This window comes from Ranitomeya variabilis, chromosome 2 (assembly GCF_051348905.1).
Source record: "Ranitomeya variabilis isolate aRanVar5 chromosome 2, aRanVar5.hap1, whole genome shotgun sequence".
Classification (NCBI taxonomy): domain Eukaryota; kingdom Metazoa; phylum Chordata; class Amphibia; order Anura; family Dendrobatidae; genus Ranitomeya; species Ranitomeya variabilis.
The window spans coordinates 272,040,271-272,112,359 of record NC_135233.1 but is presented as its reverse complement, the minus strand read 5'-3'; positions in this window follow the sequence as shown (position 1 = coordinate 272,112,359).

Genomic DNA, 72,089 nt, shown 5'->3' with positions numbered 1-72,089 from the left:
TCTTGGCCCTGCGGTGTCCACTCTCCCTCCAGCTCTATCCTTCTCACAGGTGGACTACCGCGTGTTTTCACACTGTGGTGAATCTTTTGGGCCCAGGCATAAGAAGTCGTCGAGGTAATGGATAATATGTGCCACCTTACAAACGTCCATGATGACACATTCGAGGAAGCAACTAAACGCCTCAAATAGTGAGCAGGATATGGAGCACCCCATGGGCGAAGAGCGATCTATGTAGTATGCTCCTTCACAGAAGCAGCCCAATGGGAGGACACTATTTGGAGGCACAGGTAGTAACCGGAACGCCCCCTCAATGTCTGTTTTGGCCATTAGGGTGCCCCTTACCAACTTCTTGACCCACCTGTAATAATTATAGGGGATAACTCAGGAGACTCTTTGTGTGGAACAAGACAACTACAGGACACAGTTTTATAAATGGTAAAGTCTATATTATCACACGGTGATTCAAACAGGTGCAGAGAGAAACTCAAGCCCACAACACTTGGTGCAAATAATAAATGCAGCTTAGCAGTCTTCAGAGAAAAATGCAAACAAGCAGAAAGTTTATGAAGCACAGTTATTCTTGAGGATACTTGACACGAATAAATCCTAGTCTTAGTCCAGACACAGATTGATATGCTTATAGGCAGTTCAAATCATATCTTAGCTCAACCAGGGAGGCCTGGTTAATAGTCTCAGGTTATTGCAAAGCAGCAGCAGCTTACATGTCCAGCAAATGCAGATGAAATAAACACGAGCAGCAGATGAAGGAGGATTACTGGAAACTTGTGTATGCAGCAGGAACTCAGAGCAGAGTATCAGGATCACCACACAGGTTCACAGGAGCAGGTGTATAGCCAGGGAGTAATCAGAGGTCAGGAGCTGGATGCAAGGCAGAGTACTCTAGCACAGGCTGAAGTTTTATAGCAGGAAGACACAGTGCACATGAGACCAAAGACGCCATCTTGGAAGAAGGCAGTAATGCACAAAAGGTAAAAAATGTTCAGAGTCCTGACACCGCCTGATTGCCTCGTCAAAGGAGGTACAGTACATAGTACTGTACTTGGTTCCGCGTTGATGTTGTCGTTTACTGACCTGCCCCTTTTATATGACAAATGGTGGATTAGTCTGAATGTATTGGGTTCATTTTTTGGCACAACTCCCAACGGGGGTACCACTACGTCTTCTAAGGAAAGTGTTCTGAATGGACCCGCCGCCATTCTACCTAAAGATATTTAATTTTTTATTTTTTTTGTCAAGACGTCTAGGGTGTTGGTAGAGTGAGTTTAGATTTTTACTCCACCCTTTCTTGATTTTAGAAGGGCATGACATGCCTATATCTGTGTCTCCTCCTCCTTTTACTCCTCCACTTCTTTTCTTTTCGCATGACTATATGCAGTTGTGACTTTTCCATGTGTTTGTTGTGTCTTTTAAGATGTTTTCTATGTGTTTTCCATGTGTTTGTATGTGTTTGTGTTTGCCTGCCATTGGTTTCAATGGGGTTCGACGGTGTTCGTCGAACGTTCAATGAACAGTTCGTCGAACATGTCCCTGTTCGACGAACCGAACTGAACCCAAACACTAGGGAGGTGGCTCATCTCTACTACTGACCCATCGTACTACCCTACAACAGTCTATGTGCACATAATGATCTATTACTGATTGTTCTGTGTGCATCAAAACTGTGGCTGGCCTGACTTAAGAGGCTATTAAAGATTACCTCCAGCATTTATCATTATTTCAGTGGTGGAGTGGTGCTAATAAACTAAGTTCCCTGTCCCTAGTCTTGCAGTTTGACACCTGGAGCATGAGAGGAACAAAGACCAGATAAAAGGTCCCAAGCAATATAAATGTTAAGATCGGGGTACTATTAACAATTTCCCTTTGAAGTCCAGGAACTCTAATTTATACCTCTGGTATGGGATTTTGTAACCTGAAATTTGACATGGAAAACAATATTGTCCTCTGATACTGCATCACTGCTTACATTACACAGACAATATTCTGAAGTACTGTTATCTACTGATCTATTAATAAAGTCTAAACAATAAATGTGATTATTCTGAAAGATAACTCTGTCGTTAGTGAATTGGCTTGATTAGATTTTATTGCAATATGGGATCCATATTTTACTCCTTTCCTATTCCTAAAGGATAATGAGATATTAGCAAATTTTATAAGAAGTGGATGAAGATTGGCAGGAACGTCACAATATCTCTGATTTAAAGAAAATGTAAATTAGTTGGGTGAATAATATAATGTGTTCTACATATGTAGGACTTATTTCTAAGAACTCCATTGTGCTTTTGTTTAAATGCAAAGAATTTAAGCAGCTGCAACTGTTAATATATAACATATACAATACTACTAACTACTATCAATCACATATCTGCGATAATGGCAGTAATGGTAGTGCTAAGATTTACTCCTTTATAATAACATTTTAAATAATGAAATTGCACTTTAAAAAAAAAAAAAAAAGACTTAGCACTAGTGGTGGTACTAAAATGGGAACAAGGGATAATAAGATTTATGAAAAGTTCCTTAAAATAAAGTAGAGAAACCTGAGCAAAAGACAAAAACTGCTCAATAATATAATTCATTGATAGACTATACTTATTATAGCCTTGGGTCTTAACTTGGAACTCCTAGGTCTCAGGGTCAAACAATATTGCAGCATACCATGTGCCACTCATAATAATACATTTTTGACAGAAAGGCTTTTGGGCTTTCTCAAGAGGCAGGGCTACTTTAGTAATCTCACTCTCTCATGTAGGACCATTATTTCCAGAGCACTTTACAGACATCAGCATCACTGTTCTCGTTGAGGCTCACAATCTAAATTCCCTATCAGTATCTCTTTTGGAGGGTGGAAGGAAACCCACACAAACATGTGGAAAACATACAAACTCATTGGCGATGTTGTCTTTGATGGGATTTGAACTCAGGATGCAAGTGCCCATACTTGTACCTCTACCCCTCTATAACCTAGTTGCTGGCCTCTGAGCTCTCTGACATTAGCTCATGTTAATGTACATTAGTCCAACATCAGGAGAACACTGCTCAACAAAGATGTGAATGTGAATATCGCTAGGTGAAAACCCTTCCTCTCCAAAAATAACATTGCTTTCTTTCTGCAGTTTGCTAAAGACCACCTGGCCAAGCCAGAATGCTACCGGAACACAGTTTTGTGAATGTATAAGACCAAAATAGAGCTTTTGGGTTGAAATGAGAGGTCACGTTTTGGGAAAAAAACACTGCATTACTCTATATAAACCTCCTACCATCTGTGAAAAAAATTGGTGTAAGTATCATGGTTTTGGCCTGGGCTGCCATCATTGATGTGATAAAGAAGTCTGAATTTTACCAGCAAATATTAAAGAAAAGTATAAGGACATTTGTTCATGAGATGAGCCTTAAGAGAAAGTGGGTCTTGCAGCAGGACAACGACCTAAAGCATACAAGGCGTTTTACGAAAAAATGATTAATTGCTTAAAAAATTAATTGCCTTGTAAAAATCCCTGAGCTCCCCTAATTCGGACTTTCCTTTCCTTTGTGCGCTGCGTCACTCCACTGCAGAAATAGTCACCTTAGTTTATTCTGGAGCACTCTATGTGGAATCTCTGCTTTATAGCTAAAACTCTGGGAATTTCTTTAGTCTTCTCTGTGTATTCAGCCCTTCCTCTTAAGGTACCTTCACACTAAGCGACTTTACAACGATAACGATAGCGATCCGTGACGTTGCAGCGTCCTGGATAGCGATATCGTTGTGTTTAACACGCAGCAGCGATCAGGATCCCGCTGTGAGATCGCTGGTCGTTGCTGAAAGTCCAGAACTTTATTTTGTCGCTGGATCTCCCGCAGACATCGCTGAATCGGTGTGTGTGACATCGCTGAATCGGTGCCCGGCGTCCGCTGCCCTGCACTCCTCCTGCATCCTGTGTAAGTGCCGGCCGTAAAGCAGAGCGGTGACGTCACCGCTCTGCTCTGTGGGAGATGCCGGAGATGTTCGGCGCTGACACAGGATGCAGGAGGAGTGCAGGGAAGTGGACGCCGGGCACCGGAATGTGAGTATGTGTTATTTTTTTTTACTTTTACAATGGTAACCAGGGTAAACATCGGGTTACTAAGTGCGGCCCTGCGCTTAGTAACCCGATGTTTACCCTGGTTACCAGGGGACTTCGGCATAGTTGGTCGCTGGAGAGCCGTCTGAGTGACAGCTCTCCAGCGACCACACAACGACTAAACAGCGACGCTGCAGCGATCGGCATCGTTGTCTGTATCGCTGCAGCGTCGCTTAGTGTGAAGGTACCTTTAGACATTGCCAATTAGCTCAGCAGTGTCTGAGATTGCTATACTGCAGGATCAGATGCTGAGCTGTATATGTCATGTCTGGGAGGGAGGGGTGAAGGCACACAACCACAGAGAAGATTACGAAGAAACGACCAGTTAGACTGCAAGGCACAGATTTTAAACGTTATGCTACAGAGGAAACAAATGTGAATATCTTTGCAACATTGTTGCTCAGTGTAAAACAGAAAATGGTGGAAGAATCAAGGAACCTCTGGGATTTTTACAATGTATTTAGCTCAGTTTCTTGATGACAGATCCTTTTTAAAGAAGAAAAAATTTAAATCATTTTTAATAGCCAAATCAATACTCTGACCTTATTCCTATGGAAATGCTGTTGAAGGACCTGAAGTGAACAGTTAAGGTAGAAAACCTACTAACATAATAGAGTTGAAGCTGTTTTGTGGAAAGGAATAAGCTAAAATTCCTTCAAACTGATGTGCAGCACTAATAAACAATTACCAGATGTTAGGGTTTGAGTTCCCACCTCTGCACAGGGGGAATCTCAGGCCATCTCCGCTGCGGTCTCCCATTCTTCTCCTGCCGCAGTGGAGGCTGCTCAGTGGAGACGTCGGTCTCAGCATCTCACTCAATCTGACTCTGTGAGGAGGGTTACTGCTGCTCTTCCAGCTTCTGCTATTGTAGTCAGTGCTGGGCAGCGGCGAGCAGACACTTTTGGGACTAAGTCTTGCTTTTCTCCTTCTGAGCATGCCCAGGGTAAGATCTCTCATTGGAGATCGAGGGTCACATGCTTGGATACTGCAGCAAGGTCCTGAAGGTGTTCAGGCTTTGCGGCAGCTTCCCATTGGTCCTTCTTGGAAGGTCCTGTCCGGGCTGCAGCTATAAAAGACTCGCATGGCTGCACGGCCATGCGCTAGTGTCTTTATAAATTATGTGCTTTGCGCCAGTGTGGTCATGTGTGATTGTGTTCAGGGACCCGGCTGAAATAAGCCCCTAGAATGCTGGTACCTCCGGCGAGGAGTTTTGTGTGCATGCATGACCACTGACTGCTCTCTCTTGCGTAGTTAGCCTGTGCTCCTGTGAAGTTAACAGGGCGCAGAGCTTTGCTTTCACGGCTGCTCTGTGAGTTAACCAAGCTAGCCAATACCGCCATATCGTGCTGCCATTTGTCTAGCAGCAGGTTTTCCTGCACCGTGGACCCCGGGCTGCGAACGCACCAATAACAATAAAAACTATTTTCCTCGGTGCGTTCCGCTAGCCCTAGCAGTACACTAGCGCCAGGGTCTGGCTAGTAAATGGCGGACGATCAGCGTTTACAGCGGTACGTCCAGCAGCTGGAGGGAAGGTTGGCGGCTCTAGAGCGTACAACCTCAGCTGTGGACGTCACTGCTGTCGCTGTTCAGGCTGCAAGTGCAGCTGCAGCCAGTTTGTCCGCAACCACCCCTGCTCCGACTATATCCCGTCTCCCGCTTCCAGACAAGTTTTCTGGTGACAGTGTCCTGGCTGCACGTTTTCCTTCGGAACGGGCGAGAGTGGGATTCATTTTGTCTCTCTTGTCGGGCAGGGCATTGGAGTGGGCAACGCCGCTTTGGGAGCGCAATGATCGTGTAGTGCAGAGTGCTCCTCTCTTCCTGGACGCTCTGAGGCAGGTCTTTTTAGGACCTCGTGTCACTCACGATACCGCGCTCCAATTGTTGGCAATTTCTCAGGGTTCGTCCATTGGTCAGCCAGTTTGCCGTTCAATTCTGGACTCTAGCCTCTGAGTTAGAATGGCCGGATAAAGTCCATATTCCGGTGTATTGGAAAGGACTGGCTGATCATGTAAAGGATGCTTTGGCCACCAGGGAGATTCCCGCCACACTGGAAGAGCTCATTACAATTTCTACCCGCATCGACCTCTGTTTTAACGAGCGGAGGTTGGAGCGGACCCAGTGTAGGCAGAGGTTTCGGCTGGCTCCCACCTTCGCCAAACCTCTAGAATCTCCCGTCCTGGTGTCCGACTCCCATGAGGCCATGGAGGTTTCTCGAGCAGGACCTAAGTCTCAGACCGTTCGAGTACCTGTGGTGTGTAGAAATTGTCAGCAACTGGGACATTATGCTAACAAGTGTCCACAGCGGTCGGGTAAACGATCATGTCTAGTGACTATAGGAGGAGGTTCACTGGACACAGCGGCCTTTTCCTCCAAGTTGTCCTTTAAAGGGACAATTCTGTTGGACTCATTCACTCTTGCAGTTGAGCTTTGTGTGGATTCAGGAGCTGAGGGAAATTTCATGTCCTCTACTTTTGCTCTGCGCCACAATGTACCTCTGGTGATGCTCTCTAAACCAGTAACTGTTAGAGTGGTGAATGGGTCGACACTTCCATTACAAATCACACACCAGACTGTCCCTTTCACATTAGCCATGTCCCCATCCCACCAGGAGATTATTTCCCTTCTTGTTCTTCCCGACGGAATGGATGAGATTTTGCTGGGAATACCCTGGCTCCGTTTTCACTCTCCACATATTGAGTGGTCCTCTGGGAGGATATTGGGTCGGAGTGAGTCTTGTAAGGGCAGATGTGTGAAAGAGTGCGTTCAGGTTTCCACCACTGAGATACCCGCAGATCTGTCTTCTCTTCCCGAATGCTATCGTTCCTATGCAGACGTTTTTTCCAAGAGGGCTGCTGAGACCCTTCCACCTCACCATCCCTATGACTGTCCTATAGATCTCTTGCCTGGAGCAGAACCTCTTAGGGGACGTGTCTATCCCCTCTCTCTCCCGGAGACTGAGGCTATGTCCCTATACATCCAGGAGAACTTGGCAAGAGGGTTCATTAGGAAGTCAGTGTCACCGGCAGGGGCGGGGTTCTTTTTCATCCAGAAGAAGAACAGAGAGTTATGTCCTTGCATAGACTACAGGGGTCTTAACGCCATCACCGTTAAGAATAAATACCCGCTGCCCTTGATTTCTGAGCTTTTTGATAGGCTACAGGGAGCAAGGGTATTTACCAAATTAGATCTGCGGGGTGCGTATAACCTGATTCGCATCCGTGAGGGGGACGAATGGAAGACGGCGTTTAACACCAGAGATGGGCACTATGAATATCTAGTGATGCCCTTCGGGCTCTGTAATGCCCCAGCCGTTTTCCAAGACTTTGTCAACGACATTTTCCGGGATATGCTCTCCACCTCGGTTGTAGTCTATCTGGATGATATTCTCATCTTTTCTCCAGATATTGACTCCCACCGGAGAGATGTTGGCAGAGTCTTCGACCTCTTATGGGCAAATTCCCTGTATGCTAAGTTGGAGAAGTGTATGTTTGAGCAGGAGTCTTTACCTTTCCTGGGCTATATCATCTCCGCCCAGGGATTGGACTGGCTAGAACCTCATTCTCTTAAAGCGTTGCAGCGCTTTATTGGGTTCATTAATTATTACCGCCAGTTCATTCCCCACTTCTCAACTTTAGTAGCTCCCTTGGTAGCCCTCACCAAGAAGGGAGCAAATCCCAAATTGTGGTCAGAAGAGGTCTCCAGGGCCTTCTCTTCTATCAAGTCTCATTTTGCCAGCGCTCCCATTCTACGTCGTCCCGATGTAGATAAGCCGTTTATCATGGAGGTGGATGCTTCATCCGTTGGTGCAGGAGCAGTCCTTTTCCAAAAGGATGCTCAAGGTCGGAAGCATCCTTGCTTCTTTTTCTCCAAGACCTTTACACCAGCGGAGAAGAATTATTCCATCGGAGACAGGGAGTTGCTAGCGATGAAGTTGGCTTTTTCTGAGTGGAGACATCTCTTGGAGGGGGCTCGTTTTCCCTTTCAAGTCTTCATGGACCACAAAAATTTATTATATTTGCAAACAGCTCAGCGGCTAAATTCTCGCCAGGCCAGATGGTCCTTGTTCTTCTCCCGGTTCCATTTCACCCTCCATTTTCTCGCTGGGGAGAAGAACATTTGTGCTGATGCCCTTTCTCGCTCTGTTGTGTCATCTGAGGAGGAGGAAGGAGAGCCTCGGCTTATTGTCCCTTCCAAGAGTCTGAGAACAGTAGCTCCGGTGTCGCTAGAGTCTGTGCCTCCGGGCAAGACTTTTGTGCCCATTAATTTGCGACCGGAGGTTCTCTCTTGGGCTCATTCGTCCAGGGTGGGTGGACACTTTGGGACAAAGAGGACGTCTGAGCTGTTGGCGATAACGTACTGGTGGCCACATATGGTCCGTGATGTCAGAGATTATATTCAGGCGTGTGTCTCCTGCGCCAAAAATAAGTCTCCTCGACAACGGCCAGCTGGGTTACTCTATCCCTTGCCGGTGGCACACAGGCCCTGGGAAATGGTCGGGATGGACTTTGTGGTGGGTTTGCCAAAGTCTCGTGGCTGTACCATCATTTGGGTTATTATCACTGATCATTTCTCAAAAATGGTGCATTTGGTGCCGCTACCACGGTTACCTTCTGCATGGGCTTTGGCAGCGTTGTTCATAAAACACATCTTCCGCCTACACGGTATGCCGGACAAAATTGTCAGTGACCGGGGTCCCCAGTTTGCGTCTCGGTTCTGGAGAGAGCTTTGTCGTCTTCTCAGCATTGAGTTAAATCTCTCTTCCGCATATCATCCCGAGACGAATCGGTTGGTAGAGAGGGCCAACCAGACCTTGGTCACATATCTGCGACATTTTGTCTCAGCCAGGCAGGATGACTGGGCATCCTTGCTACCATGGGCGGAGTTTGTGCTGAACAATGCTGTAGCCGACTCCACTGGTCAAACCCCATTCCTCCTCAACTGTGGTCAGCATCCGCGGGTACCTGTGCCTATGCCCGTGTCTTCCGCCGACTCCAGGGTGGCAGACTGGGCTGTGGAGGCACAGGATATTTGGGACCGCACTCAGGATGCCATTCGGGCCTCCAAGGAGAGAATGAGGTCTTCCGCCGATGCACATCGGTGCCCCCTCCGACCTTTGCTCCTGGTGACTTGGTGTGGCTTTCCACCCGTAACATCAGGCTGCAAGTTGAGTCCACTAAGTTTGCACCTTGCTACTTGGGTCCTTTCAAGGTCCTCGAACAGGTTAACCCTGTGGTCTATCGTTTAGCCCTTCCGCCATGCCTGGGTATCACCAACACCTTTCATGTGTCCCTCTTGAAACCCGTACACATGTCCCGGTTTTCCGAGTCATCTGCTGGGACATCGGGTTCATCTACGGACGATTACGAGGTGAATGCTATTTTGGGGTGCAAGGTGGTACGTGGCAAAAAGCTTTATTTGGTGGACTGGAAGGGTTATGGTCCTGAGGACAGGTCTTGGGAGCCTGCTGAGCACATTAGGGCTCCGCAGCTCATTGCTGCCTTCGAGCGTAGCAAGGCCCAAAGAGGGGGGGCATGTTAGGGTTCGAGTTCCCGCCTCTGCACAGGGGGAATCTCGGGCCATCTCCGCTGCGGTCTCCCATTCTTCTCCTGCCGCAGTGGAGGCTGCTCAGCGGAGATGTCGGTCTCAGCGTCTCGCTCAATCTGACTCTGTGAGGAGGATTACTGCTGCTCTTCCAGCTTCTGCTATTGTAGTCAGTGCTGGGCAGCGGCGAGCAGACGCTTTTGGGACTAAGTCTTGCTTTTCTCCTTCTGAGCATGCCCAGGGTAAGAGCTCTCATTGGAGATCGAGGGTCACATGCTTGGATACTGCAGCAAGGTCCTGAAGGTGCTCAGGCTTTGCGGCAGCTTCTCATTGGTCCTTCATGGAAGGTCCTGTTCGGGCTGCAGCTATAAAAGGCTCGCATGGCCGCACGGCCATGCGCTAGTGTCTTTCTAAATTATGTGCTTTGTGCCAGTGTGGTCATGTGTAATTGTGTTCAGGGACCCGGCTGAAATAAGCCCCTAGAATGCTGGCACCTCCGGTGAGGAGTTTGTGTGTCTGAGTACATTCAGGGACCTGGCTGAAATAAGCCCCAAGAATGCTGGCACCTCCGGCAAGGAGTTTTGTGTGCATGTATGACCACTGACTGCTCTCTCTTGGGTAGTTAGCCTTTGCTCCTGTGAAGTTAACAGGGCGCAGAGCTTTGCTTTCACGGCTGCTCTGTGAGTTAACCGAGCTAGCCAATACCGCCATATAGTGCTGCCATTTGTCTAGCAGCAGGTTCTCCTGCACGGTGGACCCCGGGCTGCGAACGCACCAATAACAATAAAAACTATTTTCCTCGGTGCGTTCCGCTAGCCCTAACACCAGATATGTTTAGATGCTGCGTTAGTCCTGCACGAGTGATCACACCAGATACTAAAAGTGAATAATCACATAAATATATTTTTGCCTTTAACAGACATGTGTTATTGGATCATTTTCCTCATATAAAAACAACATGTAATATTTTTTACTCATTTGTTTGATTTGGTTCTTTTTATCTACTCTTAGAACTTGTGTGAAAATCGGCCCCTCCAATTCTCTCCATCACCTGTCTGGTCCTCTTCTCAATGACCACTCACATTAGGCCTGGATTTTCATGTTTGGCTAGGCCATGGCATCTATCAAACACCCCCATTACTAACCTGGCAAGTGAATAGTTAAGAAAACAAAGATATACAGAAAAAAGTACTTTATTTCAATAAAGATTCCACCACACTCCCTCGTTGATCCATTTATTAATAAAAAATAAATCCAGATTAATTTTTTGCTCAATTGGGTTTAGGTCAGGGCTCTGGCTGGGTCAGTCAAGAAAGTCCACAGAGTTGTTCTGAAGCCACTCCTTTGTTATTTCAGCTGTGTGCTTAGGGTCATTGTCTTGTTGGAAGGTGAACCTTCGGCCAAGTCTGAGGTCCAGAGCACTCTGGAAGAGGTTTTCATCCAGGATATCTCTATACTTGGCTGCATTCATGTTTCCTTCTATTGCAACCAGCCGTCCTGTCCCTGCAGCAGAAAAACACCCCCATAGCATGATGCTGCCACCATGTTTCACTGTTGGGATTGTATTGGGCAGGTGATGAGCAGTGACTGGTTTTCTCCATACATACCACTTAGAATTATCACCAAAAAGGCCTATCTTCATCTCATCAGACCAGAGAATCTAATTTCTCATAGTCTGGGAGTCCTTCATGTGTTTTTTAGCAAACTCTATGAGGGCTTTCATATGTCTTGCACTGAGGAGAGGCTTCCATCAGGCCCCACTGCCATAAAGGCCTGACTAGTGGAGGGCTGCAGTGATAGTTGACTTTGTGGAACTTTCTCTCATCTCCCTATTGCATCTCTGGAGCTCAGCCACACTGATTTTGGGGTTCTTCTTTACCTCTCTCACCAAGGCTCTTCTCCCACGATTGCTCAGTTTGGCTTGAAGGCCAGGTCTAGGAAGACTTCTGGTGGTCCCAAATTTCTTCCATTTAAGGATTATGGAGGCCACTGTGCTCTTAGGAACCTTGAGCGCTGCAGAAATTATTAACATTGGCCAGATCTGTGCCTTGCCACAATTCTGGCTCTAGCTCCTTGGTCAGTTCCTATGACCTCATGATTCTCATTTGGTCTGACATGCACTGTGAGCTGTGAGGTCTTATATAAACAGCTGTGTGCCTTTCCAAATTAAGTCCGATCAGATTAATTAAACACGGCTGAACTCCAATGAAGGAGTAGAACCATCTCAAGGAGGATCACAAGGAAATGGACAGCATGTGACTTAAATATGAGTGTCTAAGCAAAGGGTCTGAATACTTATGACCATCTGATATTTCAGTTTTTTATTAATAAGTATGCAAAAATTTCTTGTTTTCTGTTTTTTTCAGTCAATATGGGGTGCAAAGTGTACATTAATGAGAAAATAATGAACTTTTTCGAATTTACCAAATGGCTGCCATGAAACAAAAAGTGAAAAATTTAAAGGGGTCTGAATACTTTCCGTACACACTGTAACTATTACTAAACATTAAAATTAGGGAAAAAAACTTAATTGTAAGGCACTTAAATGCTAGTGGAGTCATATTGAGTTAAATTCAGACTTTAAAAGTTCAGCAGGAGAAACACATTGGCAGAGAGAAAAGCAAGATTAGATTGGCAGATCATATTGTATCATATTATACTGTATTATATCATATCAGAGATTATTATTATTTATTCAGGCGCAATGTGCCTAAAATGAGCAAAATAAACAATTGTGATGAAAAAAACCCAGAAAGTGCAAACCTTCCAAAATGAGAACCTTCAGGCGCTATGAGCCTGAGAGGCCACAGAGGTCACATAAGGACAGCGATAAAATTGAGTGGGGGACTTTAAAGCAGTGCCTAAAGATAGGAAGGTAATGGGAGGGGCGGGATTACCTTCCACCTTGGGGAGTAGGGGGATAACAAAAATGTGTGAGCTGTGCCTGTCAGACTTACTGTTCGTGATGCAGGGTTAATATCAGCCCCCAGCTGTCTGCTTTGACTTCGCTGGTTATTAAAAATAGGAGGTGACCCCACGTCATTTTTTTTAGAGTCCCTTCATTTTTATTAACCAGCAAAAGCAAAGCAGACAGCTGAGGGCTGAAATTAAGACCAATAAGCTCCATGGATATTAGCCCCTTCCCAAAATAATAAGACCAGCTGTAAGGTTCTCAGTCTCTTTGCCATTTCCGCTGTTATTTTCTGTTATTGAAACCTACTTTTTCCGTTGGCCATTTGGCTCTCTGTCCTGCTGCATCTACCTTGCCCTCAGTCAGTATGGAGTTTCTAGTTTCTATGTCTCCACCCTGTTCTCTGCCACTTGCCTTTTTAAGCAGCCTCAGCTGTTCAGTCAGTGCTTCTGAATAATGTCTGCATTTTGCCTGTGACCTGGCTCCTGGAAGTCTTGGACATAGTATTCCAGCCATCTTCTAATGCGGATCTTTGGAGCACATATGGACACAGGAATCCCTCTTTTTGCCATCTTTTGCTAAGGAAGTAAGAGAGAGACTCTGAACCTATTTCTATGATTTATTCTGGACTTAAGGTTTATTCCGGCCTGCCATGTCTCCTGCCTCTGTTCCTGTAATTGTATAAAACCTTTTCCCTGTCGTATGCTGACTTGTATGAAGTAATACAAGCACTTCTTAAACAAGCCTATGTTTCCTCGAACCCAAGCACAAAACACTATATAGACTGTATTTAATACATTACACCAGCTCACAGCTGTCTGCTTTGCCTTGGCTGCTTATTAAAAATATGGGGACCCCCACTTCATTTTTTTTCCATTTATTTATTTATTAGTATTAAATATATAAATGAAAAAAAAAACTTTGCGGGGTCCCACATATTTTTAATAACAAGCTAAGAGAAAGCAAACAGCTGCAGGCTGATATTAATAGGCAGGAAATCCCCATGGTTATTGGGCCATTCCCAATTTACAAATATCAGTCTGCAGCTACCTCAGAAGTGGTGCATTATATTTGATGCAACAATTTTGGCGCTTAGCCTCAGCTCTTCCCGATCGCTGTGGTGCGGTGGCAATTGGTGTTATTGTTTTTGGGGTTAGTAATGGAGAGGTGTTAGTCAGATGTCCCCATAACTAACCAAGTAGTAAAAACAATTAAACACATACAAAAAAGCTTAATTGGAATAAAGACTCCCACACACTAGCCCCACAAAATAATTCTTGTTCATCTTTTTTGTGGTCCGGTACCTGTGGATAGCACTAAAGCTACCAGGGTGCACAGGTGAAGGCTGATGACTACTCTCTACATTGTCGCCTGGTCTCTCTGCTTTCAGTAGTAGTCATCAGGTGACGCCTGACCGGCAATAACCTTGTCAATCCCAATCACAGTTGCTCGTTCACATGCTGTCATTTGTGTGCTAGCATTATACTGTCTGGGGACAGATTGATAGATTAGTGATTGTTCTTTGCTGACCATTTTTCATTAGGATGTTTAAAGAATCCAGTAGACAAGCGCTAAACGACTTGAACATCATTGATCAAGTTCATTTATTAGCCTGAGCTCTGCTCATGTAGATGCAACCTAAATGTTTGTGTGTAATGGTGCAATATATTGGTATTTGGGGCCCCACTTTTGCTCAGTACCCATCTGTATCTTAAACCGTCCCTGAGCATATCAGGTGATGTGTATTTGTGTAATTAAAGAGGGTGTGCCAAAGGATATCAACACCCTTTATCAAGGCGTTCAAAATTATTAGGCAACTTATTTTCCTAATACAAAATGGGACAAAAAAGAGATTTAACGGATTCTGAAAAGTAAAAAAAAGTAATAGTTTTACAAAGGGATGCAGCACTCATTTAATTGCTTAGAAATTGGGCGGTGATCACAGAGCTATCAAAAGTTTTTTTGCAAATAGTGTTGAGAATAAAAGGGGCTCATTAACTGACAAAGATTTGAGAAGAATCAAGCATGAATCGACCAGGACCTATTATCCTTCAGTGCTGTCATTGTCCAGAACTGCAACTTCCGTGGAGAGCGAAGAAGTACAAGGTACTCAGTTCTCAGAAAGATGGCCAAGGTAAGGAAGGCAGAAATTAGACCACCACTGAACAAGGCACAGAAGTGGCTCACATATAAAGATGCCTACTTAAAATATAACCTTTATTGCTCATGTCAAAAGGGACTAAAAACATACAAGACACAAACTGTGACAATGCAAAAAGCATTCTATTTCTGGCCTGGTGAGAAGAAACCATGGTTTTAAGTGATGATCCTAAGTGGTAGCATCCTCACATAGGGATTTGGTACAGATTTATTGATGACATCTCTATTATTTGGCTGGGAATGAAAGAATAATTTCTTCAGTTTGTACAAGATCTGAACATTAATGAAATAAGTCCTAAATATACCTCAAATTTGAAGACAATCAATTACCTTTCTTAGACATAATTATTTGAAAGCAACAAGATGGTACTTTGGGGACACAAATCTATTGTAAACCCATCAGTACCAATATTCTCCTTAGATGGGATAGCCACCACCACACTCCATTAAAAGAGGAATACCTAAGGATCAGTTCCTGAGGTTAAGAAGGAATTGTTCCAACATTGGTACTTTTCAGAGAGAAGAGACAGATTTGAACAGTAGATTCAGGGAGAAGGGATACCTTCAATACGTTCTGGAATCGGCCCCCACTTTTGTAGCAGCGAGTGATAGAGAATCATTACTCTGAACTCAACCCAGGTGTAAGGGACCAAAGTCTGAGGGCATCCCACGTATTGTACGGACATTCAATAACCAGCATGAACATATGATTGATGTTTTGAGAAAACACTGGGACATGCTTAGGGCTGATATAGAGGGGGTTGTGGGAAATATGCCAGCAATTACCATCACAAAAGGGCAATCCATTAAAGACAGTCTGGTACATATTTTTTTTTAAAGGACCAACATCTATGAGCACCTGGCTTGATAGAAAAATCTGGGGCATCTTTAAGAGCGGTGATTGCTGCACATGTAAATGGATGAGACCATGAAAATCTTTCATAAGTTCATCCACAGGCAAAACATTCTATCAAAGAGATTTTTCTATTTGCAAGAAGGCAGGCCTCATCTATATGACTACATGAACCTGCCCCCTCGACTATGACCGACCGAGACACCCCTCTGGATAGTCATATAAACGGGGCACATAGTGGAAATTTATAAGACATCTCGTTCTGTGTCTTGGCGGTGGTTAGACCCAACCCTAGGTGGTAATCATGATAAAAATTTACTTAAAAAGGAAAGTGAATGGATCTTTCGTATGGACTCATTGGCTCTGAGAGGACTAAATGAGCAGCTGTCATATGCCTGTTTTTTATGAATGACTGATTTATATATGGATAAATATTCACCATTACTACCCTATCACCCTGCAAAATGGGGTACACATATTATTGTAGGATATTATATATATTATTTGACCATCTTACAGTCTTTTGATGAAATTCTGACTAACATGATTTTATTTACCCTCTTGTTTCTTTGAGTAAATGCCCAATACTTTAATTTATCTCCAGAAAAAGTTGCCCCCTATCATAATGCTACTAGTGTTGAGCGATACCTTCCGATACTTGAAAGTATCGGTATCGGATAGTATCGGCCGATATCCGAAAAATATCGGATATTGCCGATACCGATACCCGATACCCGATACCAATACAAGTCAATGGGACACAAGTATCGGAAGCTATCCTGGATGGTTCCCAGGGTCTGAAGGAGAGGAAACTCTCCTTCAGGCCCTGGGATCCATATTCATGTAAAAAATAAAGAATTAAAATAAAAAATATGGATATACTCAGCCCTCCGGTGGCCCCTGGACCTTACTGATGTAACCGGGAGCCTCCGTTCCTAAGAATGAGGAGTTTAGGACCTTCGATGACGTCGCGGCTTGTGATTGGTCATGTGACCGCTCATGTGACCGCTCACGCGACCAATCACAAGCCGCGACGTCATCGCAGGTCTTAAACTCCTCATTCTTAGGAACGGAGGCTCCCAGTTACATCGGTAAGGTCCAGGGGCCGCCGGAGGGGTGAGTATATCCATATTTTTTAGTTTAATTCTTTATTTTTTACATGAATATGGATCCCAGGGCCTGAAGGAGAGTCTCCTCTCCTCCAGACCCTGGGAACCATACACTGGGAACTTCCGATTCCGATTTCCGATATCACAAAAATATCGGAACTCGGTATCGGAATTCCGATACAGCAAATATCGGCCGATACCCGATACTTGCGGTATCGGAATGCTCAACACTAAATGCTACTTATGCTCCATATATATATGGATATCTGAAACTGGAAGTACTGTGCGTTCCAGATTGATATGCACACTTCCAGTCATGCGCAGTTGAGCGCAATCATTACATATGCTCATTACTTGTTTGCATTCCAGGGTGGGACCCATAGTGTTCCGGTTGTGCACAGGAACGCGTGTGTATCATGGCGCCCCCATTGCATTTTTGAAGTCATGGTCTGTATTGCTGTGGACCGCTAATGGAAGGTAATATGGCACATATGATATATGAACAGAAACAAACCTCATTATTAGCATGCATTAGTGATTTCCCTCCATAAATAGGAACTAGTCCTTGGAGGTAGGGGCCTCTATTTTGTGGGATATTTAAACAAGGGCATTAGTCTTTAGACACCTCATTGTAGATTGTAAGCTCTCACGAGCAGGGTCGTCTTATTTTGTCTTATTTTGCTTTATTACTGTATTGTTAACATTGTTACCTATGACTGTTGTGCTTGAAACTGTTAAACTGTAAAGCGCTGCGGAATATGTTGGCGCTATGTAAATAAAGATTATTATTATTATTATGAAGCTGGGCAACATGACTTAGTATCAACTTACCAGGCCTACTGATGAGACGTACAGGTGAAACAGGTGGATAACTGTAGATATATTTGGATAAGTACCAAATCTCTTTCTTAACTAATTTCAATACATTAATTTCATGCTTTTCAGAAGTATCATGATGCTGCCATTTGAATATATCTGCATGTAAGGACATACCTGCTCTGCTTTCAATTGTTGATAGGTGTTGGGTATAAATATCTATCAATGGCAGTGTAGGATGTCCTAGGGATAGCTGCCGTTGATCGGGGTGCCATTCTCACCTACATAGGGTGCCAACCTCTGCTGATTAGGCAGGGATCCAGATATTAAGACATAATAGGGATTCTTTGTACTTCCCAGCTATACTATCTTAATCAATTATGGCATAAGATTCCTGGAGTTATTCTCCCTCCCATTTTCTCCTTTTGCTCCAATCTTCTTTTATGTGTTGTTATATTTGGTGAGCATCTTTCAGTTCATAAAGCTATTTAGGGCTATTTTTGTGTCCCCAATTGTCTATACTTGATTATGTTTCTAGTGGAGTACACTAATATTTATATAAGGGCAATATATGTGTGGTACCACATTTTAATAAAGAAACTATCACTGATGATGGCGTACTAGGGAATTAAGGGAAAGCTGCCGAGGAACAGGGGTGCCATTGTTGCATTCTACCTCTGCTGTCAGGCAGGTGCTCAAAAAGGTATCAAATAAGGACAATCCTGGATTATCCATTAATGTTGTTTTTAGCATTGTCACAGTTTGAGTATTGTAGGTTGCTAGTCCCTTTTTAAATGAGCAATAAAAGTTATATTTTAAGTAAGGGTTTTTATATGTGAGCCAGATATTGAGATATCATTTCTCCTTACCAAAATATATTTTTCGTTCAAGACATAGAAGTGGAAATGTCAAGACTGGGCTACAAAATATATGAAAACAGATTTTTCAATGGTTTTATGGACTGATGAGATGAGAGTGACTATTGACGGACCAGATGGATGGGCATATGGCTAGAATATTAACAAGCACAGACCTCCACTTTGATTTGGACTCAAGCAAGATAGAGATGGGGTACTGCGATAGGCATGACTTATTAAAGATGAGCTACAGTAGTTGGACATTTGCCGGTTGAAAACTGACTCAAAATCAACTCCAACACCTACTGTCAGTTTTTAGGAGACACCTTCTTCTAGTTGTGGTACAGGAAAAAGTCATCATCTTTCAAGAAAACCGTGAGTTTTATGCAGGACAATACTCCATCGCATGCATTGAAGTCTCTACAGTTTAGCTACCGGTAGAGGTCTTAAAGATTAAAGAATAATGACATCACTCCCTCCTCACCTAATCTAAATCCTATTTAGAACTAGAGTGAAAAAAAACAGTACACCTCTCTAAACAGTGTCTGGAAGGCTGTTGTTGGTGCTGCCCAAAAAAGTTGATCATCTAGAGATTAAGAAACTGACAGACTCCATGCATGTTAGTTATGTATTTTTGTACATTTTGCATGGTTTGGTTATTATTCTCCTTTTTACAGTTGAAAATAAACAATTAATATGGGTGTTAGGTGTCGAGTTCCCTCTGCTGCACAGGGGGAATCTCAAACCACCTCCGCTGTGGTCTCCCATTCTTCTCCAGCCGCGCTGGAGCCTGCTCAGCAGAGACGTTGGTCCCAGCATCTGGCTCAGGCAGATACTGTGCGCTTGGTTACTGCTGCCCTTCCAGGCTCAGCCATTGTAACCAGCACTGTTCAGCTGCGAGCAGATGCTCCTGGGACTAAGTCTTGCTTTTCCTCTACTGAGCATGCCCAAGGGAAGACCTCTCATTGGAGGTCAGGGGTCACATGCCCAGGTCCTGTAGCAGCTCCTATTGGACCACTTGGAAGGTCCCGGAGAGCTTCCTCTATAAAAAGTTTGCATTGCCGCACGGCCATGCGCTAGTATAAACTTGATAACATGTGTGTGTAGATGAATGACTGTCGATGGATTAAAGCTCCTTAATCAATCCCATTCCTAGTGTTGCTGACTGCTCACGAATGGTGGAAGCTATCTAGCACTCGACAGTGCTACCTGCACACCTAGCACATGTTACAGTGCCTTTTGCAGTGCCCGCTTATACGGCACCGTGCGCAATCAGTGCGCTTTCCTGGCAGCCAGTGTAGGGTGGGAATTCCCGCTTGGACTCTGCATCTGACTCAGCGTGTCCTCAGGCACAGGCTCAAAGGGTGAGAGCGGGTCCAATCACCAGATTAGTGGGGGTGATTCATAGGGATCCCACTAGTATCTTGATGCTGCACCCTGTGTCTGTTAACAGGGCGCAGCGTATTTTGGCGGCTCTGTGAAGCAACAGAGTTCTCTACCTATTCACACGGGGTGAAGTCTAACCCACATGTGAACACGTGTCCATCCGCCATTACTCAGCAGCAGGTACCATCTCTGCACAGTGGACCCCGAGCTGCAAATGCACCTCATATCTACCTCTTTATTATTTGGTGCGTTCCCCTAGCCCTAACAATGGGAAATTTACGTTTTTCAATTAGTTGCCTATTAATTCTACACAGAATAGTCGCCTAATAAATTATGCAGACATAGACAACCTTCTAAGACACCGTGCAGCCCCAACGCGCATTTCGCGTTGGCTTCTTCAGGGGGCCCCTGCGTGTTGGGGCTGCACGGTGTGGACCCTTCTATACTGCAAAATGGGTAAGGAACCCAGGGTTGGGGAGGTCTTAATAATGATTAAACATGTGTCATTTTGATGATGTCATATGGTTATAAATCACACGAGGTTAGAAGAACCCACACACGTTTCTGAGACACAATAATCAATAAAAATACGTTTTGTAATTCTCTTACTCATCCATCTCCCCTAACATCAGGCGGAAACATTTACTCCCATATGTGTCAGTTATGTTTAGTGGGTAAATAAATAGTGGATTTTCTGCATCTAAGTGAGTGTGGAGGACAAATGGCTGATAAAACAAAAGGGAATTAAAAATGCATTAAAACATATGTCCCCTTTCAGGTCAATTAAACGTAAGATGGCGTCTGATGAGTGCGCCTGCCTATTGACAGCGCATATGACACATCTTTTCAGAGAAGCGCTTCTCTCTAGTTTCCTCTCCAACTCCCATTGCCTGCAGGGCTTATGACACAAACACTTTCTTTAGTGCAGTTTGTGCCCCTATGAAACAGGGAAACGTCAGATCTACTCAATAGAATGTCTTACCTTACAGCTCGCATACATGTTTACCGGTAAGGTGGTAATGGATATGTCCTTTGACTCTCAGGTTACATTACCAGGCGGTACTGGCGGTAATCCACCAGCGGTTATGTGCCATCAGCTCTTATATACAAAAGCACAATATGGATTAGACGGACAAGGTATTGCAGCATGTGTTATACGTATAGGTGGAAGCTAGCCTTTTTATGGCATACATTATGCATTTTTCTGGTAAAACAGACTTAGTATTGTTAAGTCCACCTTTCCAGGCAATGTGCATATCCGCATAATTGCCTTTTTTAATGTATAGTAATATAGGTGCACATACCACTATTTAGCCATTATGGAGGCTGCACCTCAGGATAAATATGTCACCATTTCTTACGGGATGTATCGTAGGTATTGTGAACTTTTCTCTAAAATTGTAGCATTAGCAAACATGTAAGTGGTACCGTAAATAGCCTGAAGCTATGTCATGCTGCTGTACTGCTGCACAAAGAATAAAATTGGGTGATGACCAGCAGGGGTCTCATTTCAGATAAATGCAATATACTGTACTGTATCCTGTAATTTACACAGACTACATAGTCTAACAAGGGCTTGTTTGCCTAAGGGTGCATGTACATTAGACCACTGACTGCCGTTAAATGATCGCTAGTGATGAACGACCATGCTCGGATAAGGTGTTATCCATGCTCGGGTGCTAACCAAGTGACTTCAGCGTGCTCGATGTTGAAGTCCGTGTGGCTGCATGTCTCGGCTGTTCGGCAGCACATGCAGCCCAAAATATAGACAGTTATGTTGTTTTATACTTTAGTGTACACTAATACACTTTATTTTATGCATGTTCATGCCAAGAAAGCCAGGTAATTTCCAATACAGGTAAATGGAGTAATTGTATAGCAGAACGAAATGCCACTTCAATTCCAATGATTAAAACAGTGTATTATACTATATCCTTAACCTCTTAACCTTCAGGGCCATTTTCCGTTTTTGCGTTTTTGTTATTTGCTCTTTCTTCCTCCCAGAGCCATAATCTTATAGTTTTTAAAATGGCCATGTGAGGGCTTGTTTGTTTGCGGAACAAGTTTTACTTTTGAACGACACCATTGGTTTTAACATATCATTTACTGGAAAACGGGAAAAAACTATAAGTGCGATGAAATTGCAAAAAAACTGCAAATCCATAGTTGTTTTTTGGTTTATTTACCATGTTCACTAAATGCTAAAACTGACCTGCCATTATGATTCTCCATGTCATTACGAGTTCATAGGCACCAAGCATGTCTAGGTTCTTTTTTATTTAAGTAGCGGAAAAAAAATCCAAACCTTGGTAAAAAAAATTGCTCCATTTTTGGATACTTGTAGAGTCTCCATTTTTCGTGATCTGGGGTTGGGTGAGGACTTTTTTTTGCGCACTGAGCTGATGTTTTTATTGATACCATACTGGTGCAGATACAATCTTTTGACAGCCTGTTACTGCATTTTATTGCAATATAGTGGTGACCAAAAAATGTGATTCTGACATTTTTAATTTTTTTCTCACTACGCCGTTTACCAATTTAGGTTAATTCTTTTTTTATATTAATATATCGGGTGATTCTGAACCCGGCAATATCAAATTTGTGTTTGCTTCATTTTTTTAAATTGTTATATTTTGAATGGGGCGAAAGGGGGGTTATTTGAACTTTTATATTTGTTATTTTTTTACAGTTTTAAAAACTTTTTTTTACTTTTTGCATGTTTCAATAGTCTCCATGGGAGACTAGAAGCTGCAGTTGTCTGATTGGCTCTGCTACATACATGTCATGATCAGATCTCCTGTATGTTGCTGAAATGTTCACTTGCTATGAGCTATGAGCACCGACCACCGGGCAATCCAGCAGTGACAACCATAGAGGTTTGCTGGAGACCTCTGGTTGTCATGCCAACCCATCAGTGACCCGCGATCATGTGACGGGGTCACCGATGGGCGGGATTTCCAGCTTGCTTCCTGGAAGCAACAGTTAAATTCCTCTGTCAGAGACTGATAGCGGCATTTAACAGGTTAGCAGTTGCGAGTGGAACGTGATTCCACCAGCAGCTGTTAGAGGCACATATCAGCTGTTCAAAACAGCTGACATGTGTCGGGAAAGATGTGGGCTCAGTGCCGGAGGCCATATCAAAGGGAGGGTTTCTGATGTGGGCATACTTTTACGTCCAATGACGGAAAGGGGTTAAAGTCCCAGTGCATAAAAAGATTCCATTAGTTTAATAAGACCAAAATATCTGATAGAATAGCTTTTTTTCCCCAAAACTATTTGTAGATATGGTTATACAATAATAACAATGATAAAAACTAGATTGTATATTATCAGGGCTCTCTCCTATACATTTATACTACCTCACAATCATTTACTATTAAGAGGATAAATCGCCACATGCTATATGCTATATGCCTGCCCTATGTAGGTAAGCTATTATAGTAAAGATCGAAATATATGGGTGAGTTAGGACCTTATGGCGTTCCTCTCACAAGAGGCATTTGCTTTTATTTTATTGTTTGTATGTTTATTGTTCAAAAAAGGATACCTTTTGTATGAATATCTTCCACAGACCACGTTTGGCTACTTGGCTTCTTTAGTGTACGGAATGTTGCATAGTGGTATGTTCACACATTGCATTTTTGCCCCATTTTTCTTGCGCTTTTCCATGCACTTTTGCTATGAAAATTCTTTTGAAACAGTTTCAAATCTGTAGCATGTCAATTTTTTCAGCATTTTTGCAGCATTTTCCATCCAATTTAATGAACGGGAAAAGAACACATAAACACATAAAAAACAAACTAAAAAATTATAACAAAAACGTGCAATTTTACACAGCATTTTTCCTGTCAATACATCAGTATTTGCAGCAGATTTTTCTGTGCACGTAGCTTTAGAGTGATTTAGGATAGTGAAAGGACGTATAAGCTCAGCAAAAAAGATAAGGAAAAAAGCCCTTAAGCGTTGAGGTGAGGGCTGCAGACAGTGAGATGTGGTTTAATTACAGCAGTGAAGAAGAGGAGAGTAGTAGTCTATGAATAAGGTCTCACTCCCACTTGCGAATAAATCGGATTATTGCAATCTGGTAAAAAAAATCGGATTGCATTCGGACCAATGTTATTCAATGATTGTGTGCTCATCTTTGGATCCAGATCGGACTGAAAAAATAAAGCATCATGCTCTGATTGCATGCAAAATTCAGATCGCATGCACCCATATCAGTCTATCGGTGCGTGTGAAACTTCACATTGCAGTAGGATGTCACCCGAGTGCAAAGCGATTCCTGCGGACACCGGCAACAGAGGAGGTGGAGAAATTACTTTCTCTGTCTCCCCCGCACCTGTGCTCCGATACTCTGATGCGAGAGGATCGGAGTACTGTAGTATGACACTTGGCTCCGGCTCGCAGCAGAGCAAGAGCCGAGGATTATTAGCATATCACATCCGATGCTCTCGTATCGGAAGCCATATGCTTGTGTGACTCCGGCTTAAGGGGTTGCCCATATTTGTGTATAAATTGGATGAGTGCAAAAAATCGAATTGCACTCAGACCAATATTAGTCAATGAGGCAGTGCCGGTCTGCATATTTTTTCTCAGCTGTATTTGGCATGAGAAAAAATAGCAACATACTGCGATTTCACAGTGAAATCTGATGAATGTGAGAAAATAATCGAATGACGGACCATTAGAGTGGCACCCTATTTTTACGAATGCATTGCAATTCTGTAAAATGGGAAACTATAAATGTTCCTGTAAAATATTGATATCTGAAGACTAAAAAAAATGGATTGCATATGGACAGCACACAGATAAAAAGAGAGAAAAAAATTATCAAACTCTCCTGGATGAAAATGAGACCTATTGTTCTATACTTTAGTGTGAGCAATGAGCATACATTAATACAGAGATTCAATCACCAGGTTACAGATAGATAGTGGAGAGGCTAGCAGCGGTGATTGTTCAGTGTGATTGATCAGGGATATAGTGTAGCTGTCCAACTGTATAGTTTTTTCTTCATTATTAATGCATTAGAAAGCAGAGGCAAGAAAGCGCAATAGTTTTTACAGAAAAAGAAATGTGATATCTGTGCCAGACGATGTGCTTGCCTGTCGCAAATGACTTGGGTGAGATTTTGCATTTTCTGAGCAATCTTTTTGTGATTTATTAGTCAAATTTTACATCAATGCATACCACAGTAATCCACATTTTGTTACATGTACATACTCTTTGGACCTATGTACCTATCTATCATTCCTTATGACGTAATTTTTAGGAAGAGAGTTAACTGTTGTTGAAAACACAAACAAAAACAAACTGGGTTATTTGTTTTTGCGCACTTGTTTTACTTGTTCAATGTGACAACTGTACATGTTACATCTATCCTGCAGCCTGCCACGACATTTTGCTCCACGTCCTCCATGCACCCAATAGCACTTAGCAACCAATACATTTTAACAGATACTGTTTTAATCTCATCTCTTCGACAGGGGTTTCCCCGAGATAATCCCTGGCAGTTGAAGAAGACCTTCCTGCATTCATCTAGAGCACCCATAAAGTTTTGAATGGAGTCACTGCGCCATATTGAGATGAGATCTACCAAACACCTTACCCACAGAGGCTGCTTAAAGGGGTATTACACTTGTACAAGTATATAAATGGCCTATACAAAAAGTATAGTCAAAAGCTGTTTCATGTAAAACCTCTTCAAAAAACAAGAGGGCACCTTCTGCTCCCCCTCCTGGTTCAATTTCCAGAGGAGACAGGCCTACTTTACTATAAGAAAAAAAGGTTTCACTGGTTACAAAAAGGTTTGGAAATTCATTTAGAAGAAAGTAACAGAACTGCTTATTTAATTTTGTAAAGTTTTGTAAAGGACTGGATCATGCATGTTGACTGTTCATGTGTTCTTTCTCATCTATTGGTTCAACCTGACATAGGTAACAGGTTGAAAAAAGACAAAAGTCCATCATGTTGAATTTATGTACTGTACATATGTACATACTATGCGTGATTATGTGTCATGTGCATGTATGGAATATATATATTCCTTTGAAAACTATTTTGGTTGTAGTCGTAGTTGTGTGCAGTGTCTACCCAAATGAATATCACATACAGTAGCGTAAACACCCCAAACCAAAAATGTGTAATATTGTGTTTCTCAGATAGTATCTTTTAAATATATGATCAGAAATTTTTCCTTTTCTGCAGACTTAATCATACCTTCTATAATATACATTTTTAGCACCAGATGAAACTACTAGAAAAATTATTATTACATTGTTTAACTAGTTGTGGCTTCAAATCCTAAGTCAGGATCAAAGCACGTAGTTCTTTACAGGTAATATATTGCTACATTTTAGGGCATTTACATCATATTATTTCAGAAAATATTAAAACTACACATATGCCAGTAGCTGCAGCTACTTTCTCTTTGGCAGTGGGGTCTGTTCTTTTTCAATGACACCTTCTTATGTCCCACGTGTTGCCTTTTATCAGCTGGCCTCTGATAAAGGATGAAGATTGAAATCAGATGTTGGAGATTGACGCACAGAGTGCACTTATGGAGGGAAAGCCACTCAATAAAATGTACCATTCTGCATGACTCTTAATGTAATATATGTCTGTACTGTACTCAGAGCTTTGCAGGCAAATCACACTCGCCCTGGCATATGGAGAGATAAAGGGTATGAAGACTATGGCCCTGATTCTTTATAGTGATTGTGACAGAATTCTGGAATTAATTGCTTTGATCATTTTGTAACTTTTTGCTTTTTTTGCAGTGCGAGAGGTGCCGGGCCAGTCTGTGCAGTGCGAGAGGTGCCGTGCTAGTCTGTGCAGTGCGAGAGGTGCCAGGCCAGTCTGTGCAGTGCAAGAGGTGCCGGGCCAGTCTGTGCAGTGCGAGAAGTGCCGGGCCAGATTGTGCAATGCGAGAGGTGCCGGGCCAGTCTGTGCAGTGCAAAAGGTGCCGGGCCAGTCCATGCTGTCATGACCCCGGGTGTACCGGCTGCTGGGAGGGCTGCATGCTGCTGCGAGGGAGCAGAGCACAGAGTGACTGTGAAATAACTGAGCTGCGGGCAGGACCTTAATAACGTGACCCAGGGGGAGTGACTGAGGTTGGAATAAGGCACCAGAGTATGGAAGAGACAAGAGATGCCAAAGGGGAGTCCAAACATACTGAGGTTAAAACCAGGAGGTCAAAAGAGGTACGGGGGGATGAGACGGAAGATAAGTCAAGTGGAAGCCAAAGATCAGAAAACCGAGCTGAGCAATGAGATATAAAAGAGACTAGATAGTGGAGTCAAGATAGGTGAACCAGAAGGTCAGAACCAGACGAGCAAAACAACTAGGGATGCCAGGCAGAGAAACCGAAAGAGTAAACAGACCAGGTCAAACACGGAAAGCAGTCAAACAACACAGTATGCACACACACACCAGGGGTCAGACACCCAGCTCCACCAAAACTGTGAGAGGTGTCAGGCCAGTCTGTGCAGTGCAAGAGGTCCCGGGCCAGTTTGTGCAGTGCGAGAGTTGCCAGGCCAGTCCATGCAGTATAAGAAGTGCCAGGCCAGTCTATGCACTGCAAGAGGTGCCAGTCCAGTCCATGCAGTGTGAGAGGTGCCAGGCCAGTCCTTGCAGTGCGATGCAATCCTCGCTTGACTTATACGCCTGCCTGTCTGCACCCTTAAAGGACTCTTACTTAGTGTGATTTCCATTGTGTACATTACATCATGGACCCTAGGCTTAGTAGAGTTAATTGATATTAGTATAGAAATTAGATCTGAAAAACAGGCTGTATCATCTTCTCATTATTGTCCCCAATCCTTCCTCCAGCTTCTGCAGGCTTTTGTCACTGTAGAGATCAGAAAACAGGATTATGTAACTTTTGTGCATACCATTGTTTGCATCTGTGAGGCAGATGTACTTCGTTTAACTCTTCGACTTCTGTTTCCACATACAAATGAAACAAAAAGCAAGTCTGAATCAGCCGTCAAGATAGGATTATGTTAGACAAAGCCCGAACACTTGAACTGTTTAACATATTGCACGTAAATTTATTCTCAGCAATTATATTCATGATTATAAAGCAGCCAGAAGACTTTCACCATGTGACAGACGAGCGAAGCCATTTTATACACTCCCTAAAGTCATTGTATCTCACTGTGTAACAAATGAGACGGTAATCTCTTCCTGCCAGTAATTCATTATTCATTCCTTGCAAGTTTTATACACAGATCACAAACACCCTGGAAGGTGTCTTTAGTTACTTTTCCCACTTCACTTCCTCTGGGCGCTGGATATAACCCTTTCTGACTGAGCCCATCCAATGCAAGAATACTCTGCTCGTAGAGTTTTGAAATATTTTTATGAGGAAGGGATGGACATTTTGAGAATAGTCTCAGTTATGGAGGAGCGGTTCTTTTTATTACTGAAGTATAGAGATCTCTTAAGGCATGTGGCTCAGGATTGTAATGTGCCAAAATAAACTCATTTTCCCCTTTTGGTTTGCGAGTAAAATCTTTTATTATAATTGTCAGCTATAAATTACAATAGGGTACTAGCCTGAGAATGCTCACTTCATCAAAGACAGATGTTTCACAAAAAAATAGCTAAAGTAGATGCATTATATAAAATGTTACAGTAATTTACACACTTGGGCCATAGCGATACTTGGCATAGGTTTGAGGAACCAGCGAGCAAGACACATAAAGCAACAGCTGTAGGTTACTAGTGGCTGCTGATGATATAGGTGGGAGCAAAGGCAGACATGCTATCGATGCAACCTGTGCAGCCGAACAGGGGCTTAAGATGTATGGGGGCCCACTTCAGCTCCAAAGCAGCAAGCAGCTTGTTAGACACCTTTCACACTGTATTCTTTTCCATGTTTAGTGGGCATGTCAATGCTTACTTCTGAACCCCTTGCAAAACGGGTATTGGGCGCATGTTCCGACGGGGCCATTGACCATAATAGTACAGACGGAGTCACCGTATGCTCTGTCATGTATCATTTTAATTATGTGCTTATTAGAGGCATAGACACATAGACTGTATATCAGCGTCCGCCTCCACAAGGTGTATATGACTGGAAATGATGCACAACAGAGCAAACATTGATTCCATCTGTACCATTATAGTCAATGGTCCCATTGGTGTATATGCTGAAAACCTGTTTTGCAGGGGTTTAGACATGAGCCCTGATGGGACCAATGAGCATGGGGAAGAACACAGTGTGAATGCACCCTTACCCCATCTGTCCATGGTATCCCGGACTCTGGGTTCTTCCCCTGGGTCCGCTGTGCTCTATGTTGGGTTTTGGACATATCAATCAATGACATCATCTCCTGAGACTTCTTTAAGGCCCAGTTAGACATACACTTGTGTCTTGGGATTGAGACTCTAGTCCTATGCTTGGTGTGCACCACTATCTGTTCTTTTTGTGTTTGTGCTTACATTCATCCCTGCTGGGTTCCACTTCACCTCATCCATCCTACTGCTCCTGAGATTCCTGTGTGTGCTAATTCTTCGCTGCCCACGTTCCTTTGTGCTTGCTGAATCAACGCCCCGAGTCCATATACCAACCTAGACTTGTGAATAAAGGTACTGTTACACTAAACGACTTACCAATGATCACGACCAGCGATACGACCTGGCCGTGATCGTTGGTAATGGTAAGTCGTTGTGTGGTCGCTGGGGAGCTGTCACACAGACAACTCTCTCCAGCGACCAACGATCAGGGGAAGGACTTCGGCATCGTTGAAACTGTCTTCAACGATGCTGAAGTCCCCCTGCAGCACCCGGGTAACCAGGGTAAACATCGGGTTACTAAGTGCAGGGCCGCGCTTAGTAACCTGATATTTACCCTGGTTACCATTGTAAAAGTAAAAAAAAAAAAAAAAAACACTACATACTCACATTCTGATGTCTGTCACGTCCCCCGCCGGCGTCCACAGGGTTAAAACTGCTTTCGGCAGGAGCGCTTGCTAATGCTGCGCTGCTGCTGAGAGCTTCCCTACACTGAATATGTCAGCGGCGCACCAGCAGTAACAGCGGTGACGTCACCGCTGTGCTCTGCTTTACGGCCGGCGCTTTACGGCCGGCGCTGACACAGTCAGTGCAGGAAGCTCTCGGCAGCAGCGCAGCATTAGCAAGCGCTCCTGCCGAAAGCAGTTTTAACCCTGTGGATGCCAGGGGACGTGACAGACATCAGAATGTGAGTATGTAGTGTTGTTTTTTTAACTTTTACAATGGTAACCAGGGTAAATATCGGGTTACTAAGCACAGCCCTGCGCTTAGTAACCCAATGTTTACCCTGGTTACAAGTGAACACATCGCTGGATCGGCGTCACACACGCCGATCCAGCGATGACAGCGGGTGGTCAGCGACGAAATAAAGTTCTGGACTTCTAGCTCCGACCAGCGATATCACAGCGGGATCCAGATCGCTGCTGCGTGTCAAACACAAAGAGATCGCTATCCAGAATGCTGCAACGTCACGGATCGCTGTCGTTCTCGTTGGAAAGTTGCTCAGTGTGAAGGTACCTTTAGGCTTTGTTCACATGTCCAGTAATCATCCATTAGAATGTATTTAGCAGCAATCTTTGGCAAAAAACTTGTACAAACACAACTTTTTAGTCTGTTTTTTAAAAACTGATCTCTATTAGATCCATTTTTTTAACATCGAAGTCTATGGAAAATGTATCCATTAATTAGCCATGTGTTTTCTTCCATTTGTAAGGGATCCAGTTACCAAAAAACAGATCCTTTACAAATTAAAGCAAATATAATGAATCCCTTTTCCATAGACTTCAATATAAAAAAAATAGATTCAGAACAGAGTAGTCTTTTTAAAACAAACTAAAAAGTTGTGTCTGCACAACTTTTTTGCCAATGGATTGCTGCTGGATTTGTTCTAACTGATCATGACAGGACATGTGAACATAACCTTAGCGCATCCACATCATCAGATGAGTCTAACACAGGTTTTTGTCACAGACATATTGTAAGGTGCATTGAGATGAACTATTGTGCTGCACAGGAGCCTCACAGGGGCCCACGTGCTCTTCTTCCACAGGGGCCCTGTACAAGAAGTCTATAAACTAAAATGCAAGACTTCGCAGACTCACCTGCCAGCAACATGCCTGGCCTAACATCAACTTTTGTAGCACTGCCACAGAACTGGCTTTGACAGATGATGTTATCAGACAGTATTTCGATCACATGTCACCTACTGTTCTGTCATGTTAAAAGGGCAATTAGCTCTGCTTGATGACATCATGAGTCAATGGGCTGTTGAAGTTATATTTTCTCCAGCATTCCTTCACAGTCTGACCCTCAACAATGGAATAGCATCTCATCTACGCCAGCCTTTTCTGTCCAAGTTCTATTTTCTAAACACTTGTTCCTGCTCTAGACTCCAGGCTTCAAGTTTGGGCTATATTTTTGCATTATAAAACTAAAGTCTGATTTCTCATTTTGGGTTTGTTGGGTTCCCAACTTCACTTTTCATTATTTCTGAACAGCTTATCAAATAGTCACAGACAGGCAAAACATTTTGTGGACACATTGGAAAACCTTAATAAGTCATTAAGATTATAAGTCATATACTGTATGTTTAAAGTCCATTGTTCTTGTAAGAAGATGTGAATTGCATTCACCGTGAATTGTAAAATGATGATAATTATAGTCAACATAATCTGTAGAAGTTTCTTCAGCTTCAAGAAAATAACAAACACCTTACATTTTTTTTATGGCCAGGGAAAAAAAAGTGCCCTATATTTACAAACTGTCCTGGAATTTCTATCTGAAATTTCTATCTTGCAACCTCGCAATGGTATGTCAGGTCCTGATACTGTTCAAATATAATTACCCAACTGTGGTCTACTACTCAGACATGTAACATCCATACTTCACTATAGGTTCTAGAAAAATGTGTACATTTAATATCTAGTTCCATTAATTGTGGTTTGGGCCATACATATTAGATGAAAGCTGGATACAATGATTGTTGTTTTAAAACTGTTTTATAACTATGAATGCTTATGTAATCATTCATATTGGCTAAGCTCTCCAAAAAGTTCAGTGGATCAATCATGAATTTGTGTTTGTCAGTTAAAACTGTGGGTATGATATAATTTTTTTATTGTCTCATTGGTCATTTTTTACACTATTTCCCTGGTTCTTTATCTGCAAGTTCAGCCTGGCATGTTAAAGGTCAGTTGTGCATGTAATCGAATATACAGTTCCTGATATTACTTATTCGCGGGATGTCTTCAGGTTTTTTGGCATGTCAATATATGCAAGGGCCGCACAGATCGTTAGGACAACAGACCTAAGCAGCAGGTCCAAGAGTCGAAGAGGCCCATTATCACCTCCAAAACGAGGAGTTGTGCATTATGCCGGGACAATGAACTGCAGTGACCTCAATGAGATCACCACTAGCACAGTGAGAATTTTCTCATGGTGCAAGCAGTGATCTCTTTGAGGTCACTGCAGTTAATCGGGCCACTCACAGTGAACTGTCTGTGGGAACCTCAGCTTCAGAGACCGGTGGTAATCTCTATGACATCACCCCTCGTCACTGAAGCAGTGCTCGTAGCAGCTTATTGTGTCCAGGTTTTCAGTGTGAATGATCGCATCATGCCACCATTTATTTAGAAAATCAGATGTCGCAGAGATGGATTATGGCATGGGACAGTATGGATTATCTTCACTTCAAACAGGTGAAGGATATGGGCTTCAATGGAATAGGTGTAAAGGTGAGTATAACTAAGCTTTTTTATTTTTAAACAAATGTGTTAAACAGTGTTTTGTAATATTTCAAACAAAGGATTTTATTCTTGCTTGTGTTAGTAACCACATATAGCATACATGGATTACGGCATAGGGTATCTTCACTTCGTACTGGTGAGGGATATGGTTGTTTATTATTTTTCTTTTTTACAGATAAAGGACTTTATTCTGGGTGTTTTTTTATTTACAATATGACTATAGGGTTAGCAATGGGGGCATCTTACAGACACCTCTCCTTTACTGACCCCTGAGTTTGATGCAAGCTGACAATACAAAGCCGACATCAACCCCACAAATACTAACCCACTTGCCACCACAACAGGGCAAGTGGGAAGAGAGAGGCTAGGTGCCAGATTTAATGCATCTTATAGATGCATCTTTTCTCGTGTGGTGAGAGCTGATGTTGGTAGCCTGGGATGGAGGTAATATCTCTGGACCCTTCTCAGGCTATTAATATCAACCCACAGCTGTCTGTTTAGCCTTTGCTGGTTTATAGGGGGAGCCTATGTCATTTTTTTTCTACGGTCTCCTGTAAATTCACCAGTAAAGGCTAAGCAAACAGCAGTGTGCTGTTATTAATAGTCAGGTAGCCTTTTGGGATATTGTTCCTTTTCCCAGATTATTAACATCAGCCGCCAGCTGTGGGCTTTCCCTCTGTTGGTTATGAAAATTGCCAATTTTTTAATGTAATTATTTATTTTACACAAGAGGGACACAGCAGGTGCTTAATACAACTCCCATTATTGTCGCCTGGTCACGCTCATCTCAGGGTGACTTAGCGACGATGATGAAATCTGCCTTCAGCAGCCAGCGCCTGGGAACAGCATGAACTGTACCACTTACTCCCTGGTGCCAGTACATGTCACATGGATGGCAGGTGGATGTGACATGGATAGCAAATACAAGAGAAAAGAGGATAGGGACGCGCATGAGCAGGACCAGTGGAGCAATATATATTTAATTAAAGGTCTGCACCTTTTAATCCTTTTTGTTGCTTCCACCATATTCCACTCAGCGCTCCTTACTAGACCGCTTTTTTTGTTTCCTATGGATAGCAAATGGACACACTGATGTCACACGCATGTCACGTACGTACATACGGAAGGCATACAGACATGTACAGCGGATCTCACCAGTACTGTTTTTTCCTTTATAGGAATCACCAGGACTCAGATGTGTGGAGGATGCCCAAAGCAAAGTTTATTGGGGTTGTGTTATTTCCTTATACTTGTAGTTATTGCATATTGCTTATTCACAGAGGCAGGGGTGATACATCAAAGCTTTATCGGCATATCTCTGGCAAAAAATTGTTAATATAATTATTGTGCAATGCGAAATTGGGCAAATGAAATGTGACTTCTGGCGTTTTCATGCCGTTATCGCCCTGATAATGTTGACACAGCTGGGGCGGAATGAGAGTTTGATGGGATGTGTAGTCAGCTTCATGATGAGCAGCAGCATTCACTGCACCACAATTCTTTCTCCAGCTGAGGTTGAAGTAATATTTGTGGCAAACTATACATAGCGGCACATGTCACTCACTACGTGTCTTGCCTGATTGATATCATGTAAGAAAATGCTACTAACCTGCAGATACGGGGTTAATCTACAGGTTAATGGCCTTCTGATCCTGCCTTTGATCCACACTGAGAGTCCCGCTGCCAGGAGGAAATTATCTTTATTCCTTATGGCAGCCTTGAGCTTTCAGCCATATAAGTGCAGTCGGCACGGCTTCTGTCACCGCTCAGTACAAAGTGAGCAGCGGTAGTAATTGCGCCCCCGGCACTGACTTACAGCCGACTCTAATGAATTTGGTGCGGTGCTGACCTAATACATCCAGAGATTTTGGTAAAACATCATGCACACTGCTGTAAATATTTTAATGGCATACATTTATCCCATCACCCAGTTACGATTGTCATTGGATGAGGGAGATAGATATTTTGAGGGGATTTGTCCATCAAAATCAATCAGTGCCACACTAAATAATTTAATGGTATATGGTATATATAAATGACAGGACCAAGGTTTTTATTTATAAGGTATGAAATTATTATTAGGGCCCTAAGTATTCTGTGTAGGGGTTAGGTTAAATATTTCTTGTTTGGATATTTGTTTATCTATGTCATCTCTCACCTGACTTTGTCCCTTCTTGAGTATGTTAACACTTTGTACTTTTCCCATAGTCAAAAATGTCTACTTTTCAAGCAGAAGATGCTAAAGGAATGGCACTTTTTACGTTGTTTTGTAATCCAGAAACATCTTTCTATGTTGTTTATTAGTTATTAATGCTTTTTTTTCCCACTAGCGTTTTTTTGCTGTCTTTTTTAACTACCATTTCCTATGTTTCTACCATAAAGCAATGAAGAAAATGCTGGCCTTTTTTCAGACAAAAAACACTTACAAAATGTTGAAAAAGCTGCTCGAACATCTTTTTAGCCTTCCTTTTGACTTATACTGTAAAGTATTATATGTCTTCCTAGTGGATACTGCCTGAAGAATGAACATGTTAATTCCTTTAAATGCTTGGTGTTTTTGAAAGCCTGAACGTATGAACAGCAAGTCGTTTCTCCATGACTAATGTCGGCCGAACTCACCAATACCATTGGTCTCAACCAACATTCAAATGTGCATGGGGCACTGATCGACTAATGATCAGGAGAGATGTGGATTGCCATGTGCGTTGTGCTCACGAGAGAGTCTTCTGAACATGTGTTGTGCATGAGCGAGTCCTCCAAGATGGCTGTCAGCCGAAGCATCATTTGACCAAAAGTCATCCATCTTAAGTAAGGCTCATTTTGTTATTTTTATCTCGCATTTTTTTCAACATGCCTATGAAATAAAGTATGAAAATGGGCAGAACGGTGGCTCGGTGGTTAACATTGTTGGTTTGCAGTGGACAAATCCCACCAAGGACAACATCCATGAGGAGTTTTCTAAGTTCTCAACATGTCTACATTGGTTCCCTTCCACACTCCAAAGACACACTGATAAAGAATTCAGATTGTGAGCCCCAATGGGGACAGTAATGATGTCTGTAAAGTGTTGTGGAATATGATGGGGCTAGCTAAGCAATGCATAATAATGTAGAAAACATCTGTAATCCAGTCAACTAACATTTGGCTCTGAACTGATTAGTTCGATCCACGCACCTTCAGATGTTGGGTCTATGTGACCGATCCAACCCATGATCAATTGGTAACTTAGTGGCCAACTCTAATCTTCTTCTAAAAAATTACATCCAGAAATGTTCATAGTTTCATAACTTTTTCCATATTGGTCACAAGTTCCTGCCTTACGTATGACTGTTTTATCTACTGCTATAATAAATATACGTATAAATATGCAATGTACCATATATCTTTTTTATTCATGTAATTAATAGTGCATCAGATGAAAAAATGTAGAGAAAATTGGCAATAATTCCAATGTAAGCTGCAAAAAAAAGTAACAAATAAGTACAATGACAGCAGCTGCTTTAAATAACAGGTTGCTTTTTTTTCATTTAAAAGCAGGAATATGGTCTTAAAATGATATTATGACCCAGCTTTGTTCCCCCGACATTACTATGTTATTTCTTTCTCAGAAATCCCCAATGTTGAATGAGCTGTTGATGACTTCCTCTCTCTGGCTTCAGTAGTTTCGGTTACAGACCATTTGACTTTATCCCAGGATCCTGTTTTTTCCTCTGTTTTCAGTAAATACGAACTGTTTGTCTTCTACAACACCAGTCTCGCACACAACGCACACCGCCTGACTCATAAACTGCTGATCATCTCATTTCACCACTTGAGACACCATAATACTATCGGCTGGGATTTCAAATGTGTTTACTTTGCATAATAAAAGCAAAGGCTTTTTTCCAAAATAGCTTATTTTTCCCTTTGGCCCCGGCTTAATCTACTTTGATGAACCCTCTCCAGTGACTTTGTCCAAGGTCACTATTCTTGGATTCAAACCAGATTCACCCACTTCAAACACATCTTTCTTGCAAGTTAAGCAAAGCTGTGTGGTATTCTGTACTGGTATAACCCTAATCATCAGGCTTGTATATCAGCTCAAAAAATCACTTTTCCCAATATGATCCATTGATGTAAAAAGGTAGCAGACCCCAAAATGCAGTGATTTTGAGTTTGTCTCTTGACATAACTCAACCAATATAACAATATCTTCATTTTATTTTTCTGCAGGTAAGTTTACAGATTTATTTTAAAGGGCAGGCAACACAATGGTATCTGCTATTCCCTGCTCCCTGGACAGGTGACTGTGTATACATGGTTGCTTATGTAAAAAGGAAATAATTGTGTGTACATGATCAACTATTCACGGCCATCGGGAATGGGACAGGTTCATGCTCCGCAGCTGTGAGGTTCCATCGACAACCCTTAATATGTTATAAAACATCTCTTAAAGGATACAGACACCTTAGGGGGGCAATTTTTACTTAAATCCTTGTATTTTGGACTAAGAATAATTTTGCAATTGGATTTCGTTAAACATGTTGCACTGTTTGGTTTCTATGATCTTTGTCTTGCATGCCAGCATGGTTTGGTGGGAATGGTATAAGTGGGAAGCATGGCTGGATTAATGGTCCGGCTAAAAATGGCATAAGAGACGTATGATATGCCCGTAATATAAATAATAGAGGTCAGATCGGTACATTATGCTAATCCACATGTGTTCTTGGCATTGTACTGTACAAGTGAAGACAAGGTAAGTCCTTAATGTGGTAGGGGAGAAATTGTCATCCATATATCATGTTATATCATCAGGGCTTAAGTCCAAACACCCTGCAAAAACGGAATTCGGGAATATGCGCCAATGTGGCCATTGACTAAAATGGTGCAGGTAGTCACCCTGTGTGTTATGTTGTGCATTTTCTGGCATATTCACCTACTGGAGGCGGATACCCAAACTTAGTATACTGCATTGGCGCATAAGTCCGAATTTCCTTTTACAGGGGATTTGTAAAAACATCGGCAAAGAACGCAGTCTAACAGCACCCTGATGGTACCCGGACCATACACCTGAAAGAATGGTTGAACCCTGAAGTGGTCATGCCTAGATGCACCAGCTGCTATAACGCTCTTTTAATCAAACACTATTGCGGCTGTTGTGACTAGACTGTGAGTGAATATCACCAGATCCCTCTTTATTCGGCTCGCTAATAGAGCTTACCGAATAACTACAGTGGGAACTTGGATACTTGGATCGCTCCCGATAATCAGGTGTCTGGAGCCGAAGCTGCATGTGTCGCGGCTGTGTGACAGTCACAACATATGCATGGAGAGCCTGTGTATTGTGACTGTCACACAGCCGTTGACACATGCAACTGCGGTGCCAGACACCTGATTATCGAGAGCGATCCAAGTATCTGTGTTCCCGCTGCAGCTATTCTTTAAGCTCTTTTAGTGAGCAGAATAAGAAGGGATCCATCGATATTCGCTCATGTCTGTGAGTAGTAGTAGTAGTAGTTTCCAGAATTGTTAAGATGTGATTATTAAAATTCTATTTTATTTTTCACCTTTTTGAAGATTGGGATAAAATGTTCCGGTCTTAATAAATGTCCCCAATAGAGTCTTATGGGTCAAGCTACTTTATATAGAAGGGAAGCATGGATTTATTTTGTATGACACATTAATTGAGCTTCCATAGAAGTGCATGTAGCCATGTACCTCTGTATGACTATATGAGTATATACTGTATATATGGCATATGGAGTCATGTGGAGATGCATAGCTACATGTACTTCTATGGAAGCTCTATTAGAGTGCCATACAAAATAAATCCATATTTCCTTCTATGTTGATGGGGGATGTTAGTTTTAGGATCCAGATAATTTTTTCTGATACAGGGTTGTTGGGAGTATTGATTAAACCTTTATGCCAAGTTCCCCTCTTGTAATCATTATTGGATCAAGTTCCCCTCTTGTAATCAATTCCAGACACTCCTTTCCCATTTGCTTTCCCAGATACAATGGTCACCACACAAAACGTTATTCCTTGGGTTTGTTGTGTGAAGGAATACTGCTGCTTGCTGTCAAAATCCAAGAGAGCTGGTTCCAAAAGTATCAATCTCCTAAAGCCAAATCTTCTTCCTCCAATGTCTTCATTGCCGTCTTTGATCTTGTTTTGTTGAATTCCTGCATTCTTCCATGCTCCAGCTCCTTGCTATGACACCATCAAAGGGTGCAGAGGTCGGGGAGAGGCTGTGGGGATTTGGTCTGTCATAATGTATTGTATCAATAGACTTGAAGAATGTGACAGCCTAAGGATGGGAATCAGCAGCAGGCAGGCATTAAGGAAGACACATACCATATGTCGTCAGTAGACCTGCCACACCATTGGTTCTAGATGGGACATAAGAGAATACAAATACTTGTGGAACCATCTCATTATGACCAATATAACATGGAATCCTCAGTGTTAAGAGATAGTGCTAGTTTTTTTTATGCAGAAGGTAATTTTTTATGTATGTGCTCTGTGAGTTCACACATTTTCACATCACTCATTTCTTATCTCATGGGTGTAAGTTAACACAAAAAGATATGAAATGTCATGACCCAGAGAAAATTTCTTAATGCCCAACTGACACACAAAGCCAGAAGACACGGAAGGGTAAGACATGTAACATAAACTGTTTACAGTGACACTTTCTGGTCATTTGTAGTTAGGTGGGAATGATGTGCTTCACCTGGTGCTTACAGAGGAACTCTGGAAACTAAGGATATCATCTCTTCCTTTAGACAAGTGTGAAAGTCACACCTATTTTCTCGCTTTTTATTACATTGCACAAAAAGTCTCAGACGTCTTTGTACACTATCTCTCGTATTATATACTACCACTCAAAACGGAATATAAATTGTAATAATTGGAAAAAATATATATATATTTTTATGTGTGACATCCAAAAGAAAATGTATATGGATAGTTGTACATACGGCACTTTTTAAGATGCAGTTTTGGGGTTTTCAAGCAGTTTTTTGAGCCAAAAGAAATATGAGGCTATGTTTCCACAATTAGTTTTTTTGTGAGTATTTTACACTGCATTTTTTTTTAGAAAAGTACAAGTATCCTATTTTACTTAATAGGTGCAAAAACAGTGCAGAAAATCTGTATCATCAATAAGTCATCAAAAGCTCATAGTAAGAATGTAGCCTTACAGTCAGGAAAGATATATATCTGTACTGTGTTAGTCAGTAGATAGAAAAATATTTTGATTTGAGAATCCTCAGTGGTTGATACCTTTTAACTCCTTCCTGACGTCGGGCGTAATAGTATGCCGATGTCGGACTCCCCCTGTTTGGTGTGGACTCTAGTGCTGAACCCGCTCCTTTCTGGGCTCATGACAGCTGACATATGCAGCTGTCATGTGCCCACAACAATGTCAATTTCTGTCAGTGGCATTTAACTCGCCACCACACTTGCGCTGATGTCACATAGGTGAAGTGAGTTAATTGGCTGTGAACTCCCTCGACCTGTCTGACAGCACCACGAGCAGGAGAACTTTCTTGTGAGTAAAATGTAAATTGTTCTTTTAGTCTATAAACTTCTGACAACATGTCTCTGAATTTCCAAGGAATAATTTTTGTATTTTTTTCTGACAAAGAAAAATGGTCAAAGTAAAAAAAAAATCCAGTGCATTCAGACCTCAAATAATGCAAAGAAAACAAGTTCATAATCATTTAGAAACAACAATACTAATGTTTTAACTCAGGAAGAGTTCAGAAATCAATATTTTGTGGAATAACCATGGTTTTTAATCACAGCTTTCATGCGTCTTGGCATGCTTTCCACCAGTCTGTCACACTGCTTCTGGCACAAAAACGTAAGCAGTTCTTCTTTGTTTGATGGCTTGTGACTATCCATCATCCTCTTGATTACATTCCAAAGGTTTTCAATGGGGTTCAGGTCTGGAGATTGGCATGACAGGGTTTTGATGTGGTGGTCTCTTAATTTTTGCCAGGGCTGTATGTATATACAATATATATATATATATATATATATATATATATATATATATATATATATATACACACACACATTAGTGCACTGTGCTAATATGAACCGATAAGCCGAGCCTACATTGGAAGGATGTCTTTTATATTTTATTTATACATTAAAAACAAGGCAAGTTTGTACAAAAGAAATGTATATGTAGATATGTGTTATCAAGTAAAAAAACTTCCCCAGGTGGCAAATCTTAGCCATGTATTTTGTTCTTAGAGACTCCTGTTTGTTGCCCTGGCTGTCCCATGCTGTGTTTAGCTATACATCTGACTGCAAGACCCTGTGGTGTTGAGTGACAAATTGCTCTGAGTCTTAGACTAAACATGTTTAAAAAATGGAAGTCCTGTGAATACCAAGAGCAGATCCATCATACACCTCTCCCCTGAACGCTCTCCTAGAGCTATCTATCTATCAGGATAATACTGAAGCACACCTTACCTGCCAGCAAGCTGCCTGCACACTGACAGGGCAAAGTGAGTCACTGAATGCATATGCAAATACAAAGAAAAGACTTGTGTATATATATATATTGTGTGTGTGTATATATATATATATATATATATATATATATATATGTATACACACACACATATACAGGTGCTTCTCACAAAATTAGAATATCATTAAAAGGTTAATTTATTTCAGTTCTTCAATACAAAAAGTGAAGCTCATATATTATATAGTCATTACAGACACAGTGATCTATTTCACGTGTTTATTTCTACTAATGTTGATGATTGTGGCTTACAGCCAATGAAAACCCAAAAGTCATTATTTTAGTAAATTAGAATACTTTATGACACCAGCTTGAAAAAATGATTTTAAAATCTGAAATGTTGGCCTACTGTAATGTATGTTCAGTAAATGCCCTCAATACTTGGTTGGGGCTCCTGTTGTATCAATTACTGCATCAATGTGGCATTCAGTTTCTGGTCAGTATTTTACATCAGTATTTGTAAGCCAAAATCAGGAGTGGGTGAATAGCGCAGAAGTGGTGCACTTGTTTCTATTCTACTTTTCCTCTGATTATTCCACTCCTGGTTTTGGCTTACAAATACTGATGTAAAATACTGACCAAATACTTATAGTGTGAATGTGGCCTAATAAGTATATTCCATTTACCAGTAATACAGTTCTTATTTCATATATTCAATGTTTGCAGAAATGTTAGAGCTTACAAAGCGCTCCTGTATTCTTTTGTTTATATATATATTGTGACAAAGTCACCGGTAAAGTACTTAAAGGGAGATATGTATCACTGAGCTTGATATGAAAATGGGGAAAAATGCTCCAGCACACTAAGTGCTGAAAGGGGTTAATTGGTCATGTTAAGGGCTATTTTTTTTAAAAAAATCTGGAGTGGGTGGGAGGCTGCTCTCCATATCTATAACCCAGGGTGGGGTTTATAAGCTAACTAGTAGAATACCCGTGGCTTGGCTTGCGGAAAATATGTAAAATTGTTGGTTATGATGGCTAAAGTAAAATTTTCAGTGTAACCCTGAAATTGACATTTTCAGAGTGCTACAGTAAATTTTTTTCCATTTAAAATTTTTATTATTTTGGCATTTTACTAATTTGTCCTAACGCTGTTGTTTAGTTGCCCATAGCAATCAATCAGAGCTTAGCTTTCACTTTACCTCAGCAACTTCAGTGATAAAAGCTCCCTGTATAGTAAGCAATAATGACAATCTTACTGAGGCCTTTTTGCGCCTGATCAATATTGCTGCTCAGTAATGTTCATCCGTGTGCGTAGGGTGCATCAATCTGAGTGTGTTTGCATGCGCGTGTGGTGTTTGTGTGTGCGTGTGGTGTGCATGTGGTATTTATGGGGTGTTGTAGTATTTGTGGGGTGGTGTTTGTGTTGTGTGTTGTGGTATTTGTGTGGTGTTGTGCTTGTGGGTTGGTGTATGTGTGCTGTCTGTGTGATGTTTGTATGGTGTTTGTGAAATGTTTGTTTGTTGTGTGTGGTGGTGCAGCCCCTTTAGCAGCGACTCTTTGGCGCCGTCGCTATAATCCGTCCCTGTCAGTCACAACTGTTGTTTTCCCTTCAGCACTTTTACTTTCACCTTCACATTTCTCTATTATATGTATAGGGCCTAACTTCGGGGGCCCCAATCTCATGAAAGGGGGATGCTAGCAAGATTTAATGTGTGCAGTATTCTGCTTCTGTGGGTGGAGAGGGGGCATGCCAAATTTCACCCAAATCAGGCGAGAACTGTGGATTTGTATAGAGAAGGCTAATACAGATTTTGAGTTTTATATACTGTATATAGTCAGGATTCTGCATTATTCAGTGTACGGTGTGCCTGGAAGTGTGAACTTCAAAGCTGTGTTTTTAATATAAGCTAATTACTGAACCTTGTTGTTCATCCTGAGAGGGCTGATCTCCACAGCCACACAGACTATGCTATGTGTTATGTTTTGTTCTCATGCTATGCCAGGAAGGCCATGTTTATTTTGTTGTACTCCGCACTTGGGATGCCCGTGCTCTGGGGCGGCACTGTAGGCAGAGTCTTATCTTCCCTCTCTAGGTCAGACAACTCAAGAAAAGATCTGCCCACAGGGCACCCCGAAGCACAAACATATTCCTCATCATAGAGACAGAGAGAGAGACACAGAGAGAGACAGACTGTTTGTGCTTCTAGGCGGGACTGTGAGCAGGTCTTTCCTTGGTATCTCTGGCTTAGAGCAGGAAGAAAAGACTCTGCCTACAGCCCTGCCACAGACCACGAGCATATCATTAAGTGAAAACTTCTAACACTGATTACACAAGAACCACAAGATGGATTTCTTCATCCCAGGTATCATGTTAAACAGTGTAACAGCGCCAACCTAACAATGTCTGTAGTTTACTTAGGAAAATCCTGTTGACAGGTTCGCTTTAAGCAAAAACCAAATCCCACATTGTCAAATGTTAGGGACAAAGAAGAGATCCCACATACTATATTAAAAAACAATATTTTTATTAAGGCCACAAGTGACACAAACAATGAAAGACCATAGTAAAAAAGCAAAATGCTGTCTTGGGGATGCCAGATTCACTTAAATAGGAAAATTCCCCACATATAATTACTGATCATATAAATTATTTTATTATATTACCAACCAATTCATATCAAAAAGAGTTCATTTACAAACAAGCCTAGACCCTCAAATATCCAACAGATTACCTATATGTTAAAGTAACAAGGCCCTATGTCTCAAAGCAGTCTATACCCACAGATATACCCTGTGTTGAATTAACATACAGGGACATGAAAAATTTCCTATCTGTAATCACTGCATACAGGACCTAGGGATACATGTCAAAATCCTTCCCCAGTATATGGTACTATTTGAGGTAACATGGCATTGTCAATATAATATTAAAGGTTGATAATTACCTACAGCGTGGAAACTCCTGGCGTCCCCTCACCCCGACGCGCGTTTCACCACCAGCTTCTTCCGGGGGCGTGTCAAGGTGAGGGGTAGCCGTGTATTTATGTGAGCCTAAACCTATCAGCGATGCCCAGTGCCGGTCAGGTGATGCAGCGCATTGCGCGTCCTCCCCGTCTCCTACATCATCTTTCCCTGGCAACACTCAATGACACGCACGCTTGTTTGCATGTCAGTGTCAGTGTAAGAGCACAACCCGGAAGTGACGGAGTCTGGGGTCAGCGCGCATGCGCACTACCGACCAGCACTTGTCACATCGCAATCCAGAAGAAAGATGAGCACGAAAAAACAAGAGAAAAAGGAAGGAAAAAGAATGAAGGAAAAGGAGGAAGAACAAGAACGGTTCCTGCACAGGGTATATCTGTGGGTATAGACTACTTTGAGACATAGGGCCTTGTTACATTAACATATAGGTAATCTGTTGGATATTTGAGGGACTAGACTTGTTTGTAAATTAACCCTTTTTGATATGAATTGGTTGGTAATATAATAAAATAATTTATATGATCAGTAAATATATGTGGGGAATTTTCCTATTTAAAGGGCCACTGTCACCCCCCCCAGCCGTTATAAACTAAAAGAGCCACCTTGTGCAGCAGTAATGCTGCAGTCTAACAAGGTGGCTCTTTTAGTTTTTGATTAAGTTATTACCTAAATAAAGCGTTTTAAAATTTGGCCACACATACCACATATTGTATCTGGAGGCGGTCCCAAGCGTCCTGTATGAATCTTCCAACGGCCGTCACTCTTCTCTTCAGGGGCGATGGTTGCCGCCCCCTGAGCGGTTATCTTCTGAAATCCGGCGCCTGCGCTGTGCGTGCCTGCGCAGTGTTCATTGTCAGTGCGGCCGCCCTATTACTGCTGAATCCCCCGCCCCACACTGTTATTCATTATGCACAGTGCGGGGCTGGGGTTCCTGGGAAGGTGGGGGAGCTGGGGAGCGTCGGAGCTGGGGAGCGTCAAAACAGCGCAGTGCGCATGCCCAGGAACCCCAGCCCCGCACTGTGCATAATGAATAACACAGTGCGGGGCGGGGATTCAGTAATAGGGCGGCCGCACTGACAATGAACACTGCGCAGGCCCCAGGCAGGCACGCACAGCGCAGGCGCCGGATTTCAGAAGATAACAGCGCTCAGGGGGCGGCAACCATCGCCCCTGAAGAGAAGAGTGACGGCCGTTGGAAGATTCATACAGGACGCTTGGGACCGCCTCCAGATACAATATGTGGTATGTGTGGCCAAATTTTAAAACGCTTTATTTAGGTAATAACTTAACCCCTTCCTGACATCAGACGTACTATCCCGTCGAGGTGGGGTGGGCCCGTATGACCACCGACGGGATAGTACGTCATACGCGATCGGCCGCGCTCACGGGAGGAGTGCGGCCGATCGCGGCCGGGTGTCAGCTGCATATCGCAGCTGACATCCGGCACTATGTGCCAGGAGCGGTCACGGACCGCCCCCGGCACATTAACCCCCGGCACACCGCGATCAAACATGATCGCGGTGTACCGGCGGTATAGGGAAGCATCATGCAGGGAGGGGGCTCCCTGCAGGCTTCCCTGAGACCCCCGGAGCAACGCGATGTGATCGCGTTGCTCCGAGGGTCTCCTACCTCCCTCCTCGCCGCAGGTCCCGGATCCAAGATGGCCGCGGCATCCAGGTCCTGCAGGGAGGGAGGTGGCTTACCTGTGCTGTGCACACTGCCAGATCAATGATCTGTGATGTCCCCCCCTGGGACAAAGTAAAAAAGTAAAAAAAAAATTCCCCACATGTGTGTAAAAAAAAAAAAATATATATATCCTAAATAAAGAAAAAAATATATTATTCCCATAAATACATTTCTTTAGCTAAATAAAATAAGAAAAACAATAAAAGTACACATATTTAGTATCGCCGTGTCCGTAACGACCCAACCTATAATACTGCCCCACTAGTTAACCCCTTCAGTAAACACCGTAAGAAAAAAAAAAAAAAAACGAGGCAAAAAACAACGCTTTATTATCATACCGCCGAACAAAAAGTGGAATAACACGCGATCAAAAAGACGCATATAAATAACCATGGTACCGCTGAAAACGTCATCTTGTCCTGCAAAAAACAAGCCACAATACAGCATCATCAGCAAAAAAATAAAAAAGTTATAGTCCTGAGAAAAAAGCGATACCAAAATAATTATTTTTTCTATAAAATAGTTTTTATCGTATAAAAGCGCCAAAACATAAAAAAATGATATAAATGAGATATCGCTGTAATCGTACTGACTTGACGAATAAAACTGCTTTATCAATTTTACCAAATGCGGAACGGTATAAACGCCTCCCCCAAAAGAATTTCATGAATAGCTGGTTTTTGATTACTCTGCCTCACAAAAATCGGAATAAAAAGCGATCAAAAAATGCCACGTGTCCAAAAATGTTACCAATAAAAACGTCAACTCGTCCCGCAAAAAACAAGATCTCACATGACTCTGTGGACTCAAATATGGAAAAATTACAGCTCTCAAAATGTGGTAACGCAAAAAATATTTTTTGCAATGAAAAGCGTCTTTCAGTGTGTGACGGCTGCCAATCATAAAAATCCGCTAAAAAACCTGCTATAAAAGTAAATCAAACCCCCCTTCATCACCCCCTTAGTTTGGGAAAAATAAAAAAAATAAAAAATGTATTTATTTCCATTTTCCCATTAGGGTTAGGGTTAGGGCTAGAGTTAGGACTAGAGTTAGGGCTAGGGTTAGGGTTAGGGCAAGGGTTAGGACTAGGGTTAGGGTTAGGGTTAGGGCTAGGGTTAGGGCTAGGGTGGGGCTAGGGTTGGGGCTAGGGTTATGGTTAGGGCTAGGGCTAGAGTTGGGGCTAGGGTTAGGGTTAGGGCTAGGGTTAGGGCTAGGGTTAGGGCTAGGGTTGGGGCTAGGGCTAGGGCTAGAGTTGGGGCTAGGGTTAGGGTTAGGGCTAGTGTTACGGCTAGTGTTAGGGCTAGTGATAGGGCTAGGGTTATTGCTAGGGTTAGGGCTAGGGTTAGGGTTGGGGCTAGGGTTGGGGCTACAGTTAGGGTTGGGGCTAAAGATAGGGTTAGGGTTTGGATTACATTTAGGGTTGGGAATAGGGTTGGGTGTGTCTGGGTTTAGAGGAGTGGTTAGGGTTACTGTTGGGATAAGGGTAAGGGGTGTGTTTGGATTAGGGTTTCAGTAATAATTGGGGGGTTTCCACTGTTTAGGCACATCAGGGGCTCTCCAAACGGGACATGGCATCCGATCTGAATTCCAGCCAATTCTGCGTTGAAAAAGGAAAACAGTGCTCCTTCCCTTCAGAGCTCTCCCGTGTGCCCAAACAGGGGTTTACCCCAACATATGGGGTATCAGCGTACTCAGGACAAATTGGACATCATCTTTTGGGGTCCAATTTCTCCTGCTACCCTTGGGAAAATACAAAACTGGGGGCCAAAAAATAAGTTTTGTGGGGAAAAAAAGATTTTTTATTTTCACGGCTCTGCGTTGTAAACTGTAGTGAAACACTTGGGGGTTCAAAGTTCTCACAACACATCTAGATAAGTTCCTTGGGGGGTCTAGTTTCCAATATGGGGTCACTTGTGGGGGGTTTGTACTGTTTGGGTACATCAGGGGCTCTGCAAATGCAACGTGACGCCTGCAGACCAATCCATTTAAGTCTGCATTCCAAATGGCGCTCCTTCCCTTCCGAGCTCTGTCATGCGCCCAAACAGTGGTTCCCACCCACATATGGAGTATCAGCGTACTCAGAACAAATTGGACAACAACTTTTGGGGTCCAATTTATCCTGATACCCTTGTGAAAATACAAAACTGGGGGCTAATAAATCATTTTTGTGAAAAAAAAAAGAATTTTTATTTTCACGGCTCTGCGTTATAAACTGTAGTGAAACACTTGGGGGTTCAAAGCTCTCACAACACATCTAGATAAGTTCCTTGGGGGGTCTAGTTTCCAATATGGGGTCACTTGTGGGGGGTTTGTACTGTTTGGGTACATCAGGGGCTCTGCAAATGCAACGTGACGCCTGCAGACCAATCCATTTAAGTCTGCATTCCAAATGGCGCTCCTTCCCTTCCGAGCTCTGTCATGTGCCCAAACAGTGGTTCCCCCCCACATATGGGGTATCAGCGTACTCAGGACAAATTGGACAACAATATTTGGGGTCCAATTTATCCTGATACCCTTGTGAAAATACAAAACTGGGGGCTAAAAAATCATTTTTGTGAAAAAAAAAAGAATTTTTATTTTCACGGCTCTGCGTTATAAACTGTAGTGAAACACTTGGGGGTTCAAAGCTCTCAAAACACATCTAGATACGTTCCTTAGGGGGTCTACTTTCCAAAATGGTGTCACTTGTGGGGGTTTTTAATGTTTAGGCACATCAGGGGCTCTCCAAACGCAACATGGCATCCCATCTTATTTCCAGTCAATTTTGCATTGAAAAGTCAAATGGCGCTCCTTCCCTTCCGAGCTCTGCTATGCGCCCAAACAGTGGTTTACCCCCACATATGGGGTATCGTCATACTCAGGACACATTGCACAACAACTTTTGTGGTCTAATTTCTTCTCTTACCCTTGGGGAAATAAAAAAATGGGGGCGAAAAGATCATTTTTGTGAAAAAATATGATTTTTTATTTTTACGGCTCTGCATTATAAACTTCTGTAAAGCACTTGTTGGGTCAAAGTGCTCAACACACATCTACATAAGTTCCTTAAGGGGTCTACTTTCCAAAATGGTGTCACTTGTGGGGGGTTTCAATGTTTAGGCACATCAGGGGCTCTCCAAAAGCAACATGGCGTCCCATCTCAATTCCAGTCAATTTTGCATTGAAAAGTCAAATGGCGCTCCTTCCCTTTCGAGCTCTGCCCTGCGCCCAAACAATGGTTTACACCCACATATGGGGTATCAGCGTACTCATGACAAATTGCACAACAATTGTTGGGGTCCAATTTCTTCTCTTGCCCTTGGGAAAATAAAAAATTGGGGGCGAAAAGATCATTTTTGTGAAAAAATATGATTTTTTACTTTTACGGCTCTGCATTATAAACTTCTGTGAAGCACTTGTTGGGTCAAAGTGCTCACCACACATCTAGATAAGATCCTTAGGGGGTCTACTTTCCAAAATGGTGTCACTTGTGGGGGATTTCAATGTTTAGGCACATCAGGGGCTCTCCAAATGCAACATGGCGTCCCATCTCAATTCCAGTCAATTTTGCATTGAAAAGTCAAATGGCGCTCCTTTCCTTCCAAGCTCTGCCATGCGCCCAAACAGTGGTTTACCCCCACATATGGGGTATCAGCGTACTCAGGACAAATTGTACAACAAATTTTGGTGTCTATTTTCTCCTGTTACCCTTGGTAAAATAAAACAAATTAGAGCTGAAATAAATAATTTTTGTGTGAAAAAAAGTTAAATGTTCATTTTTATTTAAACATTCCAAAAATTCCTGTGAAACACCTAAAGGGTTAATAAACTTCTTGAAAGTGGTTTTGAGTACCTTGAGGGGTCCAGTTTTTAGAATGGTGTCACACTTGGGTATTTTCTATCATATAGACCCCTCAAAATGACTTCAAATGAGATGTGGTCCCTAAAAAAAAATGGTGTTGTAAAAATGAGAAATTGCTGGTCAACTTTTAACCCTTATAACTCTGTCACAAAAAAAAATTTTGGTTCCAAAATTGTGCTGATGTAAAGTAGACATGTGGGAAATGTTACTTATTAAGTATTTTGTGTGACATATGTCTGTGATTTAAGGGCATAAAAATTCAAATTTGGAAAATTGCGAAATTTTCAAAATTTTCGCCAAATATTCGTTTTTTTCACAAATAAACGCAAGTTATATCGAAGAAATTTTACCACTATCATGATGTACAATATGTCACGAGAAAACAGTGTCAGAATCGCCAAGATCCGTTGAAGCGTTCCAGAGTTATAACCTCATAAAGGACAGTGGTCAGAATTGTAAAAATTGGCCCGGTCATTAACGTGCAAACCACCCTTGGGGGTGAAGGGGTTAATCAAAAACTAAAAGAGCCACCTTGTTAGACTGCAGCATTACTGCTGCACAAGGTGGCTCTTTTAGTTTATAACGGCTGGGGGGGGGTGACAGTGGCCCTTTAAGTGAATCTGGCGTCCCCAAGACGGCATTTTGCTTTTTTACTATGGTCTTTCATTGTTTGTGTCACTTGTGGCTTTAATAAAAAATATTGTTTTTTAATATAGTATGTGGGATCTCTTCTTTGTCCCTAACATTTGACAATGTGGGAATTGGTTTTTGAATTTTGATGAAGTGCCCTCAAAATATTGAATGACTTAAGTTGAGTAGGTTCGCTTTAAGATCAGAAACCTTAGTCAAACTTATCTGAGAACATAAATCTCAGAGGGTGCCAAAACTTTAGCATCTTCCCATTTTCCTTTTTGTAATTTTTAAAATGTAAAAGATGAAAATATGTATATATTGTTTTGCCTAAAATACAAAAGGAAATGTGTCATCATTAACTTTAGGCCTTTTAGAGATCATTTCATCTTCAACTTGCTTATCTGTTCACAATAACAGTAATTTTGACCAAGGGTGTGAAAACTTTTACATACCACTGTATGTATATGCCCTTCATCCTGGCATATATGTCACTCATCCTGCCTCCATCCTGGTATATATATCCCCCATCCTGTTATATGTCCCTTGTCCTGCCACTGCATAGAAAATCAAACCATTTTACTCACCAGGGGTCATACATAGAAGTCATGGAGCCCCATAGCAGATGAATAAAGCGCTCCCCATAATCCTCGATATAGTATAACACACAGCTCATAGTCCTCCTTTTAGTATAATACACCCCCATAGTATTCTATACAGTATAATGCACCCCCATAGTCTTTCATATAGTATAATGCACCCCTCATAATCCTCCATATAATATGATGCAACCCTTATAGTCCCCCTTACAGTATAATACACCCCCATAGTCTTTGATATAGTATAATGCAACCCTCAAAGTCCACCATATAATATAATGTACTCCTTATAGTCCTCCATATAGTAAAATGCACCCCCATAGTCATCCAGATAGTATAATTCACACCATAGTCCTTCATATAATGTAACATCACCCCATAGTCCTCCATATAGTATAATGCACAGCCCATAGTGTTCCATATAGTATAATGCACCACATAGTCCTCCATATAATAAAATACACCCTCCATATAGTATAATGCACCCCATAGTCATCCAGATAGTATAATACACTCCTCATAGTCCTCCATATAATGCAATACACCCCCCATAGTCCTCTATATAGAATAATGCACAGCCCATAGTGTTCTATATAGTATAATGCACCACATAGTCCTCCATATAATAAAATGAACCCTCCATATAGTATAATGCACATCCGTATTATTATAATACGTAGCCCATATCCTCCATATAATATACTGCATAGCCAACAGTCCTCCATATAGTATAATGAACAACCTGTAGTCTTCCATATAGTATAATACACAACGTATAGTCCTCCATATAGTATAATACACAGCCCATAGTCCTCCATATACTATAATACACAGTCCATAGTCTGCCATATAGTATACAGCACAGTCCATAGTCCTCCATATAGTATAATGCACCCCATAGTCATCCATATAATATAATGCACACCATAGTCCTCTATATATAATGTAACACCTGCCATAGTCCTCCATATAGTATAATGCACAGCCCATTGTCCTCCATATAGTATAATGAACCTCCATAGTACTATAATGCACAGCCTATATCCTTCATATATTATAATGCACAGCTCAAAGTCCTCCATACAATATAATGAACAACTCATATCCTTCATATAATTCACAATCCATAGTCCTCCATACAATATAATGCACAGCCCATAATTATCCATACTAAATAATGCACAGCCCGTAGTTCTCCATACAGTATAATACACAGCATATAGTCATCCATGTAGTAATGTGGCCACAGAGTACTCACTGATTAAATAAAAAACACTCACCATCCCTCCGCTCCCACACCACATGGCGTCCTCTTCTGAAGCAGGCAGCTGACTTCCGCGTACAAGCAACGGCAGCACATGACATCACTGCCATGCGGCCCCAGTCACGTATATGCCTGTTGGGTTTTTACGCCACAATACATTTCAACTGCATGTACATCTGAGGACACACATCTAGTTGAAGTTTCTGCTGGACTCGGCAGGTCCCCACAGGTACAGGCCCTGGTGTGACCTTTGTGACCATGGTCTTTATGTCACTGTATATATAAATGTCAGTGGGAAAGAAGGATATCCAACAACAGTCTTTAATAAATGCTGCATATACAATTACTGTATGTATGAACAAAGTTTGTGACATTTTCTATACCCTGGCACAAGATAGAAATAGATGGAAATGTCAGTGTTCTTATGTGAGACACAACTTCAAAAAATAATCCAATTATCTTCCTAAATGTGGTGCTTCTGCCACATGAACTTATTTATAAGGGTGTACACTCTTTGTGGGACAGCATTGATCTGTAGTACTGGGGGCATATTGACCACTTTGGTAATAACTTCCCAGACTTTGGCTTGATGAATTCAGCTCGGAAGTAGAAAATGTTGTGAAACAGAGAGCAAAAGCAGCAGTATCGTGTAGCTGGCCTAGGACTAGGTCTGCTGTGTAAGGATTAATATAGGTATTTTATTACCAATATGGAGAGAAGAGCACGTGCGGTTGGAGGACAAGCTGTCCTACGTTTTATAGGTTTAATTGTGCCTTTCCAAACACTGTGTATATGCAGTAGTATTTAATATTAATAGATGCAAATAAGGTGAAAAATACAGGAATCACTTTGTAGATTTTGTTATCGTGTTACTTTTCAGTCAATAAAAAGTAGCTAACTTCTGTGCAGTAATTTAATTAAAGGAGGTATAGATACAAAAACTATTATAAAAGTAAAATGATAATGTTGCCTTAGGCAACCAGTTGAGTCTAAGACAATGCTTGTAGTATTGCTTAGAAAAGCAAGTCAATTATATGTTTGGATGGCAGGGGCACCTTCACTTCTGTGGGACTTTTCACATTATAATGAAATGACATCTGTAACTTTATCTATTGTGAAAATCAGCCAAGCATATGGTAATACCCGTTTAATGAGAACAGAGAGATTGCTACAGAATATAATATGAAATGATAATGATACTGTAATTGCTTACTTAAATTAACTCTTTTCTTCTTTTTTTTTGCTGGGTAATTGCACATATTTGAAATGCAGTAATTATAAAATAGAAAATGCCATAATTCCAGAGCCTTATATTTTCTAGATATAGAAACTTGGCATCTTGTGAAAATCCAGCACTCTACAGACAAAGGTGTCTCCATCCAATTCTACATAAAAGCCTATCAATATTTTTGTAAAAATACATAGAAAATCAAACTTGTAAAAATCTTGTAAAATTGTTCTCCAAGCAGAGTCTTAGATATACAATGTCTCAAACAAAAGTTAAGGATGTGCAGAGTTCATGCCAGAGACCAAAAATCACTGTAATCAAGAGGGCAATAACCATATGATTCACAGAATGAACAATGTCCTAATTATGTGCAATTGTCCATCTTCTCTCTTCTTTAGAAGAACAGATTGTAACAATCGCTGCGCATATTTCCTCTTTTATTACTGTCATGACCAAAAGTTTGGAGATTGACAGATTTTGGTTTTCACAAAGTTGCTGCTTCAGTGGTTTTAGAACTTTTAGTCAGATGTATCTGTGGTTACTGAAATACAATTATAAGAATCAGAAAAGCATTTATACTTTTAATATGCAAATTGCCTCTTCAGAGAGGAAGAGCACTAGAACTCTAGTGCCACGTATTAGAAGTGGCAATTCTAGCAGTCAATGTTGACCCTTTAACGAGCCTTGCTTGTCACATGACTTAGGATAAAAGCCAAAAGCAGAATCTCAGTTTGCAGACACTGTGTTTCGGGGTACTGCCCCTCGTCAGTGCAAAGCGGAGATCTGGCTTGGCTGAGTGAGAGGCATCTGAGAAGGAGACTTAAAGCCACAATTCTCCTATGGGAAATATGCAAATTGTCTCTTCAGAGAGGAAGAGGACTAGAACTCTAGTTCCACCTATTAGAAGAAGCAATCCTAACAATCCTCTCTGAAGAGACAATTTGCATATTTCCCAGAGGAGCATTGCGGCTTTAAATCTCATCTCGATATTCTTAACATGTGACTCTCCGCAAGGAGAAATGATACTTCTTGGATCCCGGTCAGATGCCTCTCACTCAGCCAAACCAGATATCCACTTTGCACTGACGAGGGGCAGTACCCCAAAACACAGGGTCTGCAAATTGAAATTCTGGTTTGGCTGTTATCCTAAGTCATGTGGCAAGGCTCGTGAAAAGGTTGACATTGACTGTTAGGATTGCTACTTCCAATATGTGGCACTAGAGTTGTAGTTCTCTTCCTTTCTGAAGAGACAATTTGCATATTTCCCAGAGGAGCATGGCGGCTTTAAGTATCCTCATCTCGACATGCTTAACATGCCACTCTCCACAAGGAGAAACAATACTTCTTGGATACTTTTAATAACAAATACATCAACTTTATGCAAAGACTCAACATTTTTTGTGTTAAGACATGGCACTTCTAGACAATGGTGCTCAAGTAGGATCCTATTCTGAAATTTCAGTAGATACAAAACTTGGCATTCAGATATAATGAATAGATGATTTTTTTTATTGAGGACAGCAATCCAGAACTAAAAATATGTTTTGGTCTATATAGTAGATTTTCCTCAGTATAAGGATTGCCAGGGAGAGAGCTCACCCTCACTGCTGTAGACACCGCTTGTTCACTTCAGCGCTTCCATCCTATTTGAGTCAGTCTCTCCCTGGCAATCCATACACTGAGGAAGATCTACTGCTGTCAAAATTTGAACCCAGCAGCTCTTGTGTACCAGGTGGCTGCTCTTCCCTCTGAGTTATTCAGCTCGCTGGACAATTCCTTGCTAGCCAAGATACTAGTACATGTGTTGTTCCTGATTGGCTCCACTCTGTGATCTCCTGTTTGAACACCCTACTTAAATCTGGTATTGCTCTTCCTTCTGTAAGGGGTGTTTAGAGGGCTAGCTTATGTCCTGCATACCTTTGCACACTTGCCTAATAAAGCAGGTACATTTCACATGTAAAGTGAAGTGTTATGTGATATTGTTTTATTGTGTATTAACATGTCAAACAGCTTGCTTATGTATATGTACTGAGTAAGTTATAAATGTATCTTTATGGGTTATGGATAGAGATAGAGATATGTAGTGATAGAGTAATGTTTAGTATTAATAAGGGGTCACTTAGGATTTAGAACACTGGGGGGAACTGTAGAGAAAGAAATTAGATCGAGACAGGATAAGAACTGGTTTCAGCTGGAGTAGTGACAGTTGGAAAACTGGGCATGGCAAAAGTAGTGGTGGTTAGTTTGTCCTGAGGTAATTTCAGTTAGAAGAGTTGAGCAGAGCTGTCAAGTTGTGAGAGGAACAAGTCTGTGAGAAGAAGCTCAAGAGCCCAGGCACTATGGGCAGTATGAGACACGAGGTGGAGGGGATCAGAGCAGCATGAGAGAGAGAATGGCTGGGCTTAATGATTAATCCCGGAATGTCCAAGCCCATGGTCTGACAAGGATTGCAGTGGCATCCTTTAGTTTCGCCCAGGATGGGGAAAGTGGATGGGGAGCATCAGGAAGAAGCTAGCATAGCTACTCAGGGAGCTGCGGTAGTGGAGGATACGGTACAGGAACGAGAAATGTCAGGAAGGACCAGGGCCAGTTCAGGGAAAGGAATGTCCTTGAAGTATGAAGATTACGGTGCCATGTCTATGATAAAACTGGTCAAGCTGAGTAAAGTGGTTTTATTAAAAATTAACTTGGACTCGGACCTTCATTGTGTGGTGCTGAAGAACTCTGGAATGCAGCAATCTAAGGAAAACTCGATTTCCCAAGTGAATGACTGGCAATGCACACACATTACTCAGACTGGACATGATGTTTATGTAGCGGAGTGCCAGGGTGAGGAAATACAGAAGCCCCTCAGCATGACTACCACCCTGGTCCCCTTTACACTTTCTTGCAAGACTTTTGACCTCACAACCTTTAGTCAAGCTTTTCTTTCATCTGCTGATTCATCCAAGACTACACTTCTGCTGTGTATCAAACTCTGGCTAATCCTGGCTGCACAACCTCCTGATCCTTTAACTTTTTAAGCTGCAAACACAGGTGTTGGGTAAGCAAAAAGTTATTATTGGAGTTACAGAGGCAACTTCTGTACTTGTGCAACTCAGGCCTGGAATCAAACGCATGCATGCCTCTGCAAACAAAGTTCAGTGGGGATCGTCATCATTGCCATGAAATCCTTAAAACTGCATCTATATCCAGATGCAACCTTCTTCATTTACCATTGACAGGAAAAAGGTTTGTTCATCATTCATCTTCTGGCTGATGAGGCTCTTGCAAGGGCCTCACCTTATGTGGAAAAGAATTCTGATCTCCTAAATGAGTTAGTTTCCTTCATCACAGCAATGGATCATGTGTTTGATGACCAAAATCGTTGTGCTACTGCTGAAATCAAATTGCATAATTTACCTCAAGGGTAGCATTCAGTAGCTGAATATACCTCAGAATTCTGACGATGTGTGGCAGACATTACGTACAGTACAGACCAAAAGTTTGGACAAACCTTCTTGTTTAAAGATTTTTCTGTATTTTCATGACTATGAAAATTGTAAATTCGCACTGAAGGCATCAAAACTATGAATTAACACATGTGGAATTATATACTTAACAAAAAAAGTGTGAAACAGCTGAAAATATGTCTTATATTCTAGGTTCTTCAAAGTAGCCACCTTTTGCATTGATGACTGCTTTGCACACTCTTTTGATACAGGAAAGAAATATATCTTGGTACCGGGTTAGCCAGTAGATAGAAAAATGTTTAGAATTGAGAGTTCTCAGTGGTTGATACCTTTTAATGGCTAACTGAAAAGATGGTAACAAATTGCAAGCTTTCGAGACTACATACGTCTCTTCATCAGGCAAAGACTAAAACAAATTCTGAAGAATCACATATTTATGCACAACATAGTATAGAAAAAAAAAAAAAGAGGGGAAAAAAACCATGGATAAGCCAGGTGACATGAAGCAGAATTACCATGGGTGATAAACAGTTACGTCCATAAATATTGGGCCAATTCTTAGATAAGGATTGTTTTATTGTCCTGTGATTAGGGTCTCTGTTGTGATGACCCCACACGGTCTGATGGGCAAGTTCCCTAGTTGATATAAAAAGACATAAATCCATGTGACACATTCATTCCTGCAGTTAGAGTGTCAAAGGTCGTCATCATTTTATATTCCCAGACACTCCTGTCTTTCTGCGATTTGAAGTTACCTTTTAGCACAAGTAATTTCATGTCCATAATGTTATGATTTGGGAGACAGAAATGTATTGCCACAGGTAGATCCATTCTTTTTTCTCCAGACCCCCCCACTACTGTGTTTTAGGCAGCCCCCAAATCTAAGAAGCATCATTGTCAAGAGCTCCTTGTCCTCTCCAACAGCTGCAGGTACCTTTCCCTGCAATCAGAAAAAATGTAAAACCTGTCCATTTATAATGACCACGGACAAGATAAAGATCCCCAATTCACATCAGGACTACAAGATACCAGGTACTTTCAGCTGCATCACATCTAATGTGGTGTACCTAATTATTTGTACTAAATGTCCAACTGGGAGTCTGTATGTGGGGGAGACAGGGCAGAAATTGAGAACAAGGATGAACTCTCACCGCCATACAATAAGAGAAAAAAGAATGGATCTACCTGTGGCAATACATTTCTGTCTCCCAAATCATAACATTATGGACATGAAATTACTTGTGCTAAAAGGTAACTTCAAATCGCAGAAAGACAGGAGAGTCTGGGAATATAAACTGATGACGACCTTTGACACTCTAACTGCAGGAATGAATGTGTCACATGGATTTATGTCTTTTTACATCAACTAGGAAACTTGCCCATCAGACCGTGTGGGGTCATCACAACAGAGACCCTAATCACAGGACAATAAAACAATCCTTATCTAAGAATTGGCCCAATATTTATGGACGTAACTGTTTATCACCCATGGTAATTCTGCTTCATGTCACCTGGCTTATCCATGGTTTTTTTCCCCTCTTTTTTTTTTTCTATACTATGTTGTGCATAAATATGTGATTCTTCAGAATTTGTTTTAGTCTTTGCCTGATGAAGAGACGTATGTAGTCTCGAACAGGGTTGAGCGACTTTTATTTTTATAGGATCGGGTCGGGTTTCACGAAACCCGACTTTCTCAAAAGTCGGGTCGAGTGAAATCGGCCAATCCTATAAAAAAGTCGGGGTCGGGGTCGGCCAAAACACGAAACCCAATGCAGTGCAATGGGATACTATGGTTCCCAGGGTCTGAAGGAGAGGAAACTCTCCTTCAGGCCCTGGGATCCATATTAATGTGTAAAATAAAGAATCAAAATAAAAAATATTGATATACTCACCCTCGGACGCGCCCTGGTACTAATCGGCAGGCTTCCTTCCTAAGAATGAGCACGTGAATGACCTGCGGTGACGTCGCGGCTTGTGATTGGTCGCGAGCGGTCACATGGACAAGCCGCGACTAGAGTTGAGCGACTTTCATTTTTTTAAGATCGAGTCGGGTTTTGTGAAACCCGATTTTGTCCAGAGTCGAGTCGAGTGCAGTCGGCCGATTATCGTTAAAAGTCGGGGATCGACCGAAACACGAAACCCAATGCAAGTCAATGGGGAAGCATAGTCGGCAGTGAGTGGAGGCCAGGAAAACACCTACAGTGCCCATTTTAATGCCAAAAACATCCATTCTTGTTTCTGAAGCTTGTCAATCTTAATTAACTTTATAATAATAGTTGGGCATAGGGAATTGGGGGTCATTTGGCAAAAGTTGTGGGGGGAGTAGGGCCGGCTCAAGTTTTTCGTGGGCCCAGGAAATGCGGACTACGTCACGGCGGTGTTGCAGGGAAAGGTAAGTATTTCAACGTTGCAAGTGCTGTGATCCTGAGCAAGCAGGGGGGGCCCACTCGTTCGCATTGGCACTGGCACAGGGCCCCTCAAAGTACAGTGATGTGTGTTTGCATGGCGGGGGCGCCTCCCACCAGCAGCGACACTTTTGCGTACTCTGAGGGGCCCTGTGCCAGTGACGTCGCCAACGAGTATGCCCCCCCACCTGATGAAGGAACCTGCACTTTCATCTGCACCTTCCTCTCTGTCCCTGTGTAAGGTGGTATAACATGCGGGAAGGGGAACCTTACTTTCAGCAGGGTCAGATTCTGGCTGTGTAGAGTATAAGGGGAATGTAGTGGTCTAGGTCAATGTACCAGCAGACTCATCTAGCAGTGGCTGGGCAATGGGCAGGATGAGGAGGAAACAGATATAGGGCCAAAGAATAAAGTAGGCTAAATGCAGTTCAAAATTGGTAACAGGACTAAACAGGCGGCATTGCTTTGTTCAGTGGAGTAGCAAACCCAAGAGCAGCAGACACTGTTTCAAGGGCATAACCACACTAGTAGGCCAAATGCAGTTTAATATCTGATAGTATAGGGCGAAAGCCAGAATGTGGAAGCTCAGCTTTGTTCAGTTGAGGACAACACCAGGCAGGGGCAGACAGACACCTTTAGTAGGCCGGAACAGCCAATTGCATTTTTAAAAATGGTAATTTGGAACTGAAGGTTGAAGCTCAGCTTTATTCAGTTGAGGACAACACCAGGCAGGGGCAGACAGACACCTTTAGTAGGCCGGAACAGCCAATTTTTTAAAAAAACAGCAGTTAGTAAGAGGCAGAAGGTAGAAGCTCAGCTTTATTCAGTTGAGGACAACACCAGGCAGGGGCAGACAGACACCTTTAGTAGGCCGGAACAGCCAATTGCATTTTTAAAAATGGTAATTTGGAACAGAAGGTTGAAGCTCAGCTTTATTCAGTTGAGGACAACACCAGGCAGGGGCAGACAGACACCTTTAGTAGGCCGGAACAGCCAATGGCATTTTTAAAAATGGTAATTTGGAACTGAAGGTTGAAGCTCAGCTTTATTCAGTTGAGGACAACACCAGGCAGGGGCAGACAGACACCGTTAGTAGGCCGGAACAGCCAATGGCATTTTTAGAAATGGTAATTTGGAACAGAAGGTTGAAGCTCAGCTTTATTCAGTTGAGGACAACACCAGGCAGGGGCAGACAGACACCTTTAGTAGGCCGGAACAGCCAATTTTTTAAAAAAACAGCAGTTAGTAAGAGGCAGAAGGTAGAAGCTCAGCTTTATTCAGTTGAGGACAACACCAGGCAGGGGCAGACAGACACCTTTAGTAGGCCGGAATAGCCAATTGCATTTTTAAAAATGGTAATTTGGAACAGAAGGTTGAAGCTCAGCTTTATTCAGTTGAGGACAACACCAGGCAGGGGCAGACAGACACCTTTAGTAGGCCGGAACAGCCAATTGCATTTTTAAAAATGGTAATTTGGAACTGAAGGTTGAAGCTCAGCTTTATTCAGTTGAGGACAACACCAGGCAGGGGCAGACATTCACCTTTAGTAGGCCGGAACAGCCAATTGCATTTTTAAAAATGGTAATTTGGAACAGAAGGTTGAAGCTCAGCTTTATTCAGTTGAGGACAACACCAGGCAGGGGCAGACAGACACCTTTAGTAGGCCGGAACAGCCAATTGCATTTTTAAAAATGGTAATTTGGAACAGAAGGTTGAAGCTCAGCTTTATTCAGTTGAGGACAACACCAGGCAGGGGCAGACAGACACCTTTAGTAGGCCGGAACAGCCAATTGCATTTTTAAAAATGGTAATTTGGAACTGAAGGTTGAAGCTCAGCTTTATTCAGTTGAGGACAACACCAGGCAGGGGCAGACATTCACCTTTAGTAGGCCGGAACAGCCAATTGCATTTTTAAAAATGGTAATTTGGAACAGAAGGTTGAAGCTCAGCTTTATTCAGTTGAGGACAACACCAGGCAGGGGCAGACAGACACCTTTAGTAGGCCGGAACAGCCAATGGCATTTTTAAAAATGGTAATTTGGAACTGAAGGTTGAAGCTCAGCTTTATTCAGTTGAGGACAACACCAGGCAGGGGCAGACAGACACCTTTAGTAGGCCGGAACAGCCAATGGCATTTTTAAAAATGGTAATTTGGAACTGAAGGTTGAAGCTCAGCTTTATTCAGTTGAGGACAACACCAGGCAGGGGCAGACAGACACCTTTAGTAGGCCGGAACAGCCAATTTTTTAAAAAAACAGCAGTTAGTAAGAGGCAGAAGGTAGAAGCTCAGCTTTATTCAGTTGAGGACAACACCAGGCAGGGGCAGACATTCACCTTTAGTAGGCCGGAACAGCCAATTGCATTTTTAAAAATGGTAATTTGGAACAGAAGGTTGAAGCTCAGCTTTATTCAGTTGATGACAACACCAGGCAGGGGCAGACAGACACCTTTAGTAGGCCGGAACAGCCAATGGCATTTTTAAAAATGGTAATTTGGAACTGAAGGTTGAAGCTCAGCTTTATTCAGTTGAGGACAACACCAGGCAGGGGCAGACAGACACCGTTAGTAGGCCGGAACAGCCAATGGCATTTTTAGAAATGGTAATTTGGAACAGAAGGTTGAAGCTCAGCTTTATTCAGTTGAGGACAACACCAGGCAGGGGCAGACAGACACCTTTAGTAGGCCGGAACTGCCAATTTTTAAAAAAAACAGCAGTTAGTAAGAGGCAGAAGGTAGAAGCTCAGCTTTATTCAGTTGAGGACAACACCAGGCAGGGGCAGACAGACACCTTTAGTAGGCCGGAACAGCCAATTGCATTTTTAAAAATGGTAATTTGGAACAGAAGGTTGAAGCTCAGCTTTATTCAGTTGAGGACAACACCAGGCAGGGGCAGACAGACACCTTTAGTAGGCCGGAACAGCCAATTGCATTTTTAAAAATGGTAATTTGGAACTGAAGGTTGAAGCTCAGCTTTATTCAGTTGAGGACAACACCAGGCAGGGGCAGACATTCACCTTTAGTAGGCCGGAACAGCCAATTGCATTTTTAAAAATGGTAATTTGGAACAGAAGGTTGAAGCTCAGCTTTATTCAGTTGAGGACAACACCAGGCAGGGGCAGACAGACACCTTTAGTAGGCCGGAACAGCCAATGGCATTTTTAAAAATGGTAATTTGGAACTGAAGGTTGAAGCTCAGCTTTATTCAGTTGAGGACAACACCAGGCAGGGGCAGACAGACACCTTTAGTAGGCCGGAACAGCCAATTTTTTAAAAAAACAGCAGTTAGTAAGAGGCAGAAGGTAGAAGCTCAGCTTTATTCAGTTGAGGACAACACCAGGCAGGGGCAGACAGACACCTTTGGTAGGCCGGAACAGCCAATTGCTTTTTTAAAAATGGTAATTTGGAACTGAAGGTTGAAGCTCAGCTTTATTCAGTTGCAGCTTCTTGGCAATAATATAAAGAAGACGAGACAGGACAACACTCGTTGGATGCCATATCTGTGTTTTCACTGGAAAAAAAACTGTCAGTTAACTACTTGTAGGAGAAAGTTTTTGTAGCTGGAGGCCACTTTTTGTATTGTACCTGTTTTCTGTTGTATGTTTGGAACTGAAGGTTGAAGCTCAGCTTTATTCAGTTGAGGACAACACCAGGCAGGGGCAGACACCTTTAGAAGGACGGAACAGCCAATTTTTTTAAAAACAGCAGTTAATCAGAGCCAGAAGGTAGAAGCTCAGCTTTATTCAGTTGAGGCCAACTTGAATTAGGGACTGCAGACAGACTTTGCAGGCTGTCCCCTGTGTGGACCATGCATCCAATACATTAACCCATTTAGCCACAAAGGACACGTAACCTTCCGTGGCCAGGCCTACAGGTCCATGTGTCTGTTGTCAGGTATACCTTTGGACTGACAAATTGACAGAATGCAAGGACAATGCGGTCTTTAACATGCAGGTGGAGGGGTGGGATGGCTTTTCTCGCAAAAGAATTGTCAACTGGGTAGCTCATAGCGTGGTATATCGTAGTTCATCCTGGCTTTATTAATATTAAATTAAATAAAAAAATAGGCTCTAGGCACTTTATTATTGGTTCCAGGGGTACACGGGCAGCAGTGGTCTGGTCAGTGGAGGCCTAGTGGAAGGAGGGACCGCAGACAGGCTTCAAAGGCCTAACATAATAAAATGGGCTGGCTGTAGGCACTTTATTATTGGTTCCAGGGGTACACGGGCAGCAGTGGTCTGGTCAGTGGAGGCCTAGTGGAAGGAGGGACCGCAGACAGGCTTCGAAGGCCTAACACAATAAAATGGGCTGGCTGTAGGCACTTTAAAATTGGTTCCAGGGGTACACGGGCAGCAGTGGTCAGGTGAGTGGAGGCCTAGTGGAAGGAGGGACCTTAGACAGGCTTCGAAGGCCTAACATAAAAAAATGAGCTGGCTGTAGGCACTTTATAATTGGTTCCAGGGGTACACGGGCAGCAGTGGTCTGGTCAGTGGAGGCCTAGTGGAAGGAGGGACCGCAGACAGGCTTCGAAGGCCTAAAATAACAAACAATAGGCTCATGGCAGTTTTACAGCGGTTACATGGATACACGGGCAGGCAGCTTGGTGGTCAGTGGAGGAGTATTTAAAGTAGGGACCGCAGACAGGCTATCAAAGGCCTAAAATAACAAACAATAGGCTCATGGCAGCTTTACAGCGGTTACATGGATACACAGGCAGCTTGGTGGTGAGTGGAGGAGTATTTAAAGTAGGGACCGCAGACAGGCTATCAAAGGCCTAAAATAACAAACAATAGGCTTATGGCAGTTTTACAGCGGTTACATGGATACACGGGCAGGCAGCTGGTGATGAGTGGAGGAGTATTTAAAGTAGGGACCGCAGACAGGCTATCAAAGGCCTAAAATAACAAACAATAGGCTTATGGCAGTTTTACAGCGGTTACATGGATACACGGGCAGGCAGCTTGGTGGTCAGTGGAGGAGTATTTAAAGTAGGGACCGCAGACAGGCTATCAAAGGCCTAAAATAACAAACAATAGGCTTATGGCAGTTTTACAGCGGTTACATGGATACACGGGCAGGCAGCTGGTGATGAGTGGAGGAGTATTTAAAGTAGGGACCGCAGACAGGCTATCAAAGGCCTAAAATAACAAACAATAGGCTTATGGCAGTTTTACAGCGGTTACATGGATACACGGGCAGGCAGCTTGGTGGTCAGTGGAGGAGTATTTAAAGTAGGGACCGCAGACAGGCTATCAAAGGCCTAAAATAACAAACAATAGGCTTATGGCAGTTTTACAGCGGTTACATGGATACACGGGCAGGCAGCTTGGTGGTCAGTGGAGGAGTATTTAAAGTAGGGACCGCAGACAGGCTATCAAAGGCCTAAAATAACAAACAATAGGCTTATGGCAGTTTTACAGCGGTTACATGGATACACGGGCAGGCAGCTGGTGATGAGTGGAGGAGTATTTAAAGTAGGGACCGCAGACAGGCTATCAAAGGCCTAAAATAACAAACAATAGGCTTATGGCAGTTTTACAGCGGTTACATGGATACACGGGCAGGCAGCTTGGTGGTCAGTGGAGGAGTATTTAAAGTAGGGACCGTAGACAGGCTATCAAAGGCCTAAAATAACAAACAATAGGCTCATGGCAGCTTTACAGCGGTTACATGGATACACAGGCAGCTTGGTGGTGAGTGGAGGAGTATTTAAAGTAGGGACCGCAGACAGGCTATCAAAGGCCTAAAATAACAAACAATAGGCTTATGGCAGTTTTACAGCGGTTACATGGATACACGGGCAGGCAGCTGGTGATGAGTGGAGGAGTATTTAAAGTAGGGACCGCAGACAGGCTATCAAAGGCCTAAAATAACAAACAATAGGCTTATGGCAGTTTTACAGCGGTTACATGGATACACGGGCAGGCAGCTTGGTGGTCAGTGGAGGAGTATTTAAAGTAGGGACCGCAGACAGGCTATCAAAGGCCTAAAATAACAAACAATAGGCTTATGGCAGTTTTACAGCGGTTACATGGATACACGGGCAGGCAGCTGGTGATGAGTGGAGGAGTATTTAAAGTAGGGACCGCAGACAGGCTATCAAAGGCCTAAAATAACAAACAATAGGCTTATGGCAGTTTTACAGCGGTTACATGGATACACGGGCAGGCAGCTTGGTGGTCAGTGGAGGAGTATTTAAAGTAGGGACCGCAGACAGGCTATCAAAGGCCTAAAATAACAAACAATAGGCTTATGGCAGTTTTACAGCGGTTACATGGATACACGGGCAGGCAGCTTGGTGGTCAGTGGAGGAGTATTTAAAGTAGGGACCGCAGACAGGCTATCAAAGGCCTAAAATAACAAACAATAGGCTTATGGCAGTTTTACAGCGGTTACATGGATACACGGGCAGGCAGCTGGTGATGAGTGGAGGAGTATTTAAAGTAGGGACCGCAGACAGGCTATCAAAGGCCTAAAATAACAAACAATAGGCTTATGGCAGTTTTACAGCGGTTACATGGATACACGGGCAGGCAGCTTGGTGGTCAGTGGAGGAGTATTTAAAGTAGGGACCGTAGACAGGCTATCAAAGGCCTAAAATAACAAACAATAGGCTCATGGCAGCTTTACAGCGGTTACATGGATACACAGGCAGCTTGGTGGTGAGTGGAGGAGTATTTAAAGTAGGGACCGCAGACAGGCTATCAAAGGCCTAAAATAACAAACAATAGGCTTATGGCAGTTTTACAGCGGTTACATGGATACACGGGCAGGCAGCTGGTGATGAGTGGAGGAGTATTTAAAGTAGGGACCGCAGACAGGCTATCAAAGGCCTAAAATAACAAACAATAGGCTTATGGCAGTTTTACAGCGGTTACATGGATACACGGGCAGGCAGCTTGGTGGTCAGTGGAGGAGTATTTAAAGTAGGGACCGCAGACAGGCTATCAAAGGCCTAAAATAACAAACAATAGGCTTATGGCAGTTTTACAGCGGTTACATGGATACACGGGCAGGCATCTGGTGATGAGTGGAGGAGTATTTAAAGTAGGGACCGCAGACAGGCTATCAAAGGCCTAAAATAACAAACAATAGGCTTATGGCAGTTTTACAGCGGTTACATGGATACACAGGCAGCTTGGTGGTGAGTGGAGGAGTATTTAAAGTAGGGACCGCAGACAGGCTATCAAAGGCCTAAAATAACAAACAATAGGCTCATGGCAGTTTTACAGCAGTTACATGGATACACGGGCAGGCAGCTTGGTGGTCAGTGGAGGAGTATTTAAAGTAGGGACCGCAGACAGGCTATCAAAGGCCTAAAATAACAAACAATAGGCTCATGGCAGTTTTACAGCGGTTACATGGATACACGGGCAGGCAGCTTGGTGGTGAGTGGAGGAGTATTTAAAGTAGGGACCGCAGACAGGCTATCAAAGGCCTAAAATAACAAACAATAGGCTCATGGCAGCTTTACAGCGGTTACATGAATACACAGGCAGCTTGGTGGTGAGTGGAGGAGTATTTAAAGTAGGGACCGCAGACAGGCTATCAAAGGCCTAAAATAACAAACAATAGGCTTATGGCAGTTTTACAGCGGTTACATGGATACACGGGCAGGCAGCTGGTGATGAGTGGAGGAGTATTTAAAGTAGGGACCGCAGACAGGCTATCAAAGGCCTAAAATAACAAACAATAGGCTTATGGCAGTTTTACAGCGGTTACATGGATACACGGGCAGGCAGCTTGGTGGTCAGTGGAGGAGTATTTAAAGTAGGGACCGCAGACAGGCTATCAAAGGCCTAAAATAACAAACAATAGGCTCATGGCAGTTTTACAGCGGTTACATGGATACACGGGCAGGCAGCTTGGTGGTGAGTGGAGGAGTATTTAAAGTAGGGACCGCAGACAGGCTATCAAAGGCCTAAAATAACAAACAATAGGCTCATGGCAGCTTTACAGCGGTTACATGGATACACAGGCAGCTTGGTGGTGAGTGGAGGAGTATTTAAAGTAGGGACCGCAGACAGGCTATCAAAGGCCTAAAATAACAAACAATAGGCTCATGGCAGCTTTACAGCGGTTACATGGATACACGGGCAGGCAGCTTGGTGGTCAGTGGAGGAGTATTTAAAGTAGGGACCGCAGACAGGCTATCAAAGGCCTAAAATAACAAACAATAGGCTTATGGCAGTTTTACAGCGGTTACATGGATACACGGGCAGGCAGCTGGTGATGAGTGGAGGAGTATTTAAAGTAGGGACCGCAGACAGGCTATCAAAGGCCTAAAATAACAAACAATAGGCTTATGGCAGTTTTACAGCGGTTACATGGATACACGGGCAGGCAGCTTGGTGGTCAGTGGAGGAGTATTTAAAGTAGGGACCGCAGACAGGCTATCAAAGGCCTAAAATAACAAACAATAGGCTTATGGCAGTTTTACAGCGGTTACATGGATACACGGGCAGGCAGCTGGTGATGAGTGGAGGAGTATTTAAAGTAGGGACCGCAGACAGGCTATCAAAGGCCTAAAATAACAAACAATAGGCTCATGGCAGCTTTACAGCGGTTACATGGATACACAGGCAGCTTGGTGGTGAGTGGAGGAGTAGTGCAAGGAGTGTCTGTCCCAGTACTCCAAAAATATAAATAGATGTTAATGTCTCGCAAAACAACCAAAACAAAAAAAAAGGTGGCATACTTAGGTACAGGGGTGGGCTCATCTACTGAGTTTCTGACATAGTAATTTGGCAGTAACTATTTAATGGTGCCAATATAGGACACAGACACAGACTACTTTAAGTTGCATCATAGATGTCTACAAATTTGTATTGTCAGTGCCAGACATTGAATGATGTCAGCGAATAGACTATAGATTGGTGGAGCTGTGCGACATAATTTTGCACGTGGTAGAGCACATTTTGAGCCGGGGTAGGGGGGAACTCTCTTGAGGCCGGCGGGACCGCCCCAGGGCCCCTCATGTTACAACGGTGTGTCTGACGTTGGGTGCGCACCGCCACCGCCAGAGACACTACATTGTACTATGAGGGACCCAGTAGCAATGCCGTCAACCAAAAGCGAGCACACCCACCTCTTCAGACAAACAGCAGTCTCACGGGTGCTTGCGCCAAGTCGCGATACCACGGCCCCGTGTGGGGAGTTTTGCCATTTAGGGAGGTGTAAACATGTCGTATGCTGTACAATCAGCTGCAGCAAATTAGACATTAGAAAAGTAATTCACAGGCAAGAGCTTTTCATAGGAAAGCTAGGTGTCGGCCGGGCAAGGTGGGGCAAAAGATTTCGAAATCCAGTTGTGGTTCATTTTAATGAATGTTAGATCGTCAACATTTTGGGTAGCCAGACGAGTCCTTTTTTCGGTTAATATTGAACCTGCAGCACTGAATACTCTTTCTGATAGGACACTTGCTGCCGGGCAAGCAAGCTCCTGCAATGCATATTCTGCCAATTCTGGCCAGGTGTCTAATTTGGAGGCCCAGTAATCAAATGGGAATGACGGTTGAGGGAGAACATCGATAAGGGATGAAAAATAGTTAGTAACCATACTGGACAAATGTTGTCTCCTGTCACTTTCAATTGATGCAGCAGTACCTGTCCTGTCTGCGGTCATAGCAAAATCACTCCACAACCTGGTCAGAAAACCCCTCTGTCCAACGCCACTTCTGATGTGTGCACCCCTAACACTCCTAGTCTGCTGCCCCCTGGAGCTCGTGTGAGAACGATCACGTGCGCTGTGTGCTGGGAATGCCTGAAGCAAACGGTCAACAAGAGTTGATTGTTTGGTTGCTAATATTAGTTCCAAGTTCTCATGTGGCATAATATTTTGCAATTTGCCTTTATAGCGTGGATCAAGGAGGCAGGCCAACCAGTAATCGTCATCGTTCATCATTTTCGTAATGCGTGTGTCCCTTTTTAGGATACGTAAGGCATAATCCGCCATGTGGGCCAAAGTTCCAGTTGTCAAATCTCCGGTTGTGATTGGTTGAGGGGCAGTTGCAGGCAAATCTACGTCACTTGTGTCCCTCAAAAAACCAGAACCCGGCCGTGACACGCAACCAATTTCCTGTGCCCCCGGGAAAGGTTCGGCATTAAAAATATACTCATCCCCATCATCCTCCTCGTCCTCCACCTCCTCTTCGCCCGCTACCTCGTCCTGTACACTGCCCTGACCAGACAATGGCTGACTGTCATCAAGGCTTTCCTCTTCCTCTGGTGCAGACGCCTGCTCCTTTATGTGCGTCAAACTTTGCATCAGCAGACGCATTAGGGGGATGCTCATGCTTATTACGGCGTTGTCTGCACTAACCAGCCGTGTGCATTCCTCAAAACACTGAAGGACTTGACACATGTCTTGTATCTTAGACCACTGCACACCTGACAACTCCATGTCTGCCATCCTACTGCCTGCCCGTGTATCCTCCCACAAATAAATAACAGCACGCCTCTGTTCGCACAGTCTCTGAAGCATGTGCAGTGTTGAGTTCCACCTTGTTGCAACGTCTATGATTAGGCGATGCTGGGGAAGGTTCAAAGACCGCTGATAGGTCTGCATACGGCTGGCGTGTACAGGTGAACGTCGGATATGTGAGCAAAGTGCACGCACTTTGAGGAGCAGGTCGGAGAACCCAGGATAAGTTTTCAATAAGCACTGCACCACCAGGTTTAAGGTGTGAGCCAGGCAAGGAATGTGTTTCAGTTGGGAAAGGGAGATGGCAGCCATGAAATTCCTTCCGTTATCACTCACTACCTTGCCTGCCTCAAGATCTACTGTGCCCAGCCACGACTGCGTTTCTTGTTGCAAGAACTCGGATAGAACTTCCGCGGTGTGTCTGTTGTCGCCCAAACACTTCATAGCCAATACAGCCTGCTGACGCTTGGCAGTAGCTGGCCCATAATGGGACAACTGGTGTGCAACAGTGTCATCTGCCGATGGAGTGGTTGGCAGACTGCGTTCTGTGGAAGAGCTGTAGCTTCTGCAGGAGGACGAGGAGGAGGAGGAGGAGGGGGTGCGAACGCCTACAGCCAACTGTTTCCTAGACCATGGGCTAGGCACAACTGTCCCTAAATTGATGTCGCCTGTGGACCCTGCATCCACCACATTCACCCAGTGTGCCGTGATGGACACATAACGTCCCTGGCCATGCCTACTGGTCCATGCATCTGTAGTCAGGTGCACCTTTGTACTCACAGATTGCCTGAGTGCATGGACGATGCGCTGTTTAACATGCTGGTGCAGGGCTGGGATGGCTTTTCTGGAAAAAAAGTGTCGACTGGGTAGCTCGTATCGTGGTTCAGCGTACTCCATCAGGGCTTTGAAAGCTTCGCTTTCAACTAACCGGTAGGGCATCATCTCTAACGAGATTAGTCTAGCTATGTGGGCGTTAAAACCCTGTGTACGCGGATGCGAGGATAAGTACTTCCTTTTTCTAACCAGAGTCTCATGTAGGGTGAGCTGGACTGGAGAGCTGGAGATCGTGGAACTTTCGGGTGTGCCGGTGTACATGGCAGACTGAGAGACGGTTGGAGACGGTATTGTTTCCGCCGGTGCCCTAGATGCAATATTTCCTCCTACAAAACTGGTGGTTCCCTGACCCTGACTGCTTTTGGCTGGCAAAGAAACCTGCACAGATACTGCCGGTGGTGCGGAAAATGGTGGCCTTACAGTGACGGAAGGGATGTTGCGTTGCTGACTAGCTTCATTGGCCGAGGGTGCTACAACCTTAAGGGACGTTTGGTAGTTAGTCCAGGCTTGAAAATGCATGGTGGTTAAGTGTCTATGCATGCAACTAGTATTTAGACTTTTCAGATTCTGACCTCTGCTTAAGCTAGTTGAACATTTTTGACAGATGACTTTGCGCTGATCAGTTGGATGTTGTTTAAAAAAATGCCAGACTGCACTCTTCCTAGACTCGGATCCCTTTTCAGGGATTGCAGACTGAGCTTTAACCGGATGGCCACGCTGTCCTCCAACAGGTTTTGGCTTTGACACGCGTTTTGGGCCAGATACGGGCCCGGCAGATGGAACCTGTTGCGATGTTGATGCCTGCTGCGGCCCCTCCTCCACCTCCGCTTCTGAACTACTGCCGCCTGCACCCTGTTCCCCCAATGGCTGCCAATCGGGGTCAATAACTGGGTCATCTATTACCTCCTCTTCGAGCTCGTGTGCAACTTCGTCTGTGTCACTGTGTCGGTCGGTGGTATAGCGTTCGTGGCGGGGCAACATAGTCTCATCAGGGTCTGATTGTGGATCTGTACCCTGAGAGGGCAATGTGGTGGTCTGAGTCAAAGGAGCAGCATAGTACTCTGGCTGTGGCTGTGCATCAGTGCACTCCATGTCAGAATATACTTGTAATGGGCATGGCCTGTTAAATGTTTCACTTTCTAAGCCAGGGACGGTATGTGTAAAGAGCTCCATGGAGTGACCCGTTGTGTCGCCTGCTGCATCCTTCTCTCTTGTTGTAGTTTTTGCTGAGGAGGACAAGGAAGCGACTTGTCCCTGACCGTGAACATCCACAAGCGACGCGCTGCTTTTACATTTACCAGTTTCGGAAGAGGAGGCAAAAGAGCTAGAGGCTGAGTCTGCAATGTAAGCCAAAACTTGCTGTTGCTGCTCCCCCTTTAAAAGCGGTTTTCCTACTCCCAGAAAAGAGAGCGTTCGAGGCCTTGTGTAGCCTGACGACGAAACTGGCTCCACAGCTCCAGACTTAGGTGGAATATTTTTATCCCCACGACCACCTGATGCTCCACTACCACTACCATCATTACCAGCTGACAATGAACGCCCACGACGACCTCTTGCACCAGACTTCCTCATTGTTTTAAAATCTTAACCAAAGTAACTTTATTTGTTGCTGTCAAACAACTTACACGGTGAGCTATAACTTCAGTATGATTTCAATATCCCTTAACAGGTTGGTGAGACCACAAGGAAAATCAGGCACAATGTTACACACTCTGTTTTCTGTGGCACAAAATCACAGAGATGACACACACGCAGGACTGT